A 72,089-nucleotide genomic window follows, 5' to 3' on the forward strand; every position below is an offset into this window, starting at 1 on the left:
CTTGTTACACATGTAAGTTAAAGGTGACAGAATAAACGGTAAACTTATTTTAAGGATATGCTGGGGAATCTCATCATATCCATATGAATATTTCAATTTTAATGATTTTATTATATCTTTAATTTCTTTGTTGGTTACGGGTGTCATATGTATATTTGGAAAAGGATGTTTGAATACGTCAGAAAGAAATTTGAGGGCTTCATGCCCGTTAGTAGACATACTACTTTTCATTTGTGGTAATGGAGATGCAAAATAATTGTTAATAAAATTCGTCATAATTTGAAAATTATTACATAATTTACCTTCAATTTTTATTGTTGACATTGGATTTTTTTCTGGATTTGTATTAGTTATGGATCTGATGATATTCCAAGAAGTTTTAATTTTATTTTTAGAATTTGAGATTAATTTTTTATAGTATCGTTGTTTTGCTAACTTTATAACCTTTGACAATACTTTACAATATTTCCTGTAGTACCTTGATAATTCTAAATCATCTTTATTTCTAATGCTCAACTTATCATTTATATACTGTGCATATATTATTGTTTAATGTCTCTTTTGCTGAAGTTGCATTGTGCAACATACATCTCCTGACATGTTTCATATTCACCCATTGATGGATTGATTCTCAGAATATATTTTTCATTATTAAAATTTGTAATTGATAATGCTTCTCTATTCAAAACAAACTCTGAGATTTATGATCTTAATACTAGAAATAAAAATAATTTTCACCTTTCACTACCAAGGTTGGCAATCTATAAAAATGGTGTTTATTATATGGGTATTAAAGCATTTAATCATCTACCTCCCTACATAAAGGAATTATCAGAGGATAGGCTCCAATTTAAAAATGTCCTAAAAATTATCTTTTATTGANTGAATTCCTTTTATGCATTGAAGGAGTTCTCTGATGGTGAAATTTGGTGTTAAGGATGACATTGACGCTTTCACCCTATGGATGGATCTATGGAATTGGAATTTTACCTGATATATAGAATGAATTAGATGAATATAATTTTATGTTTTGATGAAATATTACTATAAATTTTATATTATATAATGAATTTTTATAACTTTGACTCATGCCTTAGCATACAGCTTGTTTATATTGTATCTGGTTTACTGTTATCAATTGTTGTATTGGATTATTGTCTTATCTCACATAATTTTGTCAATTTTATTAATGAAGTGAACCAGAATTAGAATTTTGATATTTATTGTATCCGATGTAAATTTGTTTATGTATGTCTGCTTTATGCTTTATAATTGTTTGCATGTATGTTTGTTTTGTTTTTTGTTTTTGACATGTTTCAATTAATTATTGTAACTTAAATTTTGATCTTGTGACTCATTCTATATCCTATGGCTTGTATTATGCCTGTATCAGGATCAATTAAAAAGTGAAATAAATGAATGAATGAATGAATGAATGAATGAATGTTGGTTTAATGAAATGTATATACTAAAGCACAAGAAGATTGTCAACCATTTATACCTGCTGTTAATTTTACTATTATTCATATTAGGTTATTCCTGTCACACTGGTATTAGTCTATAACATTTCATTTCATTTCATTTATTTCGTGTCCATGGATCATTATACATGATATAAGACATGTCATTCTTGTGTAGTTATAGTATAATAAGTTTCATGATGTTACTATTGGGGGGGGGCTGCATGTGAAGCATGCAGTGCAACGTGGAATTTGGGTACCAACTCAGCATTTGCTCTGGGACCAAGGAAAACCACGGAAAACCTTGATCGAATTGGCCGGTCACAAGTCCTCCCACATACACTGGTTTCTGCAGCACCACTCCCACCGCCTTGGCTCCATATCCCATAGTCCCTGCTGTGTTTTCTCCAGCACATGGCGTCCTGTTTCCTGCAAGAAGAGAGTTACGCAGTATACACTCCTAGTGTGTGTTAAGCTAAGCTCAATTGTTCTTACTTTTAAATTATTATATGATCCTAATGTGAACTAAGTCTTGTCCACATAGGAGAGGAACTCATCTATGCTATAAAAGCAATGTTTTAATAGAAATGTTTTCAAAGTAATTTTAAATTTACATAATGCTGGTATCTCTTTAATGTATTGCGGTAGGTGGTTTAGAAGACGAAGACCAAGATTATTGAAATTGTTTTTACACAAGCTTGTATTGCATGGAACAATGTATAAGTTGTTCTTGTGCTTAGTAGTACACTAGTGATCTATTTTACTGCATCTAACTTTTGAGTTTGATAATGCTTGCAATATTCGTGTGTTTTTCACTAGGAAGATTCCTGGGATGTGAGTAAAGTGAAAAAAGAATTTCCAGATGATGATATAACAATAGAGGAACCTGAAGTGTGTCTTGAAAGGTGAGTGTACATATTGAATGTGACTGCTCTTATTTTACATAGGCATGGCATTTAATTGGATCACACTGAAATTACAGAGTATCCTCATTAATATTTTTTGCAACGAACATTAAAGAATGAATATTGACATAGTTGTTAAAAGATTCTGATGACTCTCCACTTTATTACTCTTAAGCAAATGATTACTTTGTATTAATTTACAGTGCAGATAATGTGATATCTCTACAAGAAGATAATATTATTGCCGCTACAACTGAATTGGATATTTATAACATCCACCATGCTTATACTACAGCTGATTATATCTCTACTGGTGTTAATACAGTTTACCGTTCTGGTGAGAAGATGTTTGTGTGTGAAATATGTGGCCAAGAATTTGTACGTAGAGCTGAGCTGTACAAGCACACCCATACCCATAGTGGAGAGAGACCATACATATGTGATGTGTGCAATAAGGATTTTTCAAAGAAAGCCACTCTGAAAGAACATTATCGTATTCACACAGGTGAAAAACCATTCACATGTCAAGTATGCAATAAAAGTTTCTCAAAAAGTGGCAATCTTTCAAAGCATAGACGCACACATACTGGTGAGAAGTCATATTTATGTAGAATGTGTAATGAGCACTTTACAGACAAATTGGTTCTCACACAACATTCATGTTATCAAACAGATCAAATGCCATTTAACTGTGACATATGCAAGAAAGGCTTCAGAGAAAGTAGATATCTTACTAAACATCGGCGAAGACATGCTGGAGTTAAACCATATAGTTGTGATGTATGCAATAAGAAATTTTCTGATAAAGGATTTTTGAAAAAACATTATCGTATCCATACGGGTGAGAAACCATTTAAATGTGATTTGTGCAGTAAAGAATTCACTCAGAGTGGTAATCTTTCCACACACAGACGAAGCCACACAGGGGAAAAGCCATTTGGTTGTGATGTCTGTGGTAAGAGATTTTCCATGAAACAGAAATTGAAGAAGCATTCTCGTATCCACACAAGAGACAAGGTAGTGACAGAAGAAAAGCATTAACTTTAGTAAGTACAGTGTGTGTGTGTGTGTGTGTGTACAAGTAATGAAGTTGTCAGAATTACTCATTTTCAATGAAATTGTGTATGTAAAAGTAATGAAAATATACAAGATTTGAGATTTTCACAGGAGTGAAGATCCACGTTGTGGTTCTATAGGTAGGTACCCTGAGAATGGAGGAAGCATATTTCTGTGAAACACTGTTACCCACCTAACAGACTACAGCATGGTATTGTAACCTATAAAGTCTCAGTGTGAATGAAAAATTTAATTGTACAAGTATTTGTCGCACTTTATATAAGAAGAGAGTATTTTTACTTTATTTAAAAATCTCACTTCTTTTAGAAACTTGTTTCCCATATATGCATCACATCAGAAGAGTACCAGAGCAACATTTATGCACTGCTACTGTGTCAAGGAGCTCAGTGAGTGACTGGAATTGTGGAGAATATAAATCATATACGAGAGGGGAGTACAGAGAAGACGCCTCAAAAGGAAAAAAGGTCTAGCTTTTCACATTACTTGTTAAGTCCTGAAATATTGCACTTGGAATGTGGTATTAATGTTGAGTTATTCATATATTTTCATCAAACATAGCCAACTTACTGATGTGAGATGTTTCTTCCCTCTCAGTAGGACAGTTCATTTTTTATTGGTAGTTCAGTGGACGTGTGATTTACTTTCATATGAGCAGTGCTAGTTATACTCATAGGCATGTATGATTTGATTGTAAAAGATAAGTTTTTAATTAACTATGATCACTTATTTTTTTACATAACCATCATTTTTGTGATGTAGAAGATACATGGTCATTTGTACCTCTTCAAGTTTGAAAACTTGGAACTTTTGTTTGGATAATCTTACACAACACAGTGTTATTTATTAGATTATTGATTTATGATTGGCTTATCATAATCATATTTATAATGTCATCATACTTTTGTTTGTTTTATGTAAGAATGCCAGTGTACACACATTTTCCTTGCTTAGCACTTCAGTTAATTCCACACACTAAGAAGTAATTAAAAACTATGTTCTGTAGATAACTAGATCTTTAACTCTAGATATATCATAGTATGTGATTCAGAATTTAGGGCTTACAGTACTCATGATTTCCTTAGTACCTATTGCACATAACATAATTATTAGATTAATGTTTCCATGTAAGTCCTAAAATATTCACTCATAATTATCAAGACTGCATTCATCTGGGATCCCGTAATCATCACGTTTCATAGTGTAATATATTAATTTGATTTTGTATTTTAAAAATTATAATTGGACATTTTATTAGTCAGGGGCTTCATTGTAATTAAATTTTAGTTATTCTTAATTCATAAAACTTCAGTGTATATTGTTGCTGCTACACTGTTCTTATTATGGTACCAGGGAATACTTGAGATCTGCAGTTCTCACAGCCATGACTATGAAGAATAATGTTTTCTGGGATGTGGTGCTGTGTAGCCTGGTAGATATTCACCAGTGTTTCAGAGGAATGTACTGTGTATCTTCATGTTGAAGAGTAGGTGAAGCAAGGAACCAGCAATCATAGCTCATTTGCTAAACTGTCACATCACAGATGATAATATTCATGTGGAATAATTTCTTAAAACTGCTCTGCAGGATGTGTGACTTTACACAGTCCGAGAGGTAGAGTAAGATAATGTTTAGTATGAACATGTAGCAGAATGAGAGATAATGATTTTGATATGTTTGAAACTGATGATACTTCAATTGCTATGTTGCATGTGAAGCTGCAGAAATCTCAGTAGCTGTCAGGTACGAGTATATGTGAACATGGAAAAAGTGGAATGAAATGAGAAAATGTGTAACTATTTGCCCCATGTTGCTATTGCAAAGTAGCGCTGCTCCCAGACAGGGACAGCAGGTGATGAAGAGAAAAATTAGAACTTATGCAGACTAAAAGTAGCCAGTTATAAGCATAATTTTGCAGTAAAAGTATTTGTTTATAGATGTAAGCTTTCAGCGTTTATTTTTATTTTATGCACTTTTTTGAAGTAATTTCAGTAATGTAATTGACATGTTTATACGTATTCCTTTTTTTAATTTTCACTTTATGCATCTTCCATCAAGAAACATTGTGAACAAATATTTCAGCAAATGTTTGTGTCTGTGCTTTATGCAGAAAATAAAGTTATGATGGATACAGAATTGTTCCTAAGTAGATCTTTCAGTTTGATTCTGGCATCATTCTTCATGCTCCTTGACACAAATCTGCTGACATGTTACAGTTTCTCCTACAGTGATTGAAGGATGATGTATAATTTGGTGTAATGTGAAGATAAAGCTAAGGGATGGGCATTACAGGTCAGTGTGATCTTTGACCTTCATGTGGTGTTTTAGCCTTTCTTAACCTTTGCACTATATAGGGAGGATTGTGTTAGCAATAACATAGAAGTCAATATAGTCCCAACCATTTAAACAGCAGACATTAAATTATCACAGAACAGTAGATATATGCACCATGTTTCATATGGTTAACATGCCAGTGTCCCAAGTTATTTGACACTACTGTTCCAAATGTTATAATGCTGTGTAACTAACTAACTCCCTCCATGGAGTGGAGGTCATCTTGAGCAACCGTCAGTTCCTCAGTTACTCAAGAATTTTAAAAAAATGTTATAGAACCAACTTTTCATTATCATGTTCACAAGAGTCCACCGCTGATCCCAATCAATCCACTCCATACCACCCCAGCCTGTTTCTCTAAGATACAATTTTATATTGTCATATAACAGAGTGACTATAGACGGGGTTTAGATTGGTAATTGGATTTATTGAACTTTTAAACACACAACTCATGACTACACTTTACTGAGCACTATCACACACAGACTAATATTCTCAGTCACAGGCTTCACTGTGCTGCATGGTAACATCTTCCAACAGTGGATGATCCTCTGCTTCTGGGCTCATGTCCTTGCAGGCTGACTGCCATCTCTCCCCAACCTCCTGCTCGTCTAACTGCCATCTCAGGATTCTTTGCTGAATAACTGGCAGCTGGTCTTTGTTATGTATCCTCAGCATGGACTGTACAGAAAACACCATTTCTGACAGCTCATCTATTGTTGCATGAATGTCTGTTGAGTTCTTCACATGATGGTTACTGTGTCATTGCCAAGCACTGAGCATGTTTACATAGCTGTTCCATAGCAATGGCTGTTTCTGCTGGCTTCACAGTTCTAGTCTTCATCAGAGCTGCCACAATATTATCCTCCCACTTACAGCTCGTTCTTGGTGGTTTCTTTCCTTCTGGCTTTCCCATCAGATACTTGTATGCAGTCCTCTTCTCTCCCATGCATCCTACATGCCCTGCCCATCTCATCTTCCTCAACTTGATCATTCTGATGACATTTGGGGAATGGTACAAGTTATAAGGAAGCATGTTATTGTATATTTTTCTTCATTCCTTTTCTGTCCAAATGTTCTCAGCATCCAGCTCTCAAAAACCCTGAGTCTGTGCTTTTCCTTTAATGATAGAGACCAAGTTTCATACCCATACAGAAATGCAGCCTATGTTATAGTTTTATATATTTTAACTTTTACTTTCTTAGACAGCAGATGAGAAGACAAAAGGTTCTGACCTGAATGGTAGCAGGCATTACCCAAATTCAGTCTGCTCTTAATTTCCTCATAAATCAAATTTTTGTTTGTTACTGTCATTCCCAAATATTAAAACTTTGCCACATTTTCAGAAGATCTATTAGCTCGCTTTACATTATGATTTTGCCCTGCATTCTGCTGACAAGACACTAAGATACACTTCACTTTCCCTGTTTACTTCTGCATAAACCTCCCTCCTAGCAGCAATCAGACCTTCATTGTTTTTCTTCACAGTATGTACATTATCTCCCAATAGCTTTACATCAGCATAGACCAGCAGCTGATGGATCGCATTTAATTTCAGTCCCACCTAGTTTTGTTGGACCATCCCAATGGCTTATTATAAAGAAGTTGAAAAGTGGTGATAAAGCATTTGGTTTCAACCCATTCTGCAGAGGAAACATATCAGAAAAATATTTACCTATGCAAAGTTTACTATGGGTTTCATTTAAACACATTTTAAAGCCTAACTAATTTCAGGGATACTCCAAACTTGGGTTGGAACTTTAATAGTGGCAGCTATTTATTTACGTGTACAACTGATACAAAATAGATGCATGTTTCGAAGTTTTACCGTCCTTCAGTGTAGTCACCAGCATTGTGTACAACCCGTTGCCAGCGATGTTGAAGCCGTAGGATACCTTCAGCAGTGCCTGTTGTGTTGATAGTTCGAATGGAGTGGTCTAGTGCCTGAAGAATCTCTGGAACAGTTCTGAAGCAAATGCCATGAAGTGGTTCCTTCATCTTAGGAATCAAGTCAAAGTCACAAGGGCTTAAGTCCGGGGAGTATGCTGGATGGTACAGCACGTTCCAGCCCCATCGATCGAACAATTCAGCCACAGCTTGCGCTGCATGCGGCTGAGCATTGTCCTGCAAAATGATGGGTGGGTTCTGCAGAAAGTGTTGTCGCTTCTTTCTCAAAGCTCGTCGCAGGTTGCGTTCCAAAAATGAACAGTAATACTGTGCACTGACGGTCTGCTGTCGGGGAATGGTATGCGTTCGGATAACACCATCACAGTCATACACGAGAATCACCATAACTTTCACATTGCTGGGGTTCTGACGAACTTTTGATTTTTGTGGTGACCTGTAATGATGCCATTTGTTCGATTGGTGTTTCATTTGTGGCTCGTATGATTTGGCCCATGTCTCATCCAGTGTAATGATATGGCATAAGAAAGCCTCTCCTTCATGTTCATAGTGCTCCAAGTGGTTACAGGCAGCGTCATATCATAGCCATTTCTGCATTTCCGTCAAATCATGTGGAACCCATCACTCTCCAGTAACGTGGAAAGAGCATACTCTTCTTCTTCACTGACACAAGGACGACCTGGCCAACGCATGTCTGCCACATTTTGGCATCCCTCATTGAAGGCTTTTACCCACCTTGCCACTGTACTGTAAGGCAATGCAGATTCCCTGCAAGCCTCTTGAAGATCTTGATGACACTGTCATGCTGTACAGCCTCTGGCACATTCAATCTCTATCCAACTCCATCATCCCTGTTTTGAAAAAACATCATGACAACCCTACATTAGACTGCCAGCTAACACAAGGCTCTGTTCTTCTCGCCATTGCACATGCACATGATGTGGGAAGGAGAAGTCCATTTGCTCTGAGGTAAGGTAGGTATGTAACGTGTGGTATAAGCGACATTATTTGGTACCATTGCATGGCATCTCTACAGCAGTGTTGCCAGTATTAAAGTATCAACCCTTGTGTGTTTGTATGTATATATATATAAAACACATATACAAGTAAACACTGAACAAAGCAGTGTATTGGTAATACTCGAGACGTGCACTCTGGAAGACTACACATCCTGCTGGAGGTACACATTTTGTATATATGAAATTCTTAATATTTATAGTACAANCTGCACTGTATTAGTTTTAACAAATCAGCAACACTTTCTAATAATTGCAGACATGGTCCAGCATAGACATCCCCTTCAATAGAGTAAAATATATTCTCATGTGTATGAGTAAGTATAGGAGTGGTCTGGATTGGTAATTGGATTTATTGGACCCATTAAACATCTCCTGACTACACTTTACAGACCACCATCACACAAAGACTAGCGTTCTCAGTCACGGTCTTCACTGCGCTGCTTGGTAACGTCTTCCAACAGTGGACATTCATTTGCTACTAGGCTAACGTCCACACAGGCTGGTGGTCATCTCACACCAACCTCCTTCTCTTCTAACTGCCATGTTAAGACTCTCCTGTAAAAGTCAGAGTCAGAGTTACTTTACAACTGGCAGTTTACTGCTGATCAGTTCCTCTTGGCATCAGGCCTCTTGAGGCCCCGACCAAAGATTTTTTCCAACTGAACTCTTGTGGTAATAGCCTTTATGTAACATCCTCTCTGATGAGAAGATGGGTTTGTCTCTTATGAATATGCTTGGCCTTTCATCAAGTGTATATTTCACATATATATTTCTTCCTTTTTACACAACACACAAGTCCTCTATCAGTACATGCTTTACAGAGATCATGCCTAACTTACATATCTTACGCTACAACTGCAGCTTAGTCATTTGAACAGTCGTAAGCTTGACAACCGCCAAGTTTAAGCCTCTTATATTTTCTGTCTGGCTTCACCTTGTCCTATACCATGAATAGGTTCATTCTCGTGATTTTTATGACTTGTGCTTGTCGCCTGCAATCTCATCAAAGTCACATTGCAACTGACGGTCAGTCATTACGACTTGGTGTTGAGCCCAATCTGAGGCTCATGACCAGATATTTCTTACTGTTTCACAGTTATGGTCTTGATTTCGTGGGGCGCCCTATCTAACAAGAGGGCAGGTCTGTCTTTTATATAAGCTGCTGGCCCTTGCCAGCACAATCTTTCTCAGATCCCAGTCCCTCGGGACTCTCGACTTTATTTTACTGCCTCAGATTTGAGACTTCCCTTTTCATTGCCTCCTACGACTTGCAGGGACACAATGGAGGTATTTGACGCCGCCTCCACATAAGTAATCTCCAGCAGCAGATTACTTATGTGGAGGATGCCCATTGTGTTGCAATCTCATGGCAGCTGGTCCTTGTTATGTAGCCTTAGCACTGACCACCCAGGAAGCACCACTTCTAACAGTTACTCCATTGTATGTTATACAGCCTTTACATAGCAATGGCTATTTCTCTGGCTGCACTGTACTTGCTTTGAGCTAATATGCCACAATATGATGGATACAGCACCCAAAAATTATGGCTGTAAATCCAATATTGTCATACAAACTTGCAGAACTTCCAAATATACAATAAGAAGATGTATTTACCAAGAGTGGTTAAAGAAAAGTTATGTCTCAGTAGTAACTAGTATCATATTTATTCCAAGTTGTCATGTTCCAACTTAAAAATTACTTATATCCAGTCACATTATACGAACTGCATATGCGAGGATAATGCTTAACAAAAGCTTAAAAACCAGCATGTTTAGGTTGATGAACGTTTCATTACTAGAAGTTTCACACTTGAATGGTTTCTCGCCAGTACTTCTGTATTTAACAAGAAGACATTTACGAGGAAAGTTATTATAGATGCCACATGTAAATGGTGTTTCTCCGGTGTGAATACGTTTCTCTTCGGTAAGCTCACCGCTCTATGCCCATTCTTACGGCATACATTACACTTAAAGGGTCTACCTCCAGTGTGTGTACAAAGATGTCTAATTAGAACGTTCTTACAAGTGAAAGCTTTACCACACATTTCACATTAAAAAAAAAAGCTTGTCACGTGTATGAACACGGTGGTGTTCCACAAAGCGACTATGATGACCATGATGACAATCCTTTACCACACACACACACACACACACACACATATATATATATTACATTTCAAAGGCTTCTCTGCAGTTTGAATGAACGTATGCGATTGAAGGTGGGTTTTACATTTAAATGCTTTATTGCAAATGTCACACTTGATTGGCTTGTCGCCGCTATGCTTACGCCTATATGTAGAGCACGCGTCCATATTTGAAAATCTCTTATCAGAAATAGAGCTTCTAATGGTTTTACCCGTGTGTTCGATGATGTGCACCAAATTGCCGACAATCCCAGAAACCTTTTCCACAATACAATTTAATACTTTAACAGCAGTGGGTATGCGACGATGAACATTATTATTATTATATTTTACAAAAGAGTGTTTCAATACGCTGCAAGTATGTAGTTTCTCTCTGAGTATATAATATATTTACTAGACTGCAAGATTACAATTGTCTACTACATACTCCACAACCTTAAGATTTCTCTCCAGTACGAGTACAATGACAGGTTGTAAATTTGTAGCTTCCACATATTCCACATATGTAACGTTTTTCTCCTACTCATATGAATTTGATAAAATTCAATCAATGCTCGGCTCCCAGGACATCCTAGCTCGCAAAAGTCACATTTGTACGGTATCTCTCTGGCGTATACAGTTGCACGGTTTATTACATTGTCATAAGTAGAAAGTGTAACATTTTTGCCGCTCTATCAAAGTTTCTCCCAAAATATTACCTTGATTATGAATCTCTACAGACCTTGACAATAAGCTGGTTGTCATGTTGTTCACGAATTCTCTACTGTAACATAAAGTTCACATGTCATCTTACATATGTTTATTATTTAATAAACAAAAGATTAAAAAACGTGTTATATCCTCACCATGCCCTCTGAAAACAGTACTCAACCTTCAGTTTCCCTAAATGGTGAGGAATTATTAATTATTTGACTGTTATCTTCTAAAAATAACTCTGCCTGAAGATTGTTAACTGATAGTTAGAATCCGGACGATGGACAAAGTCCGAAAACCCAGCATCTCTGTGTTATACACCATCGTCAGAACCCTATAGTATCTACTAATAATTAACTGAGTTTATTACGTGGTCACACTTTTCTGCAAGGTCCACCTATACGGGATTTACTGTACACTAACAACAACTTGTAACCACCTGATGCTCTGTATTGCAATATGTATCAGGTCCAGCCATGCATCAGTTTACAATATTTAGGTAATGACGACTTATATTTAATAATTATTCGGTTATTCATAATTATTAATTATAATTATTCACTAAATTCGTTAAATACAAAAATTTAAGAAGCGTTGTGACTGCCCATTAGATTATATTGTACAAAAAGTGAAATATTTGCTAGAGACCTAGAGACAGTGACTCCAGCATGCCATGAGGTTAAGTAGTGATCGTAGTGATTGTCACATGCGTCACATGTAAGGTTAGGTAATGTGTGCATGTAGGTGTGATGATAACTGATTTGTCTGTGGCAAGGTAGGCGGGTGTTTCAAGAGTATTGTCTTCTGTGATATAACAATGTGTAGGCCTTTCAAAGTCAACAGACGTTTCAGAGGAACATGTCGTCTCCATTTGTCAGAAGTTTTTTAGTGGATTTTGCATAATCTGCATAAAAAGTGTTGTATCGATTAAGGACTGTGTATAATGTAAGGGTTATAATATTTCAGGACCGGTGCTGTCACAATGACATAACAAGTACATATTGACTTTCGTGTTTGATTTGCATTAACGAAAACGTATAAGATTAGGGAGTAATGATGTGGATACCATGCCAGGTATCCATATAAAGTGTACCCATGATGATGGCCCCTTAAAGGTAAAAAAATGTTGGGTTGTTGAAAATATTGTAAACTGTAATTTGATGGAGTAAATTAAATGTAGTATGATGTTTAATGGTAGCAATTTGGAACCATTTGAAGAACATTATGTGCATTTTTTTTTTACACAAAATGTTCATTTTCTTCAAGGCTGGTGTCTGGTGGAGTTTAATTCAATATTGGAGTATAGTTGAGGTATTTAGGGTGAGGGGGGATTGTAGCGGTACAATCATATCAGAAAGTGACACACATGGTCAGGCAAGAAAGAAAGTAAAATAGCTAATTAACAATCAAGTTTCTTCCGTCAAATGTGACACTTTTTTAAGTTTTCCACCTCGTCAGCACCTGCCTTACATGTTTCGGCTCACCACGGAGCCATCATCAGAGGCATTTATAGTAGAAAAAGAAATCACCAACACACAAAACTTCACTTTGTCCAAGATAGCCACGTTCCAGTTAATTAAAATAATTACAAATAGTTAAAATTACCCAGANGTGACGGACCAGAATGAAAGACCTTAAAAGTAAAATAGTATTATTATATTTACTGTGAGACATATAGTTGTTACTATTATAAACAGTCATTATGCTACAAACACTTGTTACTACATACTACACACAGACAGATGCCACTATGCTACATAAACATGACAATTTTGTGTTACAGCAGTCTAAAACTGCGGCCCAACACCAAGCTTCATAAAAATCTTTCCATGTCAGTGAACTGAGATTGTAACAGTTGCAGACATTATTTAAAGCAAGTCTGGAGAATGGAAGTCACACAGATTAAGGTGGTTGTGTTAGGTCTAGAAAATTGCATCATAAAGTAAGGTACTTAGGTCAGAGTGGTATATTGAGTCATTTTTTGTTTTCAGAAAATATTTTTGCAGTTCTTTAAAAATGGTTTTTAAGGTTTGTAAGTTAAAAAAATATCTGTACCAATATATTGCTCATACTTTCACATGTTTCATTGATCTTGATTATATTATGTTGGGAGCAAAAGTGTTATAGATTTGTTAGATGGAGAAAGTTGTAGTAAAACATTTGGAATAACTTATACAAAGCCTTGCAAAGTTCTGTCTCCTGGGGTATAACATCATGTAGTGCATTGAAATTTCAACAGACTACACAGCAGTACAGCATCCAAGAAGATAGAATTTTCCATAACCACTGCTGGAAAAACCTCAAATTCGTCATATACAAAGCCTTGATCAACTGGTACATATTCCAAATGTTGTGTTTATCTTTAGGAATGGAGCTCAAGTACAAGACAATAGAATTTTAGATGTTGCAAGATGTGGAATGATTTTGTGCTTCATTGTAGGGTTACACATTCAGTAGGAAGCCAAATCAAAACATGTATTGAAGCTGAAGATGGACACCTTGAACAATTAGTCTGAACTGATCTGTACTATATATGAACTTGCTCATGAAAACAATTTAGTTATGTATAAACAGTTCTGGAACTTCAGCCACTGGGAATCTGACCCATGTTTGCATAACATTTTTGACTTGGAATGCCTCACAAACAAGCTCCTGAAGTATTGACATAAAGTCATGAAACACTCTGTATAAACTGTGCCTAAAACATTTTTGAGGTTATGTCATCAGATAACAACATTGACCATTAGGCAGTTACTAGATTCTATTTTCAACATACAGTAAGAACCAAAAATGTCATTCTGGAGATCTCATTGAACACACAAGATTACCAACTCAAGGCATGATATATGCTGAGAATTGTTTTATACAGAGTTTATATGTGTTATTTATTTTCAATTTAATAACCACAACAGTCTAGATGATGAGTTAACAAACCACAGAACTGCAAATGTTAGGTGAGGAGATACATATAATGTCATCATGATTCCACCATATTTATTTTGCGAAGGTTGGCAGCAACTGCAACATCAATCAGGTTGTTCCCTAGAAAGAAATCTGTTGCAACAATGTTGGTATGTGACCACCACTCGTTCCGAAACCATGATGTCAGGTTTCGATTGACTGCATTTGCCATGACACGCAGGCTGCCTGTCGGGTTGAACATGACATCAAGAGGTGTAGGGGTCAGCTCTGCCATGGCAGCCCACAGGCCTGGCGAACGCTGCTTGGCACTGTCCATGCTACGCTGCAGGAAGTTCCGTAGCCCACTGGGTGTCTGCTGGTTACCCCACACCTGTGAGAGTGGCCCCCACAGCCATGTGGACTCTATAACACATGGCCCATTTTCCTATGCATTGTATGATAGACATGTTATGAATTAGGAATAATATAAAAGAAAGGGGCCATTTGTTTCTCCAGATCACTCCTGTCTCATCATCTGAGTTTCCTGTCATTGCCATCTCGTGCTCTAATTGGGTTAGCATATTGTTACCCAGGAAATGGCACTTATCTCTGATTACCAGCGTTTCCCCTCCCAAGCAGAGACCCAGCGTACTTCCTTCCACATTCCTCCTGATTCACAGTGCATAGCCATCTGCCTGCATCTCGGTGAAGGCTTCATACAATAGAATGGTTTAGCTTATACAACCAAAGAAGTTTGCTCAAGCTACCTGGGAGATGCCCAGTTCAAATCCTGGACAGGATACTGACTAGTCTGACATTTTTGTGGTTTTCCTTAGTCCCTCCAGGCAGTTTCTGGGGTGGTACCTCAAATTAGACCATGACTATTTTTTACAAAATCATTTCCAATTCATTATTCGGTAATCATCATGTCATGTAGAATGGGGTGCTGAGGAGAATATTTGGACCTTAGAGGGATGAAATAGTAGGAAGTTGGAGAAAATTACATAATGGCAAATTTCATGAATTGTACCTCTTAGTTGAATAATCAAGTCAAGGATGAGTGGGCAGGGCATGGAGAATGCTTGGAAAAGAAGAGGTATATTTATAGGGTTTTATGGGACAACCTGAAGGGAAGAGCCAGTAGAAGACTTATATGTGAATGGGAGTATAATATTAAAATTTATATTAGAGAAATAGAGATGTGGACTGGATTCAGCTACCTCAGGATAGGGACCAGTGGTGGGCTCTTGTGACCACAGAATACTGGAAATTTCCTGAGTGGCTGAGCAACTGCTGATTTCTCAAGAAGGACTCAACTCCATGGAGTTAGGTAGTGAGTTAGTCACTATTATTTGACCCCGTATGGTCTAAGCTACTGACAACACTGTTAAGTAATTCACAAATAATAAATAAAATTACCTGCAGCAACATTCTTGTCCCCATATGCCACAATCAATCTGCGGTTGTCATCGCGGTCCCAGATGTCCCTCAGGAGGGTTGAAGCACTGACTGATGAGACAGGCAGTGCTATGGATTTCAGCTCTCTGGTTAGCAGTGCCACTAGACACCGATGCCGGGCAGGGCGCCCATGGAACCCAACAGGAAAGCGATGCAGATCCAGTATCACAACTTCACCCATCGTTTTCTGCAAGAACTGCTTCACTTCCCGCAACACAGGCAGCAGTGGTCCAACGCGGATCAGGTCATGGTTCACCCAGAACCTTCACGAAGTGTGTCCACAGGTACCATCACACAGACAGCAAATTTTACATTTTAAGAAATGAGGTAAATATTCAGTTTCAGAAGCATTATACAGTATACAAGACTGTAATCTTGAGAGCTGTGAGGAATGCAGGAAGTTGGAACCATTAAAGGCACGCCACCAGCATGAATCAGCAGCTACTTCTAGAGCCAAAACATTGTCGTGCCATGCCATGCCCTGGCCTTGCTGTGTTCTTGTGCTGCCCTTGCCCTGCCCTTCAACTGACCTCAAACTGCTCTTGCTGTGCCCTTTTCCTGCCCTTTTCATTCTTTTGCCCTGCCCTAGGCTTTAAATGAACCAGAGCTCAGCATGGTGGGTGTTTTAGAACAGTCTTTCTCTGCCAGTGGGTTACGTCCTGCTGGTGGGACTGAACAGTTGGCCAAGTGGTACGTTAGGTCTCAAAAATAAGATCCTCCCTTAATGCTTGATATAATATTAAAATGTAGATAATTGTAGAAATGCGCTCCTTAGAAAAATATAAGCTATGAAGATGACTTCTGAGGTGTGAAGCCATTTAGTCTGGTAGATCATCACCAAAACTCTGGAGGAATCTGTTGCCCACATCTGCACAGTATCATGCCCCAGAAGACAGTAGCGTTCATTGTCACTGTCATGAGACCCTTGAATCTCCTGCCTTTACTATGCAGAGAGTACAGGTTTTAATAAAATGACCAGTGTGTTGTATAGTACACTGGGAACCCCTGCCATCGCAGTTTCTCTCATTATTCAAGCCTGGAACTGTCTGATGGAATGTCCTTGCACTTTGTTTTTAGGGCTGCACCCCTAGTTGTGGCTTGCCTGCCAAGAACCACTAGTATAGTAACACCCATATTAACATACCTGGTCCGATGATCCTTTGTGTCAGTCTTATTTGTGGGTGGATAGTATCCGACACGCAGGTCAAGGTACCGAATACCATGCACCAACTGACCCCACACACCAGTGTCCTGTGTCAGCAGGTAGCGTGAGAATGTGTCCCTTCGAGTGAGAGAGCCCTTGTAGCATGCTGAGTTGTGTGTCCCAGGAATGAATAGCCCCCCCAGTGACAGGGATCGTAACTGTAGCCTGAAACAGACAGCAGTGTCACGACCCTCATACTGATTTCCAATTCAAATTGCTAAATTGTCTCAGAAATTATTTGAGGAAATGAAAGATTGCATTCATTGCACTAGCTGTATCACAGGATACTAGGTTTCTCTATGTAAGCTAAAGATTTATCAGCATTACAGCAAGGTTCTGCCTGTGGATCCTGGTTTCTCCAGTTTCCTTGAGCTCCATCTTAATATTATCCTCCTAAATATACCAAGCTCTCCCAACTCATATCTACCTCTGAATCTCTTCAACTGCATTTTTCATTTATTGAGTCTCCCATCCATGCTACATAGTCAGCCCATCTCACTCTTTCTGCTTTGATCACCCTAATAATCAAAGTGAATAGTTCCATTTGTGAAGCACTCCTCTTTCATATCCTGGAAGTCCCTGGTTCAAACCTCAGTCCAGAGTCTGGTTATCCTGACATATATATTTTGTGGTTTTCCTTGGTCCTTCCAGACAAATGCCAGGATGGTATCTCAGACACTAATCATTCAGGTATTTTCATAATATCCAAGTGTAATATTTAATCTGTGTCAGTAAGTGATTATGTATCCTCTGACCTTGATGGACAGACGTGCATGATCAGTGAGATTTGAGATGTTCACAGCATTGACTATAAAGATTACTGTTTAGTGGAACGTGAGGCCGTGAAGCCTGATAGATATGTGTCAGTGTGTTGGAGGAACATGCCATCTCCATCTTTTGTGCTGAAATTGAAGGCTGCAGGTTTCTCCAAAACATTGGCAAATACCGACCAGACTTACAGCCTTACATCCCAGGAGACAGTAAGCTTCATGTTTGGGAACGGGATGCTGAGGAAAAGACTTGGACTGAAAAGAGAGAAAGTGACAGGAAGTTGTAGAGAGCTGTGTAATGAGGACCTATACTCTTCACCAGATACCATTAGGATGATGAAGTAAGCCGGACCAGTTCCTTAAGAAGTGCAGCCTGAGGTCTCAACAGGTCTGTTCTGCTCAGTGCTAGTGCTGCAGACTTGCCTGTGGTCCCACATCCAGGTGGGCCGTATCTTCAGGCAGTCCATGTGCACCAGCTGGTCCCCCCGGAACGAGGCAGCCCAGTAGGGGAAACAGTGATCTCCCTCAGTGGGTGTGGCATTATGCCCGAACTCCCATCCCCCAGGCAGCAGTGGACGTCCCAGACTGACATTAGTCCTGAAGAAGCCATCATGGTGGTCTGCAGGATGCACCTTTACAAGTGGACTTGGTATCTCTGTAAAGATAGGCAGTACTGCCTTCAGTCTTTTGATGTGAGCATGCCTGAATATTAAAATTGTTAGCTCATTCCACATGCCTGATGAGTTCAACAAATGTCAGTTGACCTAACACAAGGGTCAGTTAATATTCATTCTTGGCAGCTTAGGCATTTCTTGCAGTTTGCATTATTTCACTGCAAAAAAGCTAACAGCGAAAGCTATCCACATGTCCAATTTGTTGTTCGTTTTATGGCACTGTCAGTAATGTGGTTACCAAGCACGTCGGCTCAAACACTATTGTTTGACGCGTATTTAGGACTTGCTGAGTTTTAATCACAGCAGGGACACTGGTGATCCTGACTGAAGTTTCTTGTGATTTTCCTCAGTCCCTCCAAGTAAGTACTGTGATGGTATCTTGATTAGGCTACAACTGCTTCCTTTCAAATACTTTCCAGTTAATCATTCATAAATCGTGCATCGTTCAGTGCTATATAGTCTACATGCTGACAGTCTAGTATAATGACCAACAAAAAGAAAAAGTAACTTAGTCTGTAATGAATTGGAAAGGATGCGGAAGGAAGTGGTCATGGTCTAATTTAAGATATCCCAGTCTGAAGGGACTAAGGAAAATCATGAAAGACCTCACTCAGGCATCGCAGTCAAGATTTGAACTTGGCACTTTCTGAGTACAAGTCACACATTACTGCTCGAGGCACCTCAATTAATACATCCAAGAATTTTCCCCGCCTCGTGACAGTGGAAAAACTGTACTCTGCATGTGTTGTGAAAGAAGGATATTTTGTCTGTCTGTTACTGTCCAACCTTGGTCAGATACCGCAGTCCGGGCAATGCCCTGGTATGTGACAAACCTAATGCAGGGGAGAGGAAAGGTGAACATTCCCACTGGGACAACACCTCCCAGCACACAAGGTGCACATCAAAAAATATAACCAGTGATCAGGTTAGTTGAGCAGTATTGTGCCAAGGGGGCTGTAGCATGCTTGATGAATCACTCCAGGTAGTACTTCAGCTGGACCCTGAGCCACTGCTAACTTGTTCATCACAGTCATCTCACAAGCCATTATAGCAACATACTTTTGTATGGTGGTACAAGACAGTGGTTCAGCTTTTAACATTTTGATTCTTTGTGGAATGTATCCTATTGCCGTACTGTCTGAACTCTGTTTTTAATACAACATCTGTCAGATCTCAACTCAACTCAGGCCATGGAAAGGAGCAACACGGATTGACACCCCCCCCCACTTCTGCTTCCAGCTGTTACACATCCCCCTCCAATTCCCCTTCAGCTGTCCAGTCAGTCTGGTTACACGAATGTTGACAGTGATACTTTTCGCTAGTGACAAAACTTCGGGCTGGTTTACATACGTCAGAGGGAGGTGGAGGGGAACATGGCAGTGGGGAGAAGCCTCTCCTCTTGTCATCCCCACCATCCACTGCACTTCTTCCCGTGGCCTCAGCATATTGTTAAATGCTTTTGACAAGGGTTCCCAAGGGAAGGATGTTTGTGTCAGGGCACTGATTTGCAGTGGTCTGTGTGCATCCACTCCCCGATAACTTCTGAACTTAAGAATGCATGGAGTTTTATTTCAAGCACCCTGTACTCCTTCATATTGTAGTCCTGAGTGTGGGGTTGTCTTTGTCATATGACTCACCGGTAGTGCTGGGGTTAGTGTCGAAGAGTCCCACCCAATCTGGCAGCATTGCTGGGTCACATGATGGCTCCCAGTTCAGCTCCAGGTCCCGGTCAGCAAGCCCATGGTCATGTGATGATGGTCGCCATAGTGATGACACAGTGAGGAACACAGCATTGCAGTCGAAACCTGTCGGCTCATGTAAGCGTAAATTATTGGGTCCCTTGCGCGTCAGTTGGAATGTCTCCACCATTTGATATTTTGGACTATATAACTTGAGTAGTAGATACAGCACAGTAAAATAAGAAGGAACTTAACTAATCATGTCATAGAAGAACTTGTAACTGTAACTTTTATGATGGTAATGTGCAGTATTGGACTCACTCCTGAGTCACCATTGTTACCCTTTACATCTTCCCCTATGGAAACATAAAGAGGCAAGATAAATGCTGTGGGGAGGGAGTGAGTGACACTTCAGAGCGAAACTGATGGAGAATTCCTGGCTCTGAAGGTCCCAGGCAGTGCCCATTTATCTCTCTGGTAAGGGTAGACTGGGGAGGGGGGTGGGGTAAAGATAACCGGTAAAGTTGTCCCTGTGCTTAATTAATCAAGCACTGTGCCATGAAGACCTCAGCACTAGATGGATGTGAGTGGTCAGCTTCACATCCCAGCCACTTTACCCCTGGGGAAGAGTCCCTCTTACCCACTGGATAGGAGACTAGGTAGGCCCCACAGGTGACTGGACACTGTGGAGAAGAGAAAACCTTGCCCTGTCAGGAATTGAACCCAGGCCATCCAGGGAGGGAAGGTAAACTGGTGACAAATGAAGAAGGTAAAGTGGTGGGAAGTGAAGAATGTAAATAGATGGGTAGTTGTCTCTCTTGTGGTTATGTAGCAGAGAAAGTAAGTTCAGCAGGGTCTTTTCTGTATCAGAGCAGAGGGTTGCATGAGAAGTGTACAGTGTAATTTGCAGTAATTTATGTAAATAATATATAAAGATTCAGACCCTGCATCACAGGAAACTGTATGTTCCTGTATATATTACAAAGACTGACTAGTCAGTGGTGCTTAGGAAGATAATTGCTTCTTATCCTGAGAATCGTACAGATGTATGACTACACCATGTGGGAAAGATGCTAAGTTATTAATTGTAAATAATGTGGTACATACTCTCACATGAGGGAGTGACTATAGACGGGGTTTGGATTGCTGACTCAAGATACTGACCACTTATACGCACAACTCATGACTGTGAGTAACTATAACTGCCTCACTGTAACTGCAGCACGCATAAAGCCTTCTATGTCTTCACTAGTTGTTTCCTGGTAACAGATCTTAACAATATTCTCTGCTAATGTCCTTACCAATTGGCGAATATCCCACAAGGTCCAGTGTTACTGCTTATTGTGAAACAGTTGAATCCATTCCATGGCCTCATACCCTATTTCTTTACAATCCATTTTAATATTATTCTCCCATCCCACATGAGTCTTCCAAGTTGGTTTATTTCCTTCAGGTTTTCAGACCAAAACTTTAAACCTTTTTATGCACCTTTTCTTTCCATTGGTGCTACATGCACTGTGGGGCTAGTTCTCAAATTAGGCAGTGACCAGCTCCTTCTGTAACCTTTCCAATTCATTATTCACTAGTCATCCTACCATTAGATGTTATATAATATGAGCAATTGAAAGTAACGTTAACTAAATCATAAATAAAAGAGAGATCGGATCCAAAGTGACCTTGAGAGAGGATGCGATTGCAACTGGCATGGCGTCAGTAGGAGCCTGACCTCTTACAGGTCACTTGAGACCCAGTCTGCATGTTCCACCTCAGTTTGCTTACTACATTAATTTTTTATGTCTTGATGACCATGTAGATATATCCTGAGCAATGTGGTAGTACTTCAGACTTGATGTCAGGAAGTTCCCTGTTGGAATGCTGAGTGGGGTACCAACTGTTTGAACAGAAGTCTTTCATGATTGCCCTCAGTCCCTCCAGAGAAATGCTGGGATAAAGTTAAAGTTTCTGTGCTGAATTTATTAAGCACCATGCCCTTAAGACATATGCATTCCTAGATGGAAGTGAGCAATCAGCTTCACTTCCTGGCCGCTTTAACCCCAGTAAAGAACCCCCCCCCCCAATAGTGGTGGTTAGGGGATTAGATGGGCTCCAGAGCCAGTCTGGATGCCAGGAGTGCTTGGGAGGAACTTGATTGAAATCTTGCCTTAGAAAATGGCTCTGTTTTTCTTTCTTACATTTTCTCCAGGCAAAAACCAGGACGGTACCTATAAATCAGACATAAATGTTCCTTCTAGATCTCTCCCAACCAGTCAGTTTTTGATAATATACACATGTACTAGCATGCATAATTTCGTCAAGTAAAACAGTGCCTTTAAATGACCTGTGAATCGATCAGTCTTATCTCTGGGAATCACAGCATTCAAAGATTTTGTTATTTTCGTTTAACACAGAGCTCCCCAAAGGGGGCCAGAGACAGGATGATTGGCAGGCATAAACAATTCACATCAATTTTCATGTCACAGATGGAATTTGAAGTCCTTCCCTTACAATATTAGGCAGTAAGCACCATGTCATCCCATGGCTAGTCTCTCGGAATTAGACAAACAAATGCTGATTCTTATTTTAATCTATTTTGGTCTGATAAGCGAAGTGTGATCTGCAGTGACCCTTGCCAGATATTTGCACCACAGTCATGATTTGTTATGGCAGAAACAGCAGCGATTGCTATAATGATCATAACTGCCATTTTCTTATTCTTTCTTACGTGTTCATAGTATTACTTTCACAGTCTGTACAAGTGTCCTTACATTTCCTGTCTGTGGGTAGGATATTTCATCAGTCATGAACATCATACACGACACTGAAGAAATTTGAAAGACCACGTTAAATGCAATTACAGATTTATAAAACACGAGACGAAAGAAAGATGATGTTTGAGTTGAGGTTCCAAGAGCGGTGACAAGCACTGCCTTCTGAGATGTGATGCCATATAGTCCAGTAGAAGTTCACTGACATTTTGGGTGAACACAGTGCTTCCATCTTCAGGGATGAAGAGTAATTCACCTAATCCTTCCAGCCGCACTATGCCCCTGGGGTCAACTTAGCCTCTAACAGAAACGAGTGCCAGGAATATTCTTGGGGATAAAGGGCGGCCAGCATGTAAGGCTGACAACCTTGCTGCCATCAGTGAGCCGATTGTCTAGAAAATGTGGGAACCTCAACATCTCACAACCCTATGGGCCTTCACAGCCTGTTACATGGATACCTTTACTTTACTTTAAGTATGTAAAAGTTATTGTGTACCAGAGGTACCAAAAGTGCAAATTGCATTCACCACACTTCTTTGCATAACTTGTTGGAAATATGAGTTGTTACATTGGCATGAGTGGATAAGACAAACTGATTGTTTACAATACTGCATTAACCTGACCACAGAAATTTTTAAGGAGGGATCTGAAAGTGCTTATACATTAAGCCTGTAAGGCTGTGTCCAAAACATCATTCAGGGTGCATCACCATTAGAAAGTTCACTCATTCATTCATCAGAAATCTGTCAGACGGCAGGTCCACAGTCTCTTCCAAAACAGTTCCTCTACTTAATGCGATCTAGAGTGCAACATGTCACAATACAATAGGAACCAAAATCGACATACCAGCAATCTCATTCAACACACGGGACTTTCTTTCCATAAGGTTGCCTACTCAAGATGTGATGTACCCTCAGAGATGTTTCAGACACTGATGCTGTTTCCAATATAGCACCAGTAATGTGCTTTTCTGCAAACTGTACGTACGGTCTGCCGTGACAGCAATTCCCACACACAGCAACATCGTGGAGATGCGGAATGCAGCCATCACTACTGGTGGCGCTCTGCCAACTGGGGCCACCCAACTCTGATGAGATTCAATTGGATAATGACTTCACTTCCTCGCAGTCACATGGAAACAAATGGGAGGGCTATACAAACATCACAACTGAACCTGTCTGATGTGGCCTTGAGTTCCTGACAGCATCATTAGATAAGCCATGAGTAAATAAATTAATTTCATTGCAGTAACAACAAAAGCTGGCAATAAGACCTCAGGTTCTCATGACTGAATGTTATGTGTGCCATGTTCTGGGTTACAACATCATGTAGTCATTATAGATGGTACCCTGAAGATGGATGCAGAATGCTTCCCCAGTTCATTGGGAACCATCTACAAGATTACAAATGCTCATATCCTATAAATAATACATGATGATCTCATTTCATCATCTCCTCTGGTTCTAACGTTTATTTTCAGAACTGTAATGTTCTGTCTAAGGTCAATGAAGCACCATGCCATAATTTGCATGTGGGAGCGGGGGTGTAGCTGCAGTCATTCTTAACCTCAGCACTAGATGGAGGTGAGATGTCAGAGAGGTTAAGATTTAATTTAAGCAACATTGTCTATGCACAGCTAAGTTACGTACAGTTTAATGACTCACATTACATACACTGGAACCACCATTTAGTATTCTTTAGTTTAATGTACTCCCTCATTTAGCATTCAGTCTCAGTGAACACAAGTGAGTAATGTCTGCGTTAAATCACCTCCATTTAAGATTTTCCTCAGTTTAATGTTCAGATCCATAGCTTCCCAGAGAGATGGGTGTTTCACTGTATTTCCTGAAACTGCCTGCCACATATGTAATTCATGAATCCTCTGTTAGAGTTTTGTTTACTTTTATAACAGATTCTTATAAACTGCATTGACCAGTGGCAACTCAGGACCACAAGTTTTCTTTTTATCTAATTTATTGTGTCCAACACTGGAGTTAAATTCCCATTATGGCTGTTTGGAATCTTTATTCACCATTATTCTGGCCAACTCTCAGCCTTCTTAACTTTTCCAGGTACAGTGGACTCTCAGTTATCCAATTTGTGGATTAGCTGAAAAACTTTTGTAACCCCTTACATAATTGGTTATACCTTCCCATGTTGATTTGAGCGCTGCTTGTTGCCTCTGTTTCGGTAACTTGTATCAGCAGTGCTTTACAGCAATTGCAGTTGACTGCACATCTTACCCAGTTAATCGCTTTGTGGCCAGCCTACTCACATATGGAACAAGGGTTGCTTTCTCGTATTGTAGAGACATTTGGCTCACTGATAGTGACCACTGAGCCGTAATTAAAACGGTTTTTCAGGTAGAATGCAGAATGGAGAGTGGGTATATCCAGATTTTGGATTATCTATTATTTTTAATTATCCATGTGACTTAGACAGTCTGTTACCACACATAATTGAGAGTTCACTACAGCTCCTTTCCAAAATTGTGTACACATTTGATGTCACCCCTATCTTAGCTACATGTCCAGCCCATGATAACCTTTGTCTTACAACCATAACTTTACTAGGTAATCTCTATAACTCATGAATTTCCATACTGTCTGTTAACTGTCCAGTCCTGTTAACACTCACAGCACAGACAGACACATGGGTATCATCTGTCAGGCTCGCTGTGTCAACAGGTTCAGGAGCTCCTCATGATCCATGTTATTGAGTGTGTGAATATCAATGCCAAGCGCGTTGGCAACACTCATCATATCAAGCCCGAATGACTTAAGAAGTTCAATGAAGTCCATTTCCTGTCCAGTAAATGGGTTGGTAAGCCTGGGGCAGGAGTGGTTACACTGTGGCCATGAGCATCGCTCTATGAGGTGGTGAGAACAACTTGCTGAAGCTCGCCGCAGTCTGGCTCGTGTTTCTGCAATAGTGCACACATAATCATCACATCATCATCATCTTCATCCTTTGGCCTGTGGTGAATGCCATCGAACGGAATTTCCCCATCCTGTTTAGAGGTCTCAGCTCTTCTGTCTCTTCACCAAAAAGAAATGTTGGGTGCATTTGTGTTGTATGGTACACCACAGTAATCCATAGTAAATTTAGAACTTACCAGAAAACAGTTTACAACATATAGTATTATTCATAATTTTAGCTTCACTAGTTATGAGACATGTTTTGACATTCAGATGTCATCAGCAGGGGTATTCATTCAACAGAAACACTGGTAAAACTTGCATAAGCATACAGAGATATTGGGTTTTCGGACTTTATCCATCGTCCTGGTTTTTTTAAGATAACTAAGAAAAACACGACGTTTTGGAAACTGGATCTATTTCCATTCTCAGGTGAGGGAAAAACACCTATTCTGTTGGGTCCCTTAGAGAGAGCTAGCCTCAATCACTACTCCGAAATCCCAATATCTCTGTGTGTTATACACCATCGTCAGAATCCTATAGTAACTACTTGCATGAGCATATTTTGCAATACTGTACATATAATTTAAAACCTTTTTAGAAAGTTAGTCCAACAAATGAAGTAATCTAATGTTGTGATATAAATTAGGTGTTGATAAATCCTTATGTGCAATTAGATGCTGATATTTAGATTCAAGTAGAGATTGGTATGGATGATAGTATATGTTTCATGCATCCTTTTAATATAATCTGGATACTGCAACATGTCTTGTCAGTAGTAAAGCTAAAATAAATAAATAATACCTCTTGTTGTAACTTGAATATTTCCTGATAACGTTTAAATGTTGGATGTTTTCCCCTGATTACCAAAAGTGTTTTGTTAACAAAACTACTACTCTGTATAGCAAAATATCAAATTAACATATATGTGATCTGAGGCTCACATGGTGGAACCTGTGACAGGTCCTCTCTTCTGAGATGGAAGAACATGCAGTCTGGTAGATCATCTTACTTTCTTTGAAGCATGTCTTGAGGGTATGTCATACCCTGAGTAGGTAACCTTACAAGATATAACTCCTGCGTGTCCAACAAGACCTGTAATACAGCTGTTTTGATTCTAATTTTATATGGAAAATAGAATCTGGTATTTCTCTAATGATGGTTTAATGACCTATGTCAATATCTGATGATGACAGTCTCAGTGATGTTTCTGACGAAGTATACCGACTGTTTATGATATATCAGACTACACAGAATCATATCTCAGGAGAGAGTAATCCCAAATGTTTACAATTTTGAATTTTTCAAAAATATTCTCTTCATTGTCACACAGTACAAATTCAGGAAATAAACTCAAGAAATACGAGTCACACAGACACACTGATCTCTCACCTTTCTTCTTCTTCCCCCTGTTACTGCCATTGGCCTTCCTTCTCCTTGATGGTGGTGCCTCAGTAGCCACACGCCCACTGCGCACCATGTTACGTGCCACCTTCAGTGCCAATGGAGCATCTCTCAACAATGTACCACTGCAACTCAGGATCAGTACCCACACTTAGAATACTGGAGGTGGAGTGAAGATCTGATGACAGTGTCAGAGCCATCAACCCCAGATGGGGATTGCTGCCTCTCTCGTGGACATGGCTGTACTCGTACTGTAATGACATGTGATAATGTGAAGACATTTATATCATTTAGGCTCAGAATTCTGTCCCATGAGCAATTGGCCAGTATGTACAAGACTCCATACAACACACAAACGTAACTCAATGTTTCTTTTCTGACAGATAGTATGGCGAGTGCTTTTATGGATGAGGTATGACTCACTTTTGATGAGGGTGAGACATCTCCCAGCATCTCAGGGCCTGGGGCAGTGAAATCTCATCTATTTTGATGGACTGCCAGTCCTTCTTGGTGAGCACCGAGTGTGAGATGCAGGATGGAGCAAAGACGGCGCTGAAAGCAGGATACTGTGTGAACTTGTGATGAGCAGGTTGGTGCAGTAACAGTTGTGTTTGTGAAGCAAGTAAAAGGTAAGGCTGTCTCTGATCTTAAGCACCATTCCATGCAATTCTTAACATTGGCACTATATGAGTGCTCATGTTCGTGGGGACAATGTACCAGTGCCTGTTGGATAGAGCGGTAAAGGGGAAAAGTAGTTCTCACACACTCACTGAAGCTGGAGTTTGAATTCTGCATTAATGTGTTACTGAAGCCAGACAGAATACCTCAGTACAGTGAATAGTCTATGGACTGGATGGCCCAGCTGTTGGGGTTGAATTCCCAGCAGGGGCGAGAGACTTTTCTCTTCTCCACAGCATCCAGACTGGCTCTGGAGCCCACCCATCCTATGCAGTGAGTACTGGGGGGCTGTTTCCTCTTGTATAAAGTAGTCACATTATGAAACTGACCACTTACCTGCATAAAATGTTGAGATTAAGAATGTGTGGAGCTGTACCTGCATGTTTGGTAATTAGTTAATTAAGGGCAGGAACAAATTTACCCTTTATTGATGCTTCAACATCAGACTTTAATTTGTGTGATTACATTGAGCAAGGAGAAAAAGAGTGTTATGTTCAGGGATATAGTCATATAGAAGTTTACCCACATTTCGCAGGAATTTTCAGGATCAAAGGGTCAGCCCCTTGCTTCACCTTGCTGCTTGTTGCTTTCATGGCTTATTCTTGAACCGTGAAGTGGAGACAGTATGTTACTCATACCAGACTACACAGCGCTACTGTGATAACCTCAGCTCTCACGAGGGAAGAAATGAACTGCAGCCCATTTCAACTTGGCATGTTGGGCACTCACCTGACATTGTGGAAGGAGCTACGCAGGCTGTCCCCCATCTGATGGATGTAATCCCACTGCTGCTTTGTAACAGGGGCACCAACATTATCGGCTGTCATCTGTGCCTCATCAAACAACCACTGGAACACGAACAGGGGAGCTGCAAGAACCAAGAATTAGTTTAGGTGCTAGGCATTGGTTCATCCTTTTGAAGCTTAAGTTCACCTAAGTAATATATGATAATTCAGTTCCTTCCTCTCACAAAACATGCCATGTTTCCAACACAAAGATTGGTAGTTAGTGAGGATCATACACTGTGGACAGAAGGCAGATGATACATATAGTTACCACTGTGCTGTGTCGTAAAATTGCAGGTATCATGGATTGTTTTCAGGTACTGTGCCAGTATTCACTTAACATCTGTTGCCAGGGTAGAAAATACATGGAAGTTTATCTTCATCTACCCAGAACACCTTTGCTGTTTTGCACTTAGACACAGGGACAGCTTCTCCTTGCATTTGTCTTGAGGACACATGGAAGATAATATTATGTATGGACAAGATTTGAACCAGGTACTTTATACATGAAAGTAAGCTATTTATGCTGAAACAAGTCTGGGGATGGGGGGGGGGACAGAGACCAGGAATACTTGGTATGGCTGATGTATGCCATAAAGATGGTTGTACAGAATATTGTAACTGATGAGATGGGTGGATCATGTAGCATGCTTATGAGGAAATTATTTAGAAAATCTCAGGGAGAATGAAGATTACTGTCTTCTTGGTAGGGATATCGTGTCATTACCAGCATTTCTGAGGGACCTACTGGCTCCATCCTCAAGGTAGAAAAGTGGTCCTCTGAAATGTCAGTAACAAACTACCAGATGACACTGTATCACATCCTAATCCTAAAGACAGAAATGTTCATAGTTACTGCTGTGAGAACCTCAGATCCCTCATGGGAAGTGACCACATGCTAGATATATGGAGGAAAACGAATATTAATGAAATAAGATGTAGAGGATTGAACTGGCTCAGCATATGATCCAATAACAGACTTACTGAAGATACTGATAAAGTTACATGAAGACAAAGAATGTCCTGATAAACCAAATAACTGTCAGCTCTTCAAGAAAAATCCAGTATCATTCATAAGCACAGTCCCATGAAGTCATATGGGAAAGCGGAGAGAAAGCTCCACTTATAAAGTTGGCACTGGATGGAGATGATAAGTTTCTTTATGTTCCAGTCACATTATGCCTAGGCTAAGAGCCCTCAGTATTCATTTTACAGGAGTCTGGGTGGGCCCCAGAGCTGGTCTGGATACAGCAAATAGAAGTCCTTGGTCCAGCAGGGAACAGGACCCCCATTCTGACAGAGCTATTCATGCTCAAGCCTGCTTCTTCAAACTGTTTATTTACTCTGTTATTTAGGAAATCAGTTCCTGTCACATCCTGATTCCATGTTCCCACATTTGGAGAAATTCTATATGGTATTCTGTGCACATTCTTTTCTGGCCCCAGCCAAAAATCCAGTGTCATAAATTTGTTGTTTTCCCTTATTTATTGTATCTTGAATCTCCTAAATAGATTGCAATTAGTGCGACAGTTTTGAACCTCAGTTCAGTGCAGTTACGGTTGACACACAGCAGCATATGTGTTTCCCCTCTACTTGCAGTTGTTTCTCCACAGCCATATTTGGTGAGCCACTTCCAGCTTCTGGCATCACTGCTGCTTCAATTCTGAACTGAATTTCGTCAAGTATTCAATTCATATATGACTAATTATTTTAGAAACTGATTTGATATTACTCTTTATGTAATTGTATTTATTTTTGTATAGTAACAGTTTTCTTTGACAACTTATACAAAGAAATTATTTCCATAATTATATACAGCAAGTCATACAAGAAGATGAACAGTCTCTTGATGCAATTTTGCATAATCCCCATTTAGATTAAACTTCAATTTAGTATAAGAAGAGCCTGAAGTTTGTTTAATTTCACTGTAAGCGTATAGCATTCCTGATGCGTACTCACATGAGAGGGTGGGATAGGCTCTGTAGCCAAAGTAACACCTCCATGGCTCTGAAGGGTAGCAAGCCTGGCACTCAAGGGGCACCTGCCCTTGCCACAGCCTAATCCCTTTCTTGACAGCATCGAGGGGTGCCAGAGAGTGTCCATCTTGTGAGTATGGAGCACGGTCAAGAAACCAGCCTGAGTCTGACACGCCCCGCACTGTGATGTGTGTCAGCCCATAGCCCATGTGGAGTAGGCCTGCTATTGGATCGAGATTCAGCATCACTCCTGTCCCACCAGCACTGAAAAAGCCCACATATTGTAGCACCTGTTAACATTTTAACAGCCCATGGTCCATATCACATTGTCAGTGTTCTCACCTGCTCCCTGCCAACAGCAACAGTGAGGCATTCTGAAGTCCCAGTGGCAACAGGTCCTCAACTACTTGGCGCACCACGGCAGCTCCCATGAAACTGAATTGTGACTCCTCATCAGGTTCGACTCGTGTCCCACTCCACGAGTCACTAGTGCAGTATGGGACCAGACTGGAACAGGTGTGCACATTACAGATCTACTGCCAGAATGCCCACTGAGCACACAGCACATCAGATGTGTATTCACCAGGTAGCCAGTTCAAATCTAGGACAGGCCACTGGCTATTGATTCAGCATTTTTGAAGGAGACAACTGCTTCTTGTCAGAACCATGCAAGTTCACCCTTCCTTCTTATTATATATCCTCTGCAGTTGCTACAGTGTCGTGTCATAATTACTGGACAGTTACATGTAAGAGTAACATTACTGCATGCACATCATCACATCATGTTTGTAACATTCTCGTGGCAGTGACTATGAAAATTATTGCCTTGTAGGATGTGACTACCATGGAGATGGAGGCAGCAGGTTTGTCTGAACCATAGGTAACTGTTGGAGCACGCGGTAGCGTAGTGGGTGAGGTGCTACACTACAAGCTGGAAGGTCACAGGTTCAAATCCCAATGAGGTCATTGGATTTTTCAGTTGACCTAATCCTTCCAGCCACACTATGGCCCTGGGGTTTACTCAGCCTCTAACAGAAATGAGTACTAGGAATTAATTAAATAATTTTCCTGGGGAGTAAAACACGGCCGGTGACAACCTTACTGCCATCTTTGAGTATATTGTCTAGATAATGTTGGACCCTCAACATCTCACAACCCTATGGGCCTTCGCGGCCTGGTACAGGGACAGCTTTACCCTTTTTTTTTTTAAAGGTAACTGTTATCCAAGACCTGAACAAGTCGCTGGTCTAGGTTTCATGATGAATGCAGAGATGGGAAAGGGGTACAATCCAGAGTTTGCGTGAATCTCTGCAGGAGCACGTTCCATGACAGTTACCATATTTGCTGCCAGGCCCCTGTTTTGGGATGTTACCTGCTGGATCAGCCATGTTTGACAGAAACTGGATTTTGAATGTACCACATTCACAACAGTAATGGAAGGGAACACATGATAAACAGTTGACAATCAGTGCGTGCCTTTGTCAGGCTTTGACAAGCTACACTGAAATTTCCTCTGCATTTGAGTGACATCTTTAGGAGAAAATTAGATTGACTACACAGTGACAACAGCACATCTCTTGATGAGATTACTACTAGCATGTGGTATACTTCAACCTGTCAGCTGATGAGATTGGCAGTGAACTGTGGTAATGTTTGTATTATTATTGTGGTTGACATTATGTTCAGTAACAATATTAAACTGAATGAGTGAGATGAGGTGACAGTGATGTAGCCAATGTTATGAATGTTGTTTCAAAGCCAGGACTAAACGTAATCCAGCACTTTCAGCTGAGTTTATAATATTGGGATTTTTCTGTCTGTTGGTTTCTCATTTCCAGTTCATTTAAAGTCACTGTGAATAACTCAGACTGCCTAGCAATTAATGATTGGCTGTTCAGTGAATAATGAATTTGAAAGGATGAGGAAGGAATCAGTCATGACCAGTTTGAAGTATCATTCTAATATTTGCCTATAGGAACAGGTAAATCATGAAAAACCTCAGTCAGGATAATCAGTGCTCTAACTGAGATTATAACCGAGCACCTCCTGAATGGCCATGAGAAATTTTACCACTGAGCCGGAGGCACTCAGCGTGACTGAGGATTTTCGTGGATTTCCCCAGTTCCTCCAGGCAAATGCCAGGACAGTACCTTGGTTTGGCCATGGCCACTCTTCCACAGCCTTTCCAGTTCTTTATTCACTGATCATCATATCATTCAATGCTCTCTAGTCTGAGGTACTGCCAGCATCATAAAATAAAGCACATATGACAGAAGCATTACCACTTGAGCCTACAGGCTTGGTTTGTTTGTTGTTATTACTGAAGCTGCCTTCATTTTGTCTCGTGTACATCAGAATGTTAGTGCTCATTGCATAGCAACTCTTCTTCATGCCCTAGTAACCAAACCATCCACCATATGCCTCTTTGCCCATGCAGGTGATACGTACACATGATTGGCATTCCACCAGAACTGGTTCTCCTCTGGGTTCACAGACAGGATACCACCCGCTGCACAAGAAAACAGTTCACATTGTAACAGAGAGGGGGCTCTTTTTAGATGCACACTCACAAAACAAGAACTTTTATTGCTGTATCTACTCACAGCTACAGAATAGAATTAAGTAACTGAATCTTGGACAATTTAAGCAAGAGACACAAACAGAATACAGTCAGTAGAAGTGAGATACTTGATACCTGCACCAAACTAGATCATATTATGAACGAAAATACAATATTTACCTGAAAATAAGCCACACATTTTTCCAAAACTTGACACTTTTAAAATTAGGGTGCAACTTATAAGCGATTCTTGACTCTGTGTTTCAGGCAAAGGTATTGTGACATGTTGACCCCTACCTCCCCAGCGGTACGTGGCGGTAACGTAACGCTCGCGTTCTTACGGTAATAGGCGAGTTCCCGCCCCGCCACTCCCCTCCGCGGTGACGTCACCGAGGGATATCGCGGTCGCTAGGCAACGCGAGTCAACAGCGGCGACGTTACGATAGTAACAGCGGTTACCTCCGCTAGCGTTACATAGCAACACAGCGCCAGGCAAAGAGGGTGCCTATTACGTGGCCGTATTGTCCGATCGAGGTTACATAAGGAGCAGCGAAGGCTATTCACAGTCAGTTGTACTGAGACAGTCAGCGAGTCCTGGAGCTACCGCCGAGTTAGCCAGCAACTAGTCAGTTGTATTCTGGCATTTTTCAGTGTACTAATTGTGATACTGCAGATAGCAGTAACCGTAAATCTGTAATTTGGGTGATTGTAAGTGCGAATGTGAAATAAAATTCGCTACATCGAATACATCGAGAATTCATTTGTCGCGATATACGCCCGATACGCGACAGTATATAGTTCATTATGATCACCAAGAAATGAAGAACTGAAGATGCTAAATTTCATTGGTCATATGACAGATGTTCACTGTAGTTTACACCCAACTTCTTATAATGAGAGAAGTGAGACATAATGTTTAAGATTAAAAAATGATGTAAATGCATAAGATGTTTTTTTTTTTTTTTCATTTCAAGATCATGCAATTTTAGTGGTACAGCTTACATATAAAGGTGGCTTATATTTACTTACTTACTTACTTACTTACTTGCTCATGGAGCTGAGCCCTTCTGGAGGAACCGCCGATTCTGCAGCTACTCAAGAATTTTCCAGCATTTTATGGAACCCGAAGGTTCATTACCATGTTCACAAGAGCCCTCCACTGGTCCCTATCCTGAGCCAGATCAATCCAATCCATACCATCCCATCCTATCTCTCTAAGATCCATTTTAATATTGTCCACTCACCTACACCTTGGTCTTCCCAGTGGTCTCTTTCTTTCTGGCTTTCCCACCAATATCCTATACACATTCCTCGTCTCCCCCATTCGTGCCACATGCCCCGCCCACCTCATCCTCCCTGACTTGATCATTCTAATTATACTTGGAGAAGAGTACAAGTTATGAAGCTCCTCATTATGCAGGCTTATGTTTAAGCAAATACAATATTAGGAAGAAACTAATACTGCATTTAGTACAGAGTGAAAGAGATGAACACAAACCATCTTGACAGAATGACCGATAAAAGAATACCAAAACAGGGTCTACAGTGTGAACCAAAAGAATGAGTGTGTGAGGTTAGAACAGATTTGAGTGCCTGTACCAGGAAGTGAAGAAGCTGTAGAGTTATTCGGTGTTGCCTAGATGTGGCTTTTTGCTTAAATTTTCTCATATAACTAACTACAGAGTCCTTGAGACCTGAAGGTTCATTACCATGCTCACAAGAGTAGGATTAGCCCAGTTTTGTCTTATGTCTGCAAAGTCATGCCTTTCCTTTAGGTAAGTCAACTGATATTCTATACACATTTATTTTTTTCCCCTTTGTGTGTTACATGTCTTATGCTAATAAAATCGTACTAAAGGGTACAAATTATGAAGTCCCTAATAGGCAGTGTCTCTCTCTTTGACCCAAATATTCCCCTGAGCACCCTGTTCTCAAACACCATCAGCCTGCGTTCTTCTGTTAATGTTTCGTATGAACCACATAAATATACTGCCCCTAAGATCACAATACATGTACTCATTAATTATGTTTGTAATAAATAATAAAGAAATATTCAATATAAATAAGGATTGCTATGGAAAAGATACTAGACAAAATATGAATATACATATGTACCAGGTCAATTTGGCAAAATACAGGAATGGGGTTTATCACATGGCTGCAAGGATTTATAATGGACTTCCAAATACAATCAAAATAATCTCAAATAATGCAAGTAAGTTTAAAGCCAGTTTAAAAGAGTTTTTATTCGTGAACTCATTTTATACATTGGAGGAATATTTTAATAGATGACAATGGCAACATTATGCAAAGGGTAATTTATATATTAAACTTTTTAATTTGATTTATATTACAAACATATTGACAACTGCTTGATTTATAAGCAAGATGAGTTTATACTACTGGACGATTTCTATATCTGTTGGTTGTGTAACTGTGTAAGGATTTTATGGAAAGAATGATGTGAAACTGAAACTGAAACACTGTGTGGATAAAATGCAAGATATTTCATGTTAAATCAGAAAGTGTTAATCTAAAGTGTTAATATTTGTATTTATTATTATGTTCTCTGTGATATGTGTTGTTGGTACTTCTGTGACATACATACCACTACGAGTCTCTGGCCAGTGGTGTGATGTCATCAGGTGGCGCAGTCGCTGCCAGCGTGTAAGGCAGCTCTGGTGGTCATAGCAGTACCAACCTCCTGTACACATAACAGTGCCATCTTTCAAGTACTGTATCATCATTAGAGATTCTAAATTACAACCAAGTTTAATTAACTCCATGAAGCAGTGCCTTCTTGAGAAGCTGATAGTTCCTTAGATGCTCAAGAAACTTCCTGCCCTTTATGGAACCTGAAAGCTCATTGCTGTGTTCATAAGAGCTTGTCATGGGTCCCTGTCCCAAGCAAGATGAATATGTTGGGAACAATCCTAGAAAGTTATTAAACGTAATTACAGAGATTCCTTTGAGCTCATTGTTATTTTATAAATTATTTTTTAATTCTTTATATGAGTTTTAATATAGAGAGATTTGAGATTAAGAAATCTTATGACAGAACTAATCATATTCTCCTTCCCACCCTAGTTATTTATGATTTCATAAACTTTTATTACAACCTTGAATTCGCTTTCATACCAATTTCTTTTTAATGTTCCATGACTGAAGAAGCCTATGTATTCCAGAACAGCCACATAAAAATATTATTGCAGCCATAGTAGAATATTTGCTTCACAATTGTCGAACTAACCATGAGATAATCTTGAAATCCATGGTTTTTATTTAGAGCCATACATACCTTCCAGGAAGACAATCCATCGCTGGCTGCCATGTGACCTACGCAGGTAGAACCTGTAACAGACGAGAAAGTGAGAGCAGTGTATTAGTGAAGGGTTCAGTAACTTATCATATTCATGCATCTATACATTCTGCCACTGGTAAATGCTGTTTCCGTTCACAATATCAGAACACTGCAAGATGTAAGAATATTTATCTAAGAAGGAGAAATTGATCTAGGTTTATCATTCATTCCTTTTGAAACTGTCAGCACATCATAACAGGGTGCAACCAATATGGGCACTGGGTCACAAATGAAACAAGTTGGCAACAGCTGGGTCTGGACATTCTTTCCATGACACGTACTGGGCAGAGTGGCTTTGGATACTCGAATTAAAAATTCCACAGCTGAAAAGATTGGCTCATTGTTTGCCAATTAGTACAGCAATTCTCAGTATATGGCATCAGATATGACATGCTGATGTTTAGAGGAAAAAACAAGCTTTAATGAGGAATGTTTTCGTCTTTTGAAGTAATTTGAAAAAAGTACTGTAAGGTTTTCTGTGTGTCTATATTTGTCCCTAAATAATCATGACATTTCTAGCAGTACTATGGCAGGGGTTGGCATTTAAAGGTTACTAGGACCTGAACCAGCATTTGGCTTCTCAGAAACAGTTTCCAAGCAGGCCATTAGGGAATCTTCAAGTTCATGGTTTGTATATTCATAGAAACAAGATTCAGAGTGTCCACCAAGGACTGCAATGTATAAGAGTGAACAGCAGTGATGTAAGTGCAATGTGATCAAGTGTGATTATAACTGAAGCAATTTAATGTGGAAGTTACTATGGGCTTTATGGTAAACTTTGGAGTCCTTAACAGGACTCAAACAGGCAGGATTCCTACAAAGACTCTCTGTTAGAAGAACCAAGGAACTGTTAGAACTAAACAGAAACCAGGTTGAACTCACTCACTGCATTAGTGACCCGATTGTATATTTTTTTTTAGAAATAAATGTGCCGTTTGGGCGTTTAATCCAAATAAGACTATGTAATGCCTCATTGGCATTTTGAGTATTCCCAGGTATGCACTTTTTCAGGATTTCCTCATTAACCAGTGGGTGACAGGACTACTTACGGGACACTGTCGCCTGAAAGGACACCTTTTTGAAATGGGATTGACAAATAGTCCTGTTTGTGAATGGTGCCTAGAAAAAGATGAATCAGCCACAGACACATCCTATGTGAGTGTGAGGGTACAGCTTGCTTAAGATTTTGCCACGTAGGCCATTAGTTTATGAAACCAGGTGACTACCAGGGCACCCCTGTGAGCAAGATGCTACAGTCTATTTGAAGTGTAGGATTGTTGACAGGTTGAAACAGGGTGATGTGCAGTAGATCATTGTAGGTCACAGTGCAGGAGCTTGATTAGGTCTACACCTTATACATTCAGTCATTCATGATAAACTTATATATATATATACACACACACACATGTAACGTTTCTGCCACTCTCATCATACTGACAATGGGCTCCTGATTGTATGATTGTGCAGTGAATTTTTAAGGTATGACAGAAAGTTAAATAATTGGCATTTTGCCTTTTTTACCCACCATTCCTCTCCCCTTCTCACTGCTCTGTGTACCATACAAAATCTATCATGTGGGATGGGGTTCAGGGGGTATGGACAGATAAGGGACATGTTGGGAAAGTTCCAAGTGTTCTAGACATAGGCATTGGACTAAGGTGAGTGGCCAGTTGACATCCCAGCTGCTCTCTCATGGGGGGAGAGCTGCCAGTATTCATTTTATAGGAGGCCATAGACAAAAGGAAAATTTCTTCTGCCAAGAATTGAACCCTAGTCATCCAGCCCATAGCCAGTTACTTTACTGGGCTATTAGCAAAATGCTGGGCCTTGGAAGATGGTGGTATCATATGTAATGTATGTAACCTGAATCACAAATTTGCTTCTGTACGGTATTAAAATAAGATCAATGCTGGTGATATTAGGTTAGGTTAATATGAGTTAATTTTCTTTTAACTGTTTTCGATTGCATTAAGCTAAATAGTGTTGCTGAATATACAGTTCCGTATTCTATTGATATTAGGATATTTATTCAAAGTCAATGGTGTTCATGCTACAAGATTTTCTCCAAGGATGGATTCGTTCAGCATCTCATGCTGACAAGTTAACAAACCCGAAATATTATTTTTACCTTCATTTACTAGTACTACTACGACTTCTGCCTTATGTTCTTAATCTGGCTATTTAACGACACATTCAATATCGAGGCCATCGAGACTATATAGCTTCGCCATTAATCTCTATCCGGAAATTTGGATATATTGTTAATATCGTTGGTTTCTACCTCCTATACTGATACAGATTTCATCCGGTTGAGTTCATTTGTGACTTCATAGCATAAAAACATGTATTTTGATACCGACTGGAAAAAGTTAAAATTCACTTGCGACGCATTTTAAGTCATCGCGCAATCGTTTGTCGTCCTAATGTATTTCTGACACTTGCACCTAGGTGGCAGACATTTCCGACTCTTAAAATTTCTTCTCCTTCTTTATTCTCCTACTTCTCTTGTCAAGCTAGCTTCTTCTCCAGCATCGCCATACATGAATACAGTCGTGCAAGAACATATTCGAGACGCTTCTATATTATATAAATTGTTTACAGCTACGATCACTTTTAATTTGACATTTAAATGTTCCATATAATTTCACGTAATTGTGGCCTTGTTTTACTAAGCAATGATGTCTCGATACGTCACATCACTAACCAAGTCAAACTGGAGCCTAGGAACAAAATCCTGGCGGGAAATTCTGAGTAAGACATAACCTCCGTTGGCAGTTACGCGACAGATAATTTTTCAGGTGAGAGAATTGTGGAAAGCAGCAATAAGCTCTCACAGATTTAGACAGTAACAGCAAAAAATGTGCAGCAAAGGTTTCTACAATTATCCAGGAGGGGAAAATGGTGTTTTCAGCATGAGAAAATACTTCACACAGCCATTATATAACAACCCAACAGACGTAAGTTAACTGCATTGTTCAAAACTTCCACTTTATCACCACATGGAATATTAACAGGGTTGAATTTAGAGGATGAGAAGTTACTATTCTGATCCTCCCGGAAATGAGTGGGACGACATGGAAAAGTTAAGTTGTAAAAGAGTTATGAAGCAACTACGAGAATCGTCCCCGTCCTGTTGGGAAGATTGTAACGTAATTTTATTTGCCGGGGAAATCGTAAAATTCCGTGTAAACTCTTAACGTTGACAATGCCGTATTACTTTTATGTCAGTTAGAAACAAACATATTTAAATTATAATGTATCGTAAATTTGTAGTAGAACCCAAACCCCAGATCGCGACCCACAAGAGGCTCGCGGGAGACCTCGCTAGGGCCGTGAAAGTTAATCAGAAGACCAGTTTCCCGCTTTTTAATTCAGAAAAATATAAAAGGTCGAGACAGGTACTAAAATTAGTGCCAAATTTAAGTCGCTGTAGGAAAAAGTTACTGCGACTGCCCTACAGCATCTCGGCTTAAAATTCACGCCTTATTGGGCTTTAATTCAAGAAGTGTTTCAGGTCTGCACGGCTGTAGGAGTGGAATCCGGTGTTGTAAGTAGGTGATTAAAATGTTTTGAAAGGATCTGAGGACTGCATCTAATACCATCAGTTGCTTCTCTTGCCTCACGAGATGATTTGTGATGATCCCCGGTGGGTTTGCGCACCACCTATTGAGAAATAGAATAGGATTTATTTGCATTCCATAGGCCCAAACCAAGGATGCCCCACAAGTTGTACTACAACTACAGTACTCGTCAGTTACACCAAAATAATTGTATCGAAGAGATGGCATAATTATTACTTGCATGTATTTATAATTGAGACTTTTTTATAGAGATAAACGCTCCTACAGAGTGGAAGGAGATAGGAGATACTCTTTTAACGCTGACTTAAACAGTTTTATGCCATAATTCAAACATTTTGTTGTAGGGGGAAGATTATTGAATTACTTAACTCCAGTACACGAAACTCCTTTCTGACTTTTCTGAAGTTAGTGTCTGGCATATGGAGGTTATCACATGTACTCATATTGAGCTGCTGCCAGCTTTTAGCCGATGTCAGACAGAACTCATGTATTAACTGGAGAAATCAAGCCGCTGTCACGTTAACAGAGAAGTCAGATACGTCGTTTGCTTATTTTAATGGGTGATTTTTGTGGTCCATACTCTGGAAAAATGATATTTTGGTAGTGTTTGCGAGGAATATACAAATGGAAGCTCAGGCGGTTTAGAGTTTTCGGAGCCCTAAGCCAGTATTGAACGCGGGGCCCCAGGCCACTGAGAAATGTAGTGGGGTGTGGATGTGTGTTAGATGATTTGTTATTTATTAGAACTATTAGGGCAACAAAAAGCACATTTCTGTAGCACCTAAAAGCCTTTGGGGCCTTCCACCCTCTTATGCTAGGCAAGTTGCATGTCCGCCTTACTCAGGGCCTTAGTCCATGGCCTGCTTCGCCCTTACCTTAATCCACCCCTATATGGAAGCAAGAGGTGGACATCTTGATTAGAGTCACAGGGAGCTGAAAGGTTAATATCTAACCTCCACTTGGAACAGAGGCCTTGAGAAGTTCATAGTCACTCAACTAGTCAAGAAAGTCCTCATATTTTATTGAACCCAAATGTTCATTGCCTTGTTCACAAGAGCGCACCAGTGGCCCTTAGCCTGATCAAGAAGAACCCATTCTGCACCCTCCCATCCCGTTTCTTTAACCTGCATGCATTCCCATGTGTGCTGCATGCCCCGCCCATTTCATCCTTGGTTTGCTCTAGTAATGTTTGGCAGGGAGCACTTGAAATCACGGCATTAAAAGGGATCTCAAGGAACTGAGTTGTACTGCAGGTTACGGTTTTCTGGGATGTGACCTTCATCTTGGGGCCTGAAGATGGAGGCACGGACACACCGGGTCACAGCCAAGAAGACTTCGAATTCACCGCTCGGAGACTTTCACATGAATTTAACTGGTCCCGGGTTCAGTGTAATGGCAGTGCGACTCCGTATTTACATTTTAAAGAAGCCTTAACGATGGTTTATATCTTTCACACATCACATGATGGCAAAATCATGGATATCTACAGGATCTCTCACGTACCCAGCCGGCGAGCCATCGTTGCACGTGACGTTCGGTGTGGAGAGGTAGACTCGCTTCATAGCTCGCGACTCCTCCATCCCACAGTACTGCAGGATCTGCAACACAGGGGGTCTTGTTTACAACAGGAGGTCGTGTGTAGGGGTTGGCAAAGTGCTGGTGTCGCATGGGACCCTCAGCCCAGATCCAACCAGAGAGTAAACCTTCAGACGTGCCAGACCCGATTTTTAAGCTCGTCTAATTATAACACTTATGGGCTGAATGGACAAATACTGATTAAACTTGGAACTTATTGTTACTCTACCCTGAAGGCGAGAGCAGTATATTCCTCCGAAACGTTGACATCCACCTACTAAACTACAATGTGAATCTATGTTCAAATACGAAAGCTCAGTCGGCACAGCGACTCGCTATGGGCAGGAAAACCAGGGGATCAGGATTCGATTTCCGGTCGGGGGAACAGATTTTTCTGTTCTTCCTAACCTTCAGGCCGGCACTGGGGCCCACCCTGCCTCCTATCCAGTGGGTACCGGGGGCTCTTTCCCCAGGAGTAAAGCGACCGGTGCGTGAAGCTGACCACTCACCTCCATCTGGTGGTCACTTTAATAATTTGTGGATCTATACCTTCACTCTCCCACACGTCTTCATGGTGTAGTGCTTAACTGTTCGCGTTTTATAGTGGCAATATCGTCAGTCATAATATGTATATGTTTTTATAAAAATTACATTTGGGGGGGGGCTGTAAAGGGAATGTCGTGGATTGAGTGGTGAGCGTGCATGCTCCTTATTCGGAGGGTCCAGGCTCGGTTCTAGTCTATCCTATTTAGTGAATAGAGGCAAGTTCTGGATTTTTTAATTCATTTAGCGACGCTGTCAAGTGTGTCAGACTGTGTGGCGTCGTGCGGTAGGATGCTTTAATGGATTGGACAGGAACGGCAGTGCCTAGAGGAAGTGAAGATAATTGGTGTCCCGGCCGAGATACGAACAGGGATCCTCAGTTATACAGATTAGAAGAATTGCCGCTTGAGTCAGTTCACTCGGTAGTGACTTAAAATGTGTATGCTACGACAGCTTCCTTTCTTATTCCCTTCAGTTTATCGTTCATAATCATCCTAGCATTTCGAGTAGGTTACGAAAGCGTCATTAAGCGAAGTAACAAAGAAAGCAAGAATTCTGGCCTCTGTGGGCGTTAGGACCGTTCTTTACTCACCTGAATAAGTCTCTGGAGAGTCGAGTGGGTGTCGAGGTTCGCCCTCGGACCTTCGGGTTGCTGGGCCTTCACCACCAACAGCCACACCACCACGGCAACACTGGAACGAGATTTTCGTGAACGCACTTTCGGCTCTGATATTGCTCAATGGATATTGGTGAATTTTCGTACTAGGGCTACGGACATCGGCACTGGATGTAGTTAGGGAGGGTCTTGCACTCTGATTCTTTGGCTTATTCTTCTGTCCTGAAGATGGAGGCAGCATGTTCCACCTTGAATCCCACAGCCGAGGTACGCTGAGAGGCACTATGCTCCTCCGAAACGGCGACATCCCGCTTCCGAGACTACGCCGTGTAATAAGGGGGAAAGTTACAATCTGAACTTCTGCATCGGCCTATAAACGATCCAAAACTTTTAATGGCATTTATTTGTAAGCCTGGGGCTTCCTAATCATCTTCGTATTTTGTAATAAGTGAACGTCTCATACGTTGGACTGCCGGTTATATGACTGAACTCTTTGGACTGAAAGTGCCGGGACAGAGATGGTCCCCCATCGAGGATGTGGTGATGTGCTGCTTATTCGTGGCTATCGCACACCTCAGGGGGCCGTCATAGATCAGCTGGAGCAATGGCGGAATTATGAGTAACAAGGGAAAATGGAACCTCAGAAGAAGTGACCCGGGTCTGAACCGGAGGCTCCGCTGTCAGAAGGCAGCGCCTAACCGTCACGAAACTTAGCACTGGCCCTCGAGCTGGACACAATGTCTTTCGTGCAGTCCTCATACAGTCCTTTGTTCTGCAGATTACGGTAACAAAATGTAAAAGTAACGCCGTTCTTACCTGACACGCAGCCTTCCAATGCGCATGCTCGCAAGTGTACTACTGACATGTGGCCAGGCTCAGGCGGCGGAGACAATGCAAGATCAAAGAACGAGTGCCGCTTGCGGGTGTACTACCCGGGTTACAAACATTGCTCATGCGTCACTGAATTGATTCTCTGGCGATTATTGTGTCTTACCACAAGGAAGCGGTCGTGGCCTGTAGTTATGACGAGACTGCTGGAAACCTCGGAGACCTTGAGATATCAGGTCACCGCACGAGGCTCGAACACAGGAACAATCTAGGATGTGACGCCGTGACTTGCTTATGCCAATGATTTAAATTTCATATTGCATATTATTTATTTCACAACACTATCAGTAGCTCAGGCTGCATAGTGTCCAGTGGTAGGATGAATTGGGAATGATGAATTAGAATGTGGAAGGAGGCGGTCGTGGCCGAATTTAAGATATCCGACATATGTCGGGATAATTACATAAACACGAGTCAGTATAGCCGATCTCCTGACCGAGACTTCCTGTTGTACCACTACAAAAGGCTCCCACTGGGCCATACTGTGAGTCTCTTTACATCCTGACGTATTTACCCAACATCCGTCTTAATATTATCTTGCCACCCGTTCAGATGATGTCTGATGACAGCCGCTACATCGGGATATCACGATTTGAATGCAGGTTTTAGGGACTTTTGTTGTTTGCTTACGAATACCTTATCAGCTTGGCTTTGTAACGTTTTTGTGCTGTTTTTCTTGTGCATATTTCGGTCGGGAAATCAGAAAAAAAAGGAACACTTTAGCGACTTAGCCATAGATAGAAAGAGAATATTAAAATAGACACTGAAGAAATGGAATATGATACCGAATAGCTGAGTCAGTATAGTGAGTAGGCTATAGGCTAGACGGCCGAAGAATATAGGTTTGATTCCCAGGAAGTATAAGATATTTTCTCTTCTGTACACAGTCCAGGATGGTGGAGCTATACCTTCACTCCCCCATACATCGCCGTGTAGTGCTTAATTAGTTAAGCACAGGGGAATTTTTGTCTTTTCGTGACTTTCCATATGGCGTCCACACTGCTTCTGAGGCCCATGCAGCCCTCTGTAACAAAGGTACCGGGGACTCTTTCCCCGGAGATAATCCGAGCATGGCTTGAAGCTGACCACTTACCTCCTGTCGAAGATAATACGTGGAACTATACCTCCACTCCCACATACGTTTTTATGACACGGTGCTTAGTTACGTACAGGGGCGATTTAAGCGATTAGGGTGTGAGATATTGACTGGATTCATCTGGCTCAGGATGGGGATCAGTGCGGAGCTGTTGTGAACACGGTAATGAACCTTTGGGTTCCATCAAATGCTTCGAATTTATTGATTAGCTGAGTAGCTGTTAGTGAAGTGTGAAAGTTTCTGCCGATGATGTATAACAGTCGTTTCGGTTTTTTTTTTTTTTTTTTTTTTTTNGCTTTCTTAAACCGACATATGGAGAACTCGTTGTGTCTGCTTTGTGAGGCGACAGAGGAGGGGGCTCGTGCGTGCCACTTGTTAATTTTTGTAAAATTGTGTGAGACGTAAGTAACCTTCTTAACAAGCCTGGCTGGTCTCAAACCCTGGACCGGGGCCATGAACGGTGCCTCAGGTTAGGCCACCCTCCTAGCGGACAGATGTTGTTTGGTTCTCAGTCCTGCGCAGTACGGGCACTGGCGAAGTACTAAATGCGCAAAAAACATTGTCCCTGTTATGTGTTCTGAATGTTCGTCACCTTCATCCAAAAACTTACTTTTTGAGATTGTCTTCATCCATTTAGGCCAAATTAGCAAACTTTCCGTGAACACGTTTTAATGTTGTTGGATTTAAGGTTGTCACGAGTCTGACCTATGAAGAGTTCTGTTTTACGGAATTTGATGGTGTCTAGTCTGGTAGAAGTTCACCGATTTGTCGGAGGAATGTACTGCTTCCATCTTCATGGTCGAATAATAAGGCAAGCAAGCACTGAGGAAAGCGTAGGGAGCGAGTTGAGTGTCCGTTTACTTTCTGCCTCGTGTGGTCTGACGTCCTCAGTGACGTCTGATCTGTTTCTCTGATGCCCTTGCAAGAATGAGGAGTCCTGAAGAAGGAAACCCATGATTGAAGAGAGAGACACTTTATGGTGGCGAGAGAGGGCATCATTTTGTTAGAAGGTTCCCGGGCTCCGTTCCCTCGTCCTTCTGGTAAGAATAGTATGGAATTTGTAGAAATAGTAGTTAAAACGTAAGTTCCTACCTCGCAATAAACACGCTGTGTTCCCATTATGAGGACTAGCAGGTTAATGCCGTTTGGGGAGAGAATCGATATTTACTGTGAGAATCACAGGACGCACATAAACACATTGTGTGGGCGAAGTGCAGAATATTTTAATGTTAAAGCAGGTGGTACACATACAACATCTAGTAGTAACCACTCTTCTTTAAGGGCTTAAGAATCTTTGAGATTATTAAATATGCCAAGCACCACCGGGTTTTTTCGGTTCATTAACCATTTGAAGAGTGAGAGAGAGAGTTACTTTACGATTGGCGGTTTACCGCCAATCAGTTCGTCTTGCCGTCAGGCCCCTTGAGGCCCACGATCAGGAGTTTCTTCTACATGACATATAAACATTCAGTCCGTACCTGCAGGAAACACATTACGTCATCGCTACGAAGCTCAACCGGTTAATGCTGTTTGGGGAAACAGCCGCTGTTTATTGTGAGAACCGCACGAAACACACAGATACACTCTGTGGGCAGAACGCATCGTTTTAGTGTGTTAAATCGGGTGGTACATATAGCAACCACTGGGCTTTAAACGGTTAATGTATTCAGCACATTGGCCAGTAGCCGTGACATGAAGTAAGGCACAACACATGCTACTCCGCCTGTGTCAGCTTCCCGAAGCCGAGTCTGACGAAGGACCCAGCCGAGACGCCCACAGGCATCGCGTTTTCGTCGTCGTCGTCATCTTCCTGCTCCAGTTTCCTGCGCACCGGCTTGTTCGCGTTCGAGCAGTTCATCGCGAACTTCAGTTCGGATAGGAGCGCCTCGCACGGCGAGATCTGAAAACACAAAGCCCGCCGAAACATTTTAAAATGCAAAATGGAACCACTGCGTTATGATAACCTGAAGTCGTTGTGTAGATAGGAGAAGAACCAAGCATCTGATATCGCTGTAGTCGTCAGCGCTTCTGTATAGAATTCTGGAAGTACCAAGTTCGAATCCTAGCCCCAACACAGGGATTGCGTAATGAGGAGCCTTACAATTTCCACCTCTCCTCAGGTACTGTTGCGGCGATAGAATAAACAAAGGATGAGATGTACACGTTGGACAGAAGAGCTATGAGATACAAAACTATGGTAAGAAAACTTTAGGGAAAGGGACCATTTAGAAGAACTAAGAGTTAATGGAAGGATAGTATTAAAATGGATCTCAAACAAATAGGATATAAGGGTTTGGCCTGGACTCAAGACGTTCAGGGTAAGTACCAGTGGCGGGCTGTTTTGAACACGGCAACGAACCTTTCGGGAATCACGGAATGCTGGGAATTTTTCAATGTCTGAGAAACTACAAGCTTCTGAGGAAGGGCCCTATTCTAGTAAGTGAGATGCTTACTTATCAGTCAGTTAGCTGTCCATACGGTTTACAGTTGGCTACGACCGTTTCCTTCGCCACTCTTCTCAGTTCGTTACCCGTAACTTAATGTGACTGGGTACTGCCCACATTCAAGCAAACGTTACAGTGACAACTCAAGTATCATTGCTTAGCAGCGGCGAGTAAACATGACGTCTTATAGCATGTGCAGTGGGCAGGGCGATGCTGAACAAGTAGGCCTAAACGATAACACTAACTTGTACGCGAGATGTGCCCCGGAGCACCGATTACCCTGACGTTCCTTGTGTTTTCGGGAACTGCTGGGATATCACCATAAACTGGCATACGATCGCTTCCTTCCACACAGTTGCCAATTCATTATCATCCAGTCATCCAATGCTATATAGTCCGGAGTTACTGGCAGCATTGTTAGATACACTACAAATGAATAAATAAGGCCAGTTTTCAGTAACGTGAAATAGCACTCAGGATTAGTGGGTTTTTGGACTTTGTCCATCGTCTAGTATTCTAAAGAACACAACGTTTCGGAAACTAGATCTGTATCTGTCCTCAAGTGAGAGGAGAGAGACACCTACGCTACAGAAAGAGCTAACCTCAATCGTTGGACAACCTATGTCGTAGTCAAGGTTACTTTACGATTGGCGGGTTTACCGCCAATCACTTCGTCTTTGCATCAAGCCCCTTGAGACTCACGACCAATGATTTTTTTTTTCAACTGAACCCTTGCGGTTATATTCCTTATGTAATATCCTCTCTGACGAGAGGATGGTTCTGTCGTTTACAATTGCTGTTGGCCATCGTCAGCGCAGTTATTCTCTGATTTGAGTCCCCAGGAACTCGTGGCCATACTTTACTGTTTCAAATTCGAGACTCTCCCAGGTCCCGTATTTATATCCCCAGGGACAGCGGGGAACAACCTATATCAGTATAACTGCAGCTATATAAACACCTGAGATCAGGCTTTGACAGTGGGAGATAACAAGAAAAACGTGCGGTCACAATTGTGACAAGCATGCACAGACCCAGAACTGAGAAGAGGTGGAAATTTTGTGCAAGAAACCGAAGCCTAGGATTAACTGGAGACTTGTGTTTTGCGTGCCAATAGCAGACAGTGTTACACGCACTGTACCTTCTCCTGCACGGCGATCTTGCGGCAGTTCCACAGCAGCTCCAGAACGGCCATCAGAAAGGCGGCACACGTCCCAGCGATCAACACCACGAACACGCCGCCCACGTTAGCGAGACCAAGCTTGTTGCTATCCTCCGTGGGGGCTTTGGCGTCCTCCTGCGGGCAGTGTTACACAGGATGTCAGTGTGTTCGTGTTTGTTACACACAGTGTCACGTGTCAGTATGAGCGCCACCCACCTCTGAGCACGACACACCGCCCTGTTGCACCTTCCACCATCTTGACTTCAACTCCTGAAGCACTCCTTTCTCCTGAAGCTTCAGCACTGCGCCACTCACCATCGTGCGGTACGGCGAGTCTGCGATAGAACACCCAGTTTAATAACACTGTTATGTACCGGTGGGCCATATTGCAACGGGGCACGTTCTGTGTATACTTACTGACAGGCATACCGATGCCGTAACCCTTCGAGTCCAGGAGACCCCCCACCTGCTGCAGGTCACACTTGCGCTCCACCTGGTACTCAATGGAGGTGGACTCCATGAAGAATGCGTATAGTCCCTTTCCCTTTTGAACTCGCTCCACCCCTTCCTCGTTGCTGTTCACGAAGACGCTAGGCCGTGATTGTGACATGGTCGTGTACATTCGCTTGTACGTGGAGTCGTTAGAATTCTGCAACGTGTCGGTAAAATGGCAATGAGGGGGTTGTGTAAACCTTTCTTAACAGAGTTATTATTTTCCAGTCATCGTTTCCACGAAACTGTTGTACAGTTTCACAATTCCCGTAACAATAATACAGGACGATTACAAATGTTAGCAGCTATCCCATTGACTGGACATAGCGATTGAGCGAGAAGCACTCATTCAAATCCGGGACAGGGCACCGACTGTAGATGCTCTTTCAAAAACTCTCTCCCCTCTATGGTTGCTCTTTCTGAAGCTTCCTTTCCCTATAATCTTCTCTCTCTCTCTCTCTGCATCTCCCCTCCCTCTGTAGCTGCTCTCTCATTATTTTTCCCTGCATCTATCTCCTTTCTGCAACTGCTTTCTCATCATCTCCCTCCGCTCTACAGCTGCTCTCTCTGCGTCTCTCTCCTCTGTATCTGCTTTCTCATCATCTCCCACCCCTCTACAGCTGCTCTATCCGCGTCTCTCCCCTCTGCAGCTGCTTTCACAGCATCTCCGTGCCGTCTACAGCTGCTCCCTCTGCGCCTCTCTCCCCTGCAGCTACACTCTATGCATCCGTCTCTTTTCTGCACCTGCTTTCACAGCATCTCCCTCCCCTCTGCAGCTGCTCTCTCGGCATCTCACCTTGAAGAAGCTCGCAGTGGAGCCGCCCGCCATGGTCCCGTACTTGACCTTGTGCTGCTTGGCCAGATCCTCGGCGCTGCTGATGGACCCTTCCAAGCGGTTAAGGGTTAGGAAGGCGGCCAGATTGGCGGTGTAGGAGGCGCACATGATGAGGGTGAAGAACCACCACATGCCGGCCACCATGCGAGTGGACACAGCCCTGCAACCGTCACCCCCTACAGCACCCCGTGTGACTTTCCTTTGTCTCAAATGTGTTACGCATTACACATACATACGCTATAGTGTTAACAGTAGAGATACTACATTGCGTGTTTGCTACCTTGTTAAAATGTAGGCCTACACTAAATCGAAGATTGTTAAAAACTAAAGTTTTGGATTCTGCTGGGATGTGACACCATATAGTCTTATTGGTGAATACCTACGTTTCGACGGATGTACTGCCTCAGTCTTCAGGGTCGGGGTGAGTCGGACGAGGATGCTGTCGGTTTATGCAACCGTGTTGCAAGGAAGATGGTCACTCAAGAGGAGGATGTGATGGAACCTGACTCGGCTTAATACGAAATGTGAAACCCGGGACGGGATGTTCTCTCCGCTCCCTGCCACATGCATGTGAGTCGTCTACTTCAGTGGTATTCATCCCTTTTTGTTCGCTTACCCACAGATATAAGTTCTCTTCAGCGTTGTACCCCCAAATTCGTTGGTGTATAATTCAAGTTATACGCAGTCTATAAGCTATATCTAAAATAAATTAAATAAAATATATCCAAAGTATGTGTTAAATAATAAGTTTCGAATGAGAAAGAGGAAAATCAAGATATGAAATAACAGATATATTATTGCCTATCATATAAAAATTAATAAAGGAACAAATGTAATTTAGCAAGGCAAAATTATATGATTAAATGTTCTATAAATTATTAATGTGGTTCTGGCCTGTTAATGAGATGATTGAGATTGTTTCTGGCACGCCAGCACCTCAGTTCGGGGACGAATTTTAATTTTACCTACACCCTAAGATGTCTTGAACCACCGGGGTTACGCATTCCCGATGTTGAAGACCGTTGGTCTAGTTTACAGCCTGACTGTAGTTTAACCGAATGCTCTCTCCAGTCACTGCGACCCTGAAGACTGATGCAGCACGTTCCTTCAAAACGTCTGTGTAGAACTACCAGACGGCACGACGTCACAGATCAGTAGACCCCAGTCTCAATAGTCACGGCTGTGAAAACTCAAAACTTCAATTAAAAGCTACAGATTTTAATGAGAAATATATTTTGCGTTATGAATTAAATTTAAAGGAACTATGATCTACATTAAAATGTCAGTGTGAGTCAGTGTGCCACGAGAAAAGCAAACAGAATTAATACTAATAGAATTGTAGCTGGACTACTGAAACAGGTCAGTGCTACTATGAATTGTGGGTGCAGACTTGATGATGAACCGAGGGGCTGTTTCACCCTTTTTATAATTCAACTCACTAAAGCTTCAACTAATCTCAGCCCCTCCCCAAACACTGACATACTTTCTTCGCCATGAAAGAAGAGAAACCAATATATTGGAACCTCCGATACTAGAGCGAAACTCGCCCAGAAGCAAACTGTGCAGCCATTGCACTTGACACTTGGGCCAGGGAAAGAATGAACATGGTTCATGGTGGTTCGTGTCGGCCATCTGCTCCCCCTCCTTCAATAACATTAACAAACATGGGCGCAATGAGAGACTGAAGATAGCCGGAATACAAGACGCGTTCGTTCCTTCCCTGATGGTTTATGTCTGCGGCCTTCTGCTGGCAGATGAATAGCATTATCCATACTCGGTCCGATGCATGCACGTCCTCGTCATGACTCCTGGGCAAAGCTAAGTCGTGCAAAGGCGAAAGATCGAGTTCCTGGCGCTCCAGAATTGGGACAAGCCAGCTAGGGGCCATCCAGGATTACTGGGGGTTGGGCGCAGGCTTAACGTCCCTGCACCGTAAAAAAAATCACTTGTTAAGAAAGCTCAAGAGCAGACCACAACCCACAAAGGGCTGTAGTGCCAATAAGAGTAATAATAATAATAATAATGTGTGAGGCAGTTGATGGCTTAGAGCGACTAAGATCTCGTGACCGATGTGAAGAAACATCTCGGTCCTGGGAAGTGATGCCGTGGAGTGTCGCGTCAGTGGCATGTCGTGTGATGTTTTCAGAAAAGAGAGTAAAATATCTCACAACTATGGATAATAAGGTAAGGCAAATTTGTCCCTCTGTTTAATTAGTTATGCCCTATGCCATGAAGACTTGGGGCAGTGGAGGTATAGCTCCACCTTCATTGACCTCGGTTCTAGATGACAATACGTGATCATTTTCACGCCCCTGCTGTTTTACCCCCCTGCCGGGAAAAGGGCCCCTGATACCCATTGGATAGGAGGCTCGATTGGCCCCAGAATCGGTCTGGATGCTGTGGAGATGAGGAAAACTTTGCACTGTCGGGAATCGAACCCGGGTCATCCAGTCCGTAGCCCTCCTCTAAGGGAATCCCTCGTGCAGACATTCAACATCAGATCCTGGTCATGAACAACCCAGAAGTATCCAAATTTCTACGGTTTTATAACACCAACAAGTGGCGCTTCTTCAAGACGTCTGGTCATCCAATGTTAAGACATGCGCATGCCCGAAGACACACAATTGCCTTACTGCGGAGCAATATCGGAGCCTTGCTGCATAATTGAGCCACAGTTGTGCCATATACAATTGCTCATCGTCAGATTGGTCTCCAGGTACCCTCCAGTCGCCTCGGATTTGCACGGGTGCGGATTCGTCCATTCTTTCGGTGACACCCTGCAATGCAGTCAGTATCACGCGTTACACACAGACATGCTTACTTTGGGAGGATGTCGCATCCCTGCCCCATGAGGGACCCGATGGAAAACCAAAGGCAGTTCATGAGGTTGAACTTATTCTCCAGCTCCTCTGGGTCCGGTTTGCAAGGGTGAGGGTTGTCCCACTCTCCGGGCGTCGTCCTGCAAATCACAACACTGCTACTGCACGCCAGGTTAGTACGCATGCGGCCTGGTGCATCCCTAATCCTGTCACTGTGCAACACGTCGAACGACTTGGCATGAAACTCCAGAACAGAAGTAAGTTAATTCACATCATAGAGGACATGCGGATGGATTTCTGTGTCCGGATTGGTTGATCTGCTTGTTGAATTGTGAAAGTCATTGGCCTGTCGATTTTATTGGAATTACGTCCGTCCCTAGCAGTAATCGTCTTGCGATTAATTTGGGTATCGGTTCGTATGCAGATATTTGACCCATTTGTGTAGATTTCTTCTGAAACTTGTAACTGTACTCTTAGTTTTGTGCTAATCCGCGCAGAGTCGTGTCAGTAGGTTGAGGGTGTGTTTCGCTTTAATTTGGACGACGTTTTATGCATGTTTGTTTTATTCTGACACCGTCTATGGGTCCTGCATGACTTGTTGTAGAATGTGAAAAAGTCTGTCGTCTCGAACACAGATTTATGAATACCGAGAAGTTTGATTTAGAGGAAATGCTCTATTTTTTCATTCCGTGGGTACCCGGTTCGAATATCCGATGTGCAACGTTACTGCTCCTTCTCCAAGTGAACGCTGTTTAAAAAGGCAAGATTTGTCTTGCCATGGAGGTAAAACTCAACGCTGAATGTCTGTCTCTTGGAGGCCCGCCACTGCACCGGTCTGTCACGATCGCCCGTTTAAATAACGTTTAAGGTAGCGTCGATTGCTTGACGAGAGCACGTCATATTATGATGCACCATACCAAATACAGGTTATAAGCGGTCTGCGATATGTACAGCACTCTACAGCTTATACTGAAATATAACTACTACACAGCGGGGTTTGAATCCCCGCTCTACATCAGACAGTTACATTCTACATGAGCCTTAACTACTGCTCATAGTAATGCCAGGAATCTACTAATTACAGTTGAGATCAATACTAGCTGCTCGATGGTACTACAGTGGTGTCACCTGGCGAGAACGAAGAGCAGAATGGACACCCCCAGGTATGCGGTGGCCACGTAGATCCATACGTCGATGGAGAACGGCTTCAGGAAAGCGAAGAGGGGTGTCTCTTCTTTGACAGGCTTGCTGAAGAGGATGCTGATACCTGCGAGTGGTCAACACACATACCCAAAATGATTCGCAGCTGGAAGCAGTACCAACAGCTACACATTGTGCAAACTGCCAATAATTTGGTATCATATGGGCCGGACATGCGGTACGAACATGGAGCAGAGACGTGCTTGAGAAGCTAATGGTCGCTCAGTAATTGAAGGAAGTCCCTTTTTATGGAACTCGAAGGTTCATTGTTATTTCAGCAAGAGCTCGCCTCTGGTTACTATCGTGAGCCAACTGAATCCATTCCACGTATTCCGACCTTATTATTTAAATGTCATTTTAATTATACTCTCCCATGTACGGCAGAAGTAAAGTTAGAAGGTGCAAACAAACTTGCGAGTGATGATGTTCGCTTAAAGGAATTGCTGTTGGAAGTTCTCGTAGTTGGCTCAGGCCCAGAAGGTTGTAGGATTTTAATTCGCTGAATCGCCTGTCAAACTCAATATCTTAGGATGTGTCATTCAAACGTTACGCGGACTTGTGTGTTGTGCTGTCTCCGATGTTCCCCAGAAGAACGGAGCGTGTACTACAGAGTCGGGAGAATTGCTGCAGAAAACCCGCGACAATTAAAAACTTGCGTTTTTAAGATGAAACATTAAGCTCAGTTCAAATATTCGAGTGATTTTCGATGTTCAAAAGTAAATGAATGTTTTTACGCACTTGTATATTCGGAGTTCGTCCCACTTGGACAAACTTTGATTAAACATTGATATTCGCCTGTTCTGCTGCGTATACATGGATATCTGCGGCGTTGACCTCATGGAAAACTAACATTAATTTCCCTACTTGGTCATTCTGCTTTGTCTCTATGGATATTTGTCCAGAAACCACAGACCTGTTGCCTACCTCTCATCTGAACTCAGTCGGTCTGGTTTCGTAACACTTCACTTTTGTTTTTAAATTTCAAGGCAAGGTGGAGACGTTTGGTGACATCATGGCGATCAAAGAAACATCGCATAGTATACTTGTGTAATAAAAAATCCAGGACACTCATAAATGATTTCAGCAATGTCCGAATCATTTTACTGAAACCGCCTCTGAGATACTTTGAAAGGGGATTAACGAAATGGTCTCTGAACATGTATAGAAGGCAAACATTGAAGTGTGGAATGTTTGATCGCGCCTCGGAAGTGTCATATGTTTATTGAGGCTATGGATTTGGGACTCGGTTCCCTTGTTTTTCCCGGAGTCTATCCAACTACTTCACTCACCCAGGTTCATGAAAGGCATCGTGAAGTCAATCACCTGCTCCCTCTCGTGTGTTATTGTCAGATCACAGATTGCGAGGTCTGTCCTCTGGAACAACAAATGCTGCATGTTAGCGCCTTATCGCGGGGGGGGGGCATACAAAGAGTGCCTGTATGTTGGTCCCTGAGGGCTCACCCTAGCAATCAGATCGTCGACGAGTTCGCCATGCTTGTTGTTCGGAACTAGTCTGAACTCGAACTGGAAGTTGGGCTCTACCTTGGCAATCTCTTTCATCAGGTCCATGGAGTAGCCGACGTAGCGATCGTTGTCCTTATGTTCTCCTGGTTCCTTGTTGTGCATCAGGAAAGGCTCGCCCTGCGAGAGGTGTCACAGTGGTTTAGACTTCAGGGTGGGAAATTATTGGCTGGCGATCCTCTGAATTATCTTAATATAACTTAATATCCAGATGAACTATATTTGTTTGAAGCTGCCGCAGAAGAACAGACGTTGCTACTATGCTAATCTGGACAAATTTCCATATGAACACACGTAGTAAAGAATAACAGCGGCACGCACACAGGGAGACTACACAGGATAACACCTATACAGTGTGGAAACAAGAACTAGCCGCTGAAGCACTTTTGACATAGGGCGAGTAACCCTAACAATTTTAAATTAAAAATTTTAAAGGATTTTAAAATTAGAACTAAAGATTTTATAGTGCTACTACAGATACGTCAAAATTAACGTGTGTAAAATAATCTACAAACCAGACAGATATCAACGAAGTAGATGTTGATAATAACAAGGAAAGTGTTTTAAATGTTAAATTTTGGGCTGAGTGCAGTGTGACAGCAAACGTGAGTGTTATACACCTGATGATGGCCGTCTGAGGCCGAAACATGTAGTGTAGCGGAACAAGATCATGGACACATAATATATTGTTTGCACTTGGGACGGAATTTGTATCATTATATCATTTATCGTATGGAGTGCAACAGGATGCTTAAATATAATATTAAAAACAAGCTGCTGAAATAAGCCTTCTGGAATAATCACATGGCTCTAAACAAGTGGACGACGCCCGTTATGAGGTGGAATAGGATAATGAAAAAANTCCTGGTTCCTTGTTGTGCATCAGGAAAGGCTCGCCCTGCGAGAGGTGTCACAGTGGTTTAGACTTCAGGGTGGGAAATTATTGGCTGGCGATCCTCTGAATTATCTTAATATAACTTAATATCCAGATGAACTATATTTGTTTGAAGCTGCCGCAGAAGAACAGACGTTGCTACTATGCTAATCTGGACAAATTTCCATATGAACACACGTAGTAAAGAATAACAGCGGCACGCACACAGGGAGACTACACAGGATAACACCTATACAGTGTGGAAACAAGAACTAGCCGCTGCAGCACTTTTGACATAGGGCGAGTAACCCTAACAATTTTAAATTAAAAATTTTAAAGGATTTTAAAATTAGAACTAAAGATTTTATAGTGCTACTACAGATACGTCAAAATTAACGTGTGTAAAATAATCTACAAACCAGACAGATATCAACGAAGTAGATGTTGATAATAACAAGGAAAGTGTTTTAAATGTTAAATTTTGGGCTGAGTGCAGTGTGACAGCAAACGTGAGTGTTATACACCTGATGATGGCCGTCTGAGGCCGAAACATGTAGTGTAGCGGAACAAGATCATGGACACATAATATATTGTTTGCACTTGGGACGGAATTTGTATCATTATATCATTTATCGTATGGAGTGCAACAGGATGCTTAAATATAATATTAAAAACAAGCTGCTGAAATAAGCCTTCTGGAATAATCACATGGCTCTAAACAAGTGGACGACGCCCGTTATGAGGTGGAATAGGATAATGAAAAAAATTAATAGAAAATTTTAATGGATTTTAAATTAATTATTTTATGTTATTTTTAAGTGGACTGCAGCGTTCGGTTTTAGCGCACATCAGAGCAGTGTAACAGTTTCGATACACTGAGACACCTGAAGATGGCCATTTATGGTTAAATGGTGAATAAACAATTGTTGCATTATTGACGGACGGTGACTACATAGACGTTTTAATTGAGGGTACATACTGACGGACTGACAAATGGACATGCAAGTGATTCTGTATCACGTAACTCACAATCCTTGACGACACGAGGAACGTCTTGTTTTGCAGTCTGTCCATCGCATCTATGCTGGCGGACTGAGTGCGGGCGACACCGCGACCCAGCTCCCACGAGCCCACCTTTTGGAACTTGCCCGCGAAGTATTCCACTACGCCCAGCTCGAAATGGCTCCGTCGTCCGAACGTGTCGAAGCGAATCTTGCCGGTCATGCCGTCTACCTCATTCTGCAGGAAACAGAGAGTAAGGCGGAGATCGAAATTGGGATCACTCGCATGAGGCGTCGTCACGTACTTACGATCTTCATGTAGCTCGCGAGGCGGAAGCCGTGGGCCCACTTGTTACCGACGTCACATCCCAGGGACTGCACTTGAAAACTTCCATTGGGCTCGAAGTAGAGTCGGTGCAACGCCCGGGCGAACAGGAAAACAGCGTCATGCATGAGCGCCGTCTCCGTCTGCAATATTGCATCACATAGCTGATGTGTGCCGTCTTGCCTATGATGTGTGCCTGGTCAGCGTAAAGCCTGTCACGTACATACCCGCACTGTTTGCGCCGTCACCCCGAGCGACCTATTGTAGTACTGTTCCTTCTCCGTCCAGAACCTGACGACACGCTGCACGGTGATGTTTTCGGGGTCCACGAGCCGCAAGAGGGTGATGTTAGTGTGACTCGCCTGGAACTCGCTCAGGTCGAGCGTGTGAGTATCCTGCAACAACAGCAAAAAATCAGCAGATGTGTGTTGACGTGACTGTGACGTCAGCACTGAGATGTGGGCACTCACCAATGACGTTATGAAGTAGCTGTGATAGTCACTCATCATTCTGACCTCGCGCGCTTGCCGCAGCAATGGAAGCACGCGTTCAACGGAGCAGTCTAGCAGGATGCGGAACTCGCTCGACGCGTTGACCTCCTTCAGCAGTTGTCTGCAAGCAGAACACAGACGTGCTATGTGCATTGTGACGGGCAGTACCTAACGCGCATTCGCCTTTGGAGTTGTCTGCCAGGAACTTTCACACAGTGTCTTTTAGCACCTCTTACAGAATACACCCTCACCTCTGATCAGTGCCTGGCAGGAACTGTCGCACAGCGATCTGTGGGTCCCCCGGCCCGTGTCTCTTTAAGACCTCCTGGAGGCGGATCAGTCCCTCGTCCGTCTCGTACAGAACTGTGAAGGAAGACCAGCGCAGGAACCGCACAACGTCCGCGATGGCCTGCGAAAGAGAAATGGTCTGTGGGTGATGCGACATGCCCCGCACTTCGCGTGCAGCTGTGTGTCCCCTACCTGAGCTACGGACTCCTGTTCAGGATGCAGGTTAATGAGGCATTTTCCTCTGTCCTCTGGCACCTCGGGGTAGATCTGCAGGTTGGGAACTTCCAGGGTCTCGCATATGGACTGGACGATTCCCATAGTGGCGGGGGCACGTGGCCCGAACACTGCTGCTACACCCTCACTGACGGCACCGCACACTGTGGCATGAGAACATTGTTCAGCTTTGTTCGACTTGCTGAACCTGAGACATGTACCTGTTCAGCATCATGTACCTCGCTTGCCGGTGCTGAAGCTGTCGGCCTGTGACATGTTCAGCTCCACCTCGTACAGTTCTGTTCCTGGAAGCAACTCGGGGTCTGCGTAGATGTACTGAAGCGCGTACCGCAGTGCCAGGTGCTGCAGGGGTTGGTCCTCCGGATAGAACAGCACCGCTACAACACGATCACATTGCCTCGGTCAATATTGCTGAACCGTGTAGCAGTGGGATAAAAATTCAGTTGAGGAAAAGCAGGATTCCTGGACACCTGCGGCAGTTTTACTTTCATTTCTTTCAATAACGTGGAGTACATCTTCGGCCGAGATAGCGATTAAGCTCACAGAGTTCATTTTTCTTCTTGTTTTAGTTCCTCCAGGTAAATCCCATGGTAGTATCTCATACATGTTGTGGCATCTAGATCCGTTGCTAGGCAACGACCGAAGTAAACAACTATACAACAGCCGTGGCTAGGTAATGGCTGCGTAAGGAAGACCATTGCTAGATAATGGCGGCAACAGACACGCACGCAACAATTTAAAAACTGTTGGAGTAGGTGTTTTCTGGGCGTTCCGTGCCGAGGCTATCTAACTGTAGCATCTACGATTTCGAGAGTCCTCAGACGGCAGTGAGAATAGGTTGGTGTGAGGTGGCCGCGAGCCTGGGACTTAGAGGAGCGGACTTAGTTGATTGTTGTGTGAGTGAATTAGAGGACTACTACGGTTCAGTTGAGAGTTGTCGCTGTGAGGAGCCGTTACCAGAACACTGGTGAGGACACAGCAGACTGAGAAGACTTAAGTGCTTTCTGTAGTTATTTGTAGATTGCTAATTAGCAGTAGCACTACAGTTACTTGTAGTTACGAGTTGTGTGGATAAGTCAGTACACCCGATTATCAATCCAAATCCCGTCTGTATAGTCACTCTCACACGTGACAATATTTGCACGTGTAAGAGTGACTATACAGATTGACCACTTATACACAGAACCCGGAACTGCAAGTAATTATGGCGCCATCGCTGACCTCCACACTGTGCAAGTCACTAGAGCATGCGCTAATTCTTCTCAGTCTGTTTTCACTAGTCGTTTTCTGGTAACGGACCTTCAAAGTCAAAATGAGCTTAATGAAATGGCGAGAGAAATACGTAACAGAAGTATCCAGTGGCTACCGTGGGCTCTTTCGCCAGCGGTAAATTGGCAGGGGTGTGAAGCTTACCACTCCCATCTTGAGCGGAGGACAAGAATAGTGGAGTTATACTTCTGCTCTTCCATACGTCTTCATGGCGTAGTGCTTAAGCAATTAATCACGGGGACAACATCGCCTTTCTGCTAACCGTGAGGCAGTGGCTGTGAAGGGGAGGAAATGACGTTGGGAGGGGAAGGGAGACAAGAAAACAGGAGCAGTCGGTTAATAAATAGAGGAACAAATTGGTACAGAGATGGGTGAAAAGAAAACTTGTCCGTGTACTTAACTAATTAAGCACTATGCAATGAAGACGTATGAGGGAGTGAAGGTATAGTTCCATTCTTTCTTAACCTCGGCACGAGATGGAGATGCGTGGTCAGCTACACGACCCTGCCGCTTTGCCCCCGGTACCCATGGGTGGGCCCCGAGGCCAGTCACTATACTGACTGAGCTACGGGAGTAAGAGAGATCTGCACTGGTGCTGGAGGGACTGAACTGTCAGGCCACAGTGCAGTGGAAACGCGTGCCTTGAGATTCCCAATGGGGGGAAAAGACTTCATGTGGACTCGAACCCACGCATATAGCAGCCCCTCAAAGAGCGCTCGAGCATGCAGACGGGCTTCGGCTGGTAAACGTACAGATACGCAATAATATCAACACAGAACTGGTTCCCATGTTATTTGTTGACGTCATATCAACTACGGGATATTAAGTTTCAGAGTCGGCATTGNGAGACACTGACGGGCTCCGCGACTGAAATAGCAAACTGCGCGTCATCTGGCTGGAGTCCCAGCGTCGAACCCAGACTGAACAGCCGCACTCCCCTTACAGGGCTGAGACCTGCTCAACGAACCGCGGATGGAGTCACGCGGCGTTTGTTTGTTCCTTATTTAACGACGCTGTCTAGCTCAGAGTGAATATCGTCGAACGGTACTGAGTGACGATTTGGAAACGACGTGATCACGCTCTGATTTGAGGTAATACCATGGACATTTGCCTGGACTGAAGAAAATCACGAAAAACCGCAGTCAGGATATCGTATCTCCTTATCGAGGTATGAATCCTGGACCTTCTGAATACCCAGCGCTGACTTTTCTGACAGGGCTTTCGAATTTTGCTCACCACCTTGAGGGAACGGCCGACATAGTTCCTTAAATTAGGCCACGACCACTTCCTTCCACATCCTTTCCAAGTTACTATTCAGTGGCACCAAAAGATGTCATTCTAAGTAGTTTAAGTTGCAGGCGGCGCCTTTAAATAAACCAGAGCACTGACCCACTGGACTTTGTGCTTGTGCCAAAGCGCAGGCCCGATTCGCGCGTCTTGTCACTTCATGTAACTTCAGCAGTTGATACATTGTACAGTACTCACCTATCGGCACCCTACGCGGTAACGGGTGCACTGCTGGCAGTATGACGACAAGCAGCAGGGACAGGATCGAGCCCGCCATGGTCTGTGGACCACGGGTACCACGGACGCAAACACTCGTACAACTGGCATCAGAAACACGCACGGCCCTGGAGTTAGAGGCCCGCAGTGCTGCCAGCTGGTGTACAGACGGAAATAGTTCTTGTGTTACGTCACGTGAAGACGCCGGCAGCGCCGTCTTTTCTGTTCCGGCCCAACCAGATATGGCCGCAGAACAAACACTGCCTGGTTGACTGGTTGACTGACTGTTGGCCTCGGCACTAGATGGACGTGAGTGGTCAGCTTCATGCCTCAGCCGTTAATCCCCAGGGAAAGAGCCACTGAACAGGAGGTTGGGTGGGGCCCAGAGCCGGTCTCGATGACTTGGAGAGGCGGAAAACAATCTCTTACTCTCTGGGCGCCTGTTCCTCGCTCGCGGATTTCCTTCTCTTTTTTCTTCTACCCTGAAGATGGAGGCGATACGTTCCTCCGAAACGTCTGTTAACACAATATCTACACGGCGCCACATCCCAGAAGACGGCTTTCTTCATAGCCACCACCGTGAAAACATCAAATCTTACACAGTCTCTTACTCATATGTCTACCGGGAATAAAAACCACGTAGAGCGTTCGTGCATTCCGTAGTCAAGTCACTATACTCACTGAGCTACCCTGGCTAAACATGTCAATAAGATCAGTTGCAGGCAGTTGATGTTAATTTGGTTGCCGCGCGACCCTTACAACATCAAACACATGTACCCAAGACGAAGCCGGGATAGTGCAGTCGGGTTAGCGAATGGCTCAGGAGTCGGAATTCCAGTCCCGGTAGGGCCAAGATTTTTCTTTCCCTCCACGTCGTCCAGACCGGTTCTGGGGCCCACCCAGCCTCATATCCAATGGGTCCCGGGAGTAATGCGGCCGCGGTGTGAAGCTGACCACTCCCAGCTAGTGCCGAAGTCTATACGTGGATCTATACATCCACTCCCCCATACGTCCTCACGGCGCAGTGCTTTATTACTTAAGCGAACGGGCAACTTTACGTTCTATCCCCAAGACACAGTTCTGGAATGTTTGCTGTGCGCCTGTGTGTGACTTTACGCTGCCAGAAATTGGAGTTCTGTTGCTGTTACGTGACGTCTTTGTGTAATAAACGGTTTTCTGTGAGGTCCGCGGCCTGCCGCATCTTTGCAGGACGGATTGTAGCGTCACGGCTTATCGACCGACTGGGCGCCTGTTGCATTGTGGGAGGAACTGTCGTGTTGCCGTAGCTAGAGGGAAGTGCTCTTCAGTGGCACAGGACGGGTGCCTGAGGAATACTGCGTCCCGCTACTGACATGAATGGAATTGACTGACTCTCCGGTAATAATAGAGGCCGCCAGTCCCAACCTGCTCCCCTAACCTACCCTAGCTACACGCTGTCCTCCCGTCTTCTTCCCAACGCTTTCCAGCAATTTCCTGACTAAAATTCTGCATGTATTTGTTGTCTTACCGCCTCATTAGATGGAGCCGGGATAGCTCAGTCGGTATAGCACGGGCTAGACGGGCCGGGTTCCATTCCTGGCAGTACAAGGTTCTTTCTCTTCTCACGTCGTCCAGACCGGTTCCAGGGCTCAACCAGCCTCTTATCCAGTGGGTACCGGGGGTAAAGCTGCCGGGACGTGAAGCAGCTACTCAACTCCACCTAGTGCCGAGGTCAAGAAAGGTGGAGCTATACCTCCACGTCCTCATTTGTCTTCGTGGAATAATGCATAATTAATTAATTAATTAATTAATTAAGGAGAGGGACAACTTTGCCTTACGTGCCTTACTAGGCGCAAGTGTCGAGTCCGTGCAGTGGAGTCACATCCCCCCACCCGGCTGCTGTACTGTACAACGCAGCGGGCAGTCTAGCTGGCAGGCGCAGAGAGCCCACCCCGAGCTCAGCGTTCCCAGTTGCTCCTGCGAGGCAGTCGCGATCGGCCGTCAGTTGCTGCTGTAGTGCGTCTTAGATGTAGGCTGGACGTGTAGCACGCATGTACGTTTTAGGGTGGATAAACCTGTAGGCAAAAGGTCATTTGTGATAACAAGATGAGGATGGTAGGATAATATTACAATTGATGTCAGTTAAATATGTTGTGAATTGGTTCAGGGTAAAGGCCAGTTGTGAGGTTTTGTGATGTCTATCATGAACATCGCTGTTTGGTCATGAACGGGTAGGAATACCTAGCAGAGAAGGTCATGTAAGGTTGGATGTGCTCACAGCGGTGGCTATGAAGATTTCCGTCTTCTGGGATATAACGCCGTGTAGTCCGGTGAGAAGTCAATTGATGTTTCGGAGGAACGTATCACCTCCATCTTCAGGGTCGAAGATAAGGCGAGCAAGAAACCGGCATGAAGCGGCGGTTGAATTTCAACGGACTGCACGGCGTTATGTCCCGGGAGATGGAACTCTTCGGAGGAAGTTATGGTTGTTGACTATACAGGGTGGCCCAGGAGGAAAGGTCAGTATTCGGAGAGGTCATAATATCGGTCATTCTAAGCAAGAATGTGTATGTGTACATGTGTCCTCTTCCGAACGGTTTCCGAGATACGGCTGTTTCACTGTACAGTTCCAAAACTGTTGATAAGAAAGAGATATTACGTGCTGTTTCTAATACCGGTATTTATTGTTCAAGTGACAAAGTTGGTACAGTTTACCTAGCATAATGCATTTTGAAAAATTCCTCCCGTCAACATGAATGCACTGTGCAACTCGTGTGAGGACATGGCGTGTTGCTCGTCTGTACAGTGAAACAGCTCCATCTCGGAAACCGTTCGGAATAGGACACATGTACACATACACCTTTTTGCTAGCTCCCAGAATACTGACCTTCCCTCCTGGGACACCCTGTATAGTGTCGAATCTTAGGATGCTTAGCGAACGTTGAATTGGAAAGGATGGAAAGTGAAACGGTTGTAGCCTGGTCAAAGTTCTGTGCCGGCATATGAATGGAGGGACTGAGGAAAACCACCAAAAGGCTTAGTCAGGGGATCTAATGTCCCGTTGAGATTCGAACCGAGCACCTCCCCAATACGATCCCAGAGCGCTACCGTTATGCTAACCTGCACGATGAGGTTTCTCTGTAACCTAGCAAAGCAGCTAATTCGTTTGAGGAGCCCGTGACACTGAAATTAAATACCGTGGTCTTCTGGGCTCGAACACCGTGCAGTCTGATACATATCGAGACCGTTCGAAGGAACATACTGCTACCATCTTCGCTTTTATCCTGTGGATAGAGGCAGTAGGTTTTCTTATGTATTTTCTTTTATTGCTAGTGGGTGGGACTAAGTCCCTTGTACTTTGGCCACTTCTGGCCTATTGTACCAGCCCCAGATGATAGGTGAGGGTGATTGTGGAGCAAATGGTGGAATGAAGATTGGCAGGGGAAACCTGCCCCAGCGTCACTTTGTCCACCACAAATCCCACTTGACCAGACCCGGGATCGAACCTTTTCTTATGTAACAACCCGCCGAGCTACGCGGTGCCTCGCGAAACCATTCTGCAAGAATTGTCCCTGTGCTTAATTAAGCAACACGCCATGAAGACATATGGGGGAGTGGATGTATAGCTCCACAGATTCCTAACCTTTGCAGGAAGTGAGTGATCGGTTTAACCATGGGGAAGGAAACCCAGATACTCAGTGACTGGAGGCTGGGAGAGCGCCAGAGCCGGCCTGGACGCTGTGCCCCTGCCGGGAATCGAAGTCAGGCCGTGAAGCCCGTAGCCTAGTCACTGTACTGACTGAGCTATCGGGGCCAAGCTTCGCTGGGAGATGGTTTGCTCCATTACTGGCAGTATACTCTACTTTTGATTTCCCGTGCTGTGTTATGTATTCTGAAAGGTTTTGAGGTTCTCACAGCGGTGGTTATGAAGAGTTCTATCTTCTGCAGTATAACACCGCGTAGTCCGTTGCAAGTTAACAGACGTTTCGGAGGAACATGTCGCCTCCATTTTCAGGTTCGGAGAATAAGCTGAGCGAGAGAGGAACGTGAAGACAGGTGACAAGCATGACACGTCGGTTGACTTTCAACTGACTACACCGCGTTATGTCCCTGAAGACAGAACTCTTCAGAGAAAGTTATGGTTTTTTGTTATTGGTTAGGTTCGTGCATTGTCTAACGACACTGTAACGATATAACGTCGACCCGTAGGATGCTTAGTGAATGCTTAATTGGAAAGGATGTAAAGTGAAGCCTTCACCTGAAGAGACTGAGTATAATCATGAAAAGTCTCAATTAGGGTGAGTAGTCTGTGTTTCTGCTGAGATCGGAATTACAAGCCGAGAAATAAGCCGCGTGGCTTGCCGCTTGCTTTCACGGTAATACCTTCTCGGCTTATTCGACCCTGAAGATGGAGGCTAAATGTTCCTCCGAAACGTCTGTTGACTTTCACGGACTACGCGGCGTTATATCTCAGGAAGACAGATCTCTTTGTTTTTGTCGAAATTTGGTGCTGGAGGTCTCCTAATAAAGATTCGAAAATGTCGGTTCTGTACAGATTCCTTCATCAGAAAACCTCGCCTATTTAAGTGCAATCAATTAACTTTTACCTTATTTTATTGTGTTTAACATGTTCTATGTTTATGTTCACATCGTCAGACGCTATTTCTCTAACATTTTATTTAACGTTATCCTCCATCTTCGTCTTTGTCTTCCGAGTTGTCGCTTTCCGCCGCAATGGCGTGTTGCAGCTGGACATGCAGTGCTATGGCGCCCTGCACTGAGATGGCCGGCCGCGCGCTGCTGGTGGCCGTGCTCTGCTGCGGCAACTTGGTCGCCGCCTTGCCCGACGTCATCAGAATAGGTCAGTACTTGTGGTGGTTCACTTGGCCCGGTCCAGATTCGAACCGGGTGCTTCACAATTACAAACTTTGAAAGTTCTGTTTGAGACGGGCTGTGTGTACATCGTTAGCCCATATGATCTGTCCCAGGCGGGCTATTCCACCCGGCAGACGACCGACAGGAGGTAGCCTTTCGGTACGCTGTGGAGCGCATCAACGATGACCGCACGATCCTGCCTCGGTCCCGACTGTCTGCGCAGATAGAGAAGATTTCTCCACAGGACAGCTTCCACGCGTCCAAGAGGGGTGAGCGGGGCATGTGGCACATAAATGCATGCCGACCCCTAGCATGTGCCTAGGGCAATCCTTTGCTCCTCCTAACACTGTCTTCTGGGATATAACGCCGTGTTTCGGAGGAATGTATCGCCTCCATCTTCAGGGTCGAATATGCCGAGAAGATACAGCGTGAAAGCATGTGGCAACTGCGTTACATCCCAGGAGACAGAACTCTTCCTAACCACCGCTGTGAGAACCTCAAATCCTATGTGTTATTTAAAATTTCATACTATAGTCTGAAATTATTATCTGTAAAATATGTATAAAATTCAGCCCCTACGTCACAGTAAACACACTGTGTCCATGACAGAGACCAGTCGGTTAGTGCTGTCTACAGAAATAATCACTGTTCATCGTCGGAATCATATGAAATATACGGAAATGCACTGAAAGTTCCAAGGTTATTTTAGTGTTAAAGTGGGTGGTATATATAGTAACCATTGTGCTTTAAAGCATGAAATACCCAGAAAAAGAAATTGACCTGAAGGTCCCATACGCTATAGTTTTAAATGGAGTACCCTAGAGGAAGACGTGTAATGGGTCGAAGGAAACGTGGAGGGAGTCAACCCATCGCCTATATGAATAGATTGTGTTCTATGGGCGCTGTTTGCTTCTCGTTTGTTTCTATTTGTCAGCCATGTCTCATCAGTTTCTTATTCCTCCCTCTCTTTCAGCTTTTATGATATATGTCTTCCTTCTTCCCCTCACTTCTTCTCTTCTTTACTTCTTTCTTTGTGTTTGTGCAGTTATTTTAACCCCTAATTTATAATTTTACGAGCGCGGTGGAACAATACTTGCTGTTCAGCAGTACCGAGTAACTTTAGTAACAAACTCGAGGAAGTTCATTTATCGGGATGTTGATGTTTCCTATCATGTAACAAAACACAGCGTTGGTCCCTGTAATTACTATCGCTAATGGCAGCACATCCATCACAAAATGGCCTCTTGTTGTCAAAGGAGCTCTGGTTTTCATTGTCTGCCACAGTTTGTAAACTTTGAAACAAGAATGAACCCAAATTGCATGCAACTTCTTGTGTAGTTTGTCACCTGCTGCGCAGTGGGGTGGCAGCCATCTTTGGACCTCAGTCTGGCCAGACAGCAAGCCATGTGCAGAGCATCTGTGACACAATGGAGATCCCTCACCTGGAGACAAGGTGGGACTACAGGCTGAGGAGAGAGAGCTGCTTGGTGAACCTGTATCCACACCCCACAGCCCTGTCCAAGGTGAGTAGCAACGTGGAAGCAGGGTGGACACGAGTCTGAGCAACTGAGAGTTCTCCATCTGGCATCAGTATAGCAGGGGGTGGTATGGACTGGATTGATCTGGCTCAGGATAGGGACCAGTGGACGGCTCTTGTGAACATGGTAATGAACCTTCGGGTTCCATAAAATGTTGGGAAATTCCTGAGTAGCTGATCGACTGTCGGCTTCTCAAGAAGGGTTCAGCTCCATGGAACTAGTTAGTTAGTTAGTTATGGCGGGTTTTGTGACATTGTCCGGAGAGTTCGTGTTATTAATCATAAAGATGTTTTATAAATTTGATGTTAATAGCTGGGTGGCGGCAGAAAGTGGGAGAGGCGGAATTTACGGTCTTTTGTGGTTGTAGTTAGGCGTATGCCGGCGGCCGGTATAAGGATTTCGGGGTATAGCCTGTATCTGTCCCGAGGAGCACTGTTTTCTTCTTGGTCTAGCTAGTGGCTTTCTTGTCCTACTCTTGGTTCCAGAAGACTGTTCTAAATCTTGAGACCTGTGAGGAATGCAGGAAGTCGGAACCATGAAACAGCAACTACTACCTGAGCCAAAACATTCAGTACATACTCTATAGCGGATGTCACTGCATCAGGCGTAAAGTAACTGTGTGTCTGCTGCAGGCATATGTGGATCTGGTCCGCGCCTGGGGCTGGCGCTCCTTCACCATCATATACGAGAGCAACGAGGGGCTGGTGCGTCTGCAGGAGCTCTTGAAGGCTCACGGACCCTCCGAGTTCCCCATAACTGTGCGGCAGCTGGGCGAGGGCGCGGACTACAGGTACGTGATTCAGTGACCCACTGACTCCAGTCATGTGACTCATGTGTCACAGTCCTGTGCACGGACATGGCAGCTCCAGAACCCATTGAATGCTGCGGGTTCTCATGGCAGTGGATATGCAGATTTCTGTCTTCTGGGATGTGGGGTCGTGAAGCCTGGTGGATCGTTACCAACATGTGGGAGGAATATCGGTATCTCCCCCCACTCAATTCTTCGGGTGGGGCTGAGACTGAGTCCACTTGGTATGTTGGCCACTAACTGGCCTGTTGTACCAGCCCCAGATGGTAGATGATGAGTATGGTGCAGTTGCTGGAATGAGAATTGGCAGGGGAAACCAAAGTACTCGGAGGAAACCTGCACCAGTGCCATTTTGTCCACCACAAATCCCACATGACTTGACCTAGATTCGAACCCGGGCCTCCACAGTGGGAAGCCGGCGACTAACCGCCTCAGCTACGGCATGGCCCATAGGAATATTAGTACATATCTACCAGATCACACCGTGTCATATCCCAGAAGTTGGTAGTCACTCCTGTGTATGTGAGGCGTTGTGTTGCAGTGTTGAGGCTGGCGCCTGAGGAATGAATGGCTCAGGACATCACATCCTGTAGCTGGAAGTTCATTTCCAACCGCATCACTTAAAGCCCTGTTACTCGCAGCACGGATGCTGGGTCCAGCAGATCAATAGCAGTCACTTCGCATTGCTCACACTCTCTGCACTGCCACTACTACCCATTGTACTATAAGTTCTAAAAACATTAAGATGTTTCAACCAAGATTTTTAGTTCTTTGCAAAAATATAGGAATAGTGCATAGCATTCATTGTTTTCTATTACACATTGCAGGAGCGCTGTGGCGTCTCGCAATATGATGTCACACGCGCGTAAACTGACGTCGTATGCAAATAGTTGTACTATCCATATTATCTTAAGCGAAAATATGCCTACTTATTTCGTGACTCTCGTTCCTCATAATGCACGGTTAATTTTTTCAATTCTGTACCTACTATCTGCTCTAAAAACATGGTGACATAGTGCAGACTGCCACAACATTACTCTGTCCACAGCACTCACACTGTGCCTTCATTTATGTGACAATGCAGTCAGTAGCTCAGATTATACAGGGTTGAATTATTGGATCATCAATGAATAATGAATTGGAAGGGATGTGGAAGGAAGTAGCATAGCCTGATTTTATGTACTGTCCCAGTGTTGGCCTGGAGGGACAGACATGGCAGGTGTCCCAGCCAAGATTAGAATGGGTAAGGTAAATTTGCCCCTGTGCTGAACTAATTAAGCAGTACTCCATCATGGCAAGAGGGGGGGGGGGAATAGATCGACGTTTTCTTGACCGCGGCACTGGTTGTAGATAAGTGGTCAGCTTCACGCTTCGGCTACTTTACCCCCTGGAATAGAGCCAACGGTGTTCATTGGAAATAAGGCTGAGTGGGTCCCAGAACCAGTCTGGATGTTGTGGAGAAGAAAAAATTCTTGACCCTACCGGGACTCGAACTCTGACCCCTCTGTCGTCCAGCCCATAGCCAGTCCCTATACCGACTGAGCTATCCTGGCTCAGTTAGGACTGGGCACTGTTCAGATACAGGAGTGCTAAAAATTTGATGGTCAATTCATGGTACTATTTATTATTATTATTATTATTATTTAACTGCAAATGGGTTTGTTTACACCCATGGCAATGGTACTACAATAAAACAACAGACAACTAACACACATTAACACATTCAAACAAAATGCAGCACACAAACATTAGTAGAAAAATGAAACATACTATATAATAAACTAACAGTAAAGAATGTGTAATGTCGTGTTCTCATGTTCATGTTTATCTGGGTTAATTTATGTCATAACTCATTATGTGCACATTTGACAGTGTAATACTACCATCTCTGAAAACATTAGGAGGTAATATAACATTAGCGGTGTACAGTGACTAACAATTGTATGAGTCCTTTGAAGCCTGAAGTTAATGTAAAAAATATTTGCAAATTAAACTCCTGCAATGCAGAAAATTACATATCCTTTACAAGGCCTAGCCAGTTAATGGACAGTGTATGGCATTTTTATTTGAGTGAGTTACATGGAGGTTTCCTGTAGGCCACTGCTGAAGCAGATCAAGAACTCTGCCGAGTCTCACATTGTGCTGGACTGCAATACGGAGCGGATATACGACGTGCTGAAGCAGGCCCAACAGATTGGCATGATGAGCGACTACCACAGCTACCTTATCACATCACTAGACCTGCACAGTGTGGATCTCGAGGAGTTTAAATACGGTGGCACTAACATCACAGCTCTGCGTCTTGTGGACCCAGAGAAACCTGAGCTCCAGAAAGTGGTGCGAAACTGGGTGTATGGGGAGCTGCGATATGGCCGCAAGTTGGACCTTCCACCGCCAAGGGTAAAGGATCTGGCCAGTGTTATACAGCCTAAACAACTTACTTGTATACACACCACTAAATGGCACTAATGGTTCTGTGTGTTTCAGGACAACCTGACTTTCATCAAGGTGAGTGCCTCAGTTCAACAAAGAAATTCATCATATAGGATTATATACAGAACCTCTGATCTGGTAAAAACAGGTAAAGCTATCCCTGTAACAGGCCATGGAGGCCCATAGGGGTGTGAGACATTGTGGCCATCACATTTTCCAGACATTTGCTTCACAGATGGCGGTGGGGTTGTCAGCCTTACATGCCAGCCAAAACTTACCCCCAGGAATGTTCCTGGTACTCATTTCTTTTAGAGGTTGAGTCGACCCCAGGGCCATAGTGCAGCTGGAAGGATTAGATCAGTTGAAAAATCCAATGATATTGGAAATTGAACCCGTGACTTTCTGGCTTGTAGCATAGTGCCTCAACTAACTACACTACCACATTCCCCTTCCCTGATGAGGAAGAGCTTGGGATGGTTTGAGAATATGATCAAATTGGATCAAACAAAGGTGGCTGAAACAGTTTTTAAAAGTAAGCCAGAAGGTAGAAAAATAGTGGAAAGGAAAGCCCAAATTAAGATGGCTGGAAGATGTAGAAAATGATTTATGAGAGCCGAAAGTGAATAGCTGGAGACAAAAGACAAATAATAAAGTAGAATGTTCATCTGTTATTAGAAGGCCAATGTTCTTAGAGGACCATAGAGACAAGGAGTGATCGAGTGAGTAAGTAAATAAGAATTGTATGCATCTTTAGATCAGCAGAACGCAGGCCAAAATCTCTGTTTGTATTAGTAAACGAATGATGGCTCAATTCGTCAGTGAGACAACATTCTTACTCATCAGACATTTCTCCGCAACACATACCATGCGTACTCCTGCCATGTCCCCACACCAGTCCACTTGCCTTCATGTAATATACAGGGCATATAAAATGCTGTTCCTTATATTATAAAATGTGCATATACGATACCATTCACCAAGCAGCTGGGACAAGCGATAATGTTCTAGACTTGTATTTGAGAGGTGCTCTGTTTGA

General features: G+C 42.8%; 4 protein-coding genes across 5 annotated transcripts in view; 2 read left to right on the forward strand and 2 right to left on the reverse strand.

Moving 5' to 3' along the window:
• LOC117282443 (zinc finger protein 239-like) overlaps positions 1-5,588 on the forward strand; it is a 13,029-nt gene extending 7,441 nt beyond the window's left edge. The window contains exons 3-4 of the mRNA XM_033752097.1: positions 2,280-2,365; positions 2,569-5,588. Of these exons, the coding sequence (XP_033607988.1) occupies positions 2,280-2,365; positions 2,569-3,406 (924 nt within the window). The 3' untranslated portion in view covers positions 3,407-5,588. The remainder of the gene's footprint in view (positions 1-2,279; positions 2,366-2,568) is intronic.
• A 7,586-nt stretch (positions 5,589-13,174) lies between these two features.
• LOC111866143 lies at positions 13,175-45,230 on the reverse strand. Its single transcript, XM_033752128.1, has 18 exons — positions 43,798-45,230; positions 42,958-43,057; positions 41,751-41,845; positions 36,604-36,656; positions 35,914-36,009; positions 33,194-33,254; positions 31,088-31,252; positions 30,729-31,009; positions 28,714-28,852; positions 27,730-27,858; positions 27,295-27,431; positions 25,652-25,907; positions 23,972-24,096; positions 20,178-20,345; positions 18,290-18,521; positions 17,037-17,261; positions 15,854-16,155; positions 13,175-14,857 (listed from the first exon to the last, which is right to left on the reverse strand). Exons 1-18 carry the CDS (start codon positions 43,821-43,823, stop codon positions 14,511-14,513), a joined length of 2,937 nt encoding a protein of 978 aa, XP_033608019.1. The 5' UTR covers positions 43,824-45,230; the 3' UTR covers positions 13,175-14,510.
• Positions 45,231-46,542: 1,312 nt separating this feature from the next.
• Positions 46,543-61,558, reverse strand: LOC111866150 (glutamate receptor ionotropic, kainate 2). Of its 2 annotated transcripts, none has more exons than XM_023854807.2 (17): positions 61,403-61,558; positions 58,867-59,025; positions 58,607-58,791; positions 58,378-58,535; positions 58,106-58,247; positions 57,863-58,030; positions 57,620-57,778; positions 57,339-57,548; positions 55,376-55,555; positions 55,204-55,288; positions 53,843-53,981; positions 52,529-52,672; positions 49,857-50,055; positions 48,986-49,217; positions 48,785-48,903; positions 48,548-48,703; positions 46,543-46,865 (listed from the first exon to the last, which is right to left on the reverse strand). In XM_023854807.2, exons 1-17 carry the CDS (start codon positions 61,479-61,481, stop codon positions 46,680-46,682), a joined length of 2,700 nt encoding a protein of 899 aa, XP_023710575.1. In that variant the 5' UTR covers positions 61,482-61,558; the 3' UTR covers positions 46,543-46,679. The 2 variants fall into 2 exon arrangements, with proteins under 2 accessions (XP_023710575.1, XP_023710576.1); XM_023854808.2 differs by lacking the exon at positions 52,529-52,672 and adding an exon at positions 52,717-52,854 and having other exon boundaries at positions 61,403-61,557.
• Positions 61,559-63,360: 1,802 nt separating this feature from the next.
• The window catches only part of LOC111866144, a 44,883-nt gene continuing 36,154 nt past the window's right edge, over positions 63,361-72,089 (forward strand). Inside the window, 7 exon segments of the mRNA XM_033752129.1 lie at positions 63,361-63,514; positions 66,148-66,260; positions 66,388-66,543; positions 67,613-67,797; positions 68,445-68,602; positions 70,717-71,020; positions 71,108-71,128. Coding sequence (XP_033608020.1) covers positions 66,164-66,260; positions 66,388-66,543; positions 67,613-67,797; positions 68,445-68,602; positions 70,717-71,020; positions 71,108-71,128 — 921 coding nt within the window. The 5' untranslated portion in view covers positions 63,361-63,514; positions 66,148-66,163.

This window comes from Cryptotermes secundus, unplaced genomic scaffold (assembly GCF_002891405.2).
Source record: "Cryptotermes secundus unplaced genomic scaffold, Csec_1.0 scaffold318, whole genome shotgun sequence".
NCBI classification, from domain to species: Eukaryota; Metazoa; Arthropoda; class Insecta; order Blattodea; family Kalotermitidae; genus Cryptotermes; species Cryptotermes secundus.

Bases quoted from the DNA above. Each gene is read 5' to 3' on its own strand.
- LOC111866143 (XM_033752128.1), bottom strand. From the start codon at position 43,823: ATGCGCATTGGAAGGCTGCGTGTCAG. The intron at 43,058-43,797 runs GTAAGAACGGCG...ATCTCGTTCCAG, and splicing joins ATTGGAAGGCTGCGTGTCAG to TGTTGCCGTGGTGGTGTGGC. The intron at 20,346-23,971 runs GTACGTACAGTT...ATGAGCCGACAG, and splicing joins AATTGCTGTCACGGCAGACC to GTTTCGACTGCAATGCTGTG.
- LOC111866150 (XM_023854807.2), bottom strand. From the start codon at position 61,481: ATGGCGGGCTCGATCCTGTCCCTGCTGCTTGTCGTCATACTGCCAGCA. The intron at 58,248-58,377 runs GTGAGGGTGTAT...TTCTGCTTGCAG, and splicing joins CTGCCAGGCACTGATCAGAG to ACAACTGCTGAAGGAGGTCA. The intron at 50,056-52,528 runs GTAAGGCAATTG...TGACGGTTGCAG, and splicing joins GGCTCCGATATTGCTCCGCA to GGCTGTGTCCACTCGCATGG.